Source organism: Protopterus annectens, chromosome 2.part0, assembly GCF_019279795.1.
Source record: "Protopterus annectens isolate FY-2018-M chromosome 2.part0, PAN1.0, whole genome shotgun sequence".
In the NCBI taxonomy this organism is placed as follows: Eukaryota; Metazoa; Chordata; order Ceratodontiformes; family Protopteridae; genus Protopterus; species Protopterus annectens.
The window spans coordinates 1,378,790,573-1,378,862,661 of record NC_056728.1 but is presented as its reverse complement, the minus strand read 5'-3'; positions in this window follow the sequence as shown (position 1 = coordinate 1,378,862,661).

Below are 72,089 nucleotides of genomic sequence, written 5' to 3'. Positions count from 1 at the left end.
TGGTATATATAATTAGCAGAGGGTGGGGGGTGGCCCCTTGATATGGAGGTTGCAGGGGGGCTTGCCTCACCCCAGCATAGCACATTTAGTGTTTACTTTTTTGACATTGTGTGTCATTGTTTTTGCTTCAATAGTTTTACTTTCAACATTCTGACTGTTCGACAATCTGAATGTATTCCAGTTTGGTGGTAAAGGATTCCATATAAGCAGTGGGGTCATCAAGTTGGAAGGGGATATTTAATTTAGCCAGGTAAACACTCAGTTTCAGTAGACTATCCTTGGCATAATTTCTGAATACCGAGGTATTGGAGGATGTTTCTGCCTTCAGTCTTAAGGTGAATGTGACTGATTTGTGGTCCAATTTTACCAGGCAAGGAGTTAAACTGGTACTAAGAAGAGCTCTCCCATATTGGTGAGGACTAATCAGGATTTTATCACCCCTGGATGGTGTGTAGATTAACCATTCCAGAGAGTTTGTACTGATAAAGTTCAGAAATTTCTGGGCATATGTGACATTCCTGCTTTGGGCCAGTAATCAAGGAGCCTCAATCCTCACCATTAACACTGGTGAGGGATGTTCACTTGGAAAAAAAACAGAAATACCCAGTATTTTCAGATACAGCTCTCTACACCAAGCACAATCAGCTGAGTGTTCCAAGCCAAGTCCTCCACTACCCTCTCTGTGAAACCAGTGCTCTGTGTCCCTGCTCCAAGAAGCTCTCTCACACACACACACACACACACACACACACACACACACACACACACACACACACACACACACACACACACACACTCACACACTTTGAAATTTGATTTTCACACACACACACACACACACACACACACACACACACACACACACACACACACACACACACACACCTGGGAAAGGCTGGCACAGATTTACCAGCTATGTACCCTCTGCCCAGACTATAAGGTGGATACTGCCACTAGAACACTCCAAAGCCAGCTACTCTATGGCTCTTACAAGGGTATCCAATTATGCTGAGTAAAATTAACAGTAATACAAATGGTAGTGTTTGACCAATACAGCAAAGCTTTCAGTTGCGGCCACAGTGTCATCAAATAAATATAAGTATTCTCAAAGGTTAAAATATTCTCTAAAAGACAGCCACAATGAAAAGTTTAATAATTAAATAATACAAGAACAGGAAACTACTAAATACCTACTTACAATAGACACCAGAGTTTCATCACAGGAAATTTTAAAAATAACACAGATGGAAAGATTCACATAGATACAGAAAAACAATACTTAACTAATCTCATTATATTTTCCTGACTGATCTAAAAATTACTGTTTCCTACTTACTAAATAAGCAAGGCAAGATGAAGTGGCACCTGTGCCAATCACTATTTCTCTCAGGAAACATACTCTGATGAAAATTTCTAACAAAGCATTTGCCACATTTTGTGCTTTGATGGAGGACAGAGTCACCACCTCAGGGTATCTAGTAGCATAATCTACTGCCACCAGGATATATTTCTTCCCTGTTGAACTTGGAGTACTCAGAGGCCCCACAAAACCCATAGCTACACTCTGAAATGGCTCCTCAATCACAGGCAAAAGCATCAAAGGAGCCTTGACCTTGTCTCCTGCCTTGCCTACTTTTTGGCACTGATCTCAGGTCCTGCAGTACCCTGTAACATCTCCTGCAATCACAGTACAATAAAAGTTCTGCATAATACATCTCTTGGTATACTTTATGCCCATATGACCTGCAAAAGAAATGTCAAGGCCTATGGCTAGAAGTGCCAGATGATAGGCTCTAGGCACTACCATGTGCTGTATTACCTCACTTTCTAGCCCTCCCTCAGGGGTCCACTCTCTATACAGTAACCCTTTGTTCCAGTATACAGACTCCCCTTTTTCTTGAGAATCAGGTGTCTCCCTAGCTACCTCCCTCAAGCCTCATAGTGTAGGGTCTGAGAGCTAAGCCTGTCTCAACTCTAACTTTGTGACCCTTCTCAGCTCCCCTTCCACAGGAAGTCTGATATCCTCTGACAGCAGTGCCTCACTGTCAGCCTGGGTACTACCACTCACCTCTGCCCTTGCAGTCACTCTGCCCAAGGGAACATCGATACCTACCAGCAGCTGTGGCTCACCTTCAGGCTCACTACTACAGGGTAGGTCCCTCCCTGAAATAGCCATGTCACCAGCCATGGCTTCAGGTGTGGGGTCTGTCTGGGTCTCCCCCAGGCTGCCAGCCTCACATGCCTGTCTCCAAGCCTAACTGCATGTAACTGCATGAACACAAGTTACTGCATTATCAAATCATTCCCTATCAGGACATCTGCAGAGATATCCTCAAACACACCTACTTGCTTGCTTCCTTTTCCACCCTCCAGGTTAAGGTGAGCCCAGGCCAAAGGCATTTGTAATGGGGTTCCTCCTAAAGCTCTGACTGGAGTGGATTGCCCAAGCAAGTGCTACTCCTCTTTAACCACTGCAGGTGTCACAATGGTTATGTCAGAGGCTGTCTCTCTCTCTCTCTCTTAGCAGTGGCCTGCTTTCCATCCACTAAGATAGGATATAAACTCCGGTGATAGTCTGGTATCCCTGTTGTGTCCAGACAACTTACCACTTGCATACTGTTATTCCCACTTGCTGGACCCACCACCTTTTGTTCCCCACTTTGCTTCTATGGACATCTGTATGCTACATGGCCCCACTGTTTACATTAAAACATCTAACCCTTGATCCTGGCCGTGTACCTCAACTAGTGGCTTCCCCTGTTACTGGCAGACTCTTTTGGGATGGTTTAGGCTGCCCATCATGGGTTCCCTTATATCCATGTGCAGCACTGGGTTTCCCCTTCTTGTGCAGTGATGCCCTGCTTGCCAAGAAGAGATCCCCTTTTCTCCCCATCTCATCTATATAGTTACACTCCTGGTCTTCCAACCAGATTCTCAAGTCCTCAGGCTAGGTGCTAAGGGCTTGTTCCCCTCACTAAAAGGTTTGCCAGCCTTTCAATGGTGATGACCTGACACCCACTCACCCACCTATTAAAAAAGTGCTTAACTCAGCAATATAATCACATACACTTTTATCCTTGCATCTATGCTCATAAAACTTTTTCTGTAAGCTTCAGATGTTAAATTTAAACAGTCCAATAAATATTGTTTAACTTTATCATAGTTTAAACAATCAATATCAGACAATTTAGAAACAGCAGTTAAAGCTTTACCATGGAGTAAGAGGGTCAGGAACTGTACCCAGAGCCATTGGTCAATATTATACTGTTTACATACTCTTTCAAATATATGAATTAAAACTTTTAAAACTATGAAAATTATCACACTCTGTAAACTGTGGAAGAAATGTACTGACCTTTGTTGCATCTGGGGTTAAGTTATTCCCTTTCCCATTGCCTCCATGACTCCGATGAAGAGTCAGCATCTCCCTATCATGTTGACACTGCTTCACAATTTCTTCAGCCTCCAAATGTTTCTCATTTATTTCAGCCTCCAAACACTACAGACTCTTGCTGATTCTCATTCCAAATGCTTGGCCTCCAGTTCAAGTCCCTTTAACTCTAGACAGATTTTTAAGTCCTATGAGGAAAACGTGAACTGTCCTGTTTCTGAGATCTGCTTCATCACCATCAACAGACAGGTTGTCTTACTGGTTGCTGGTCTGGGCTACAGCTGTGACTAAGGCTGAAATCATTTCCTATTTATTCAGGTTGGCATGCACCAGTCCTTGGCTTCGCACACCTTGGCCAACTGGTTCTTTGTCAGCTTGCCATAATCCTCTGCTGACATCTTTGCCTCCTCTCTCTGACTAAAGTAAACTACCAAAAAATAAATAAAACTGTTGTGAAAATGAAACTCTGTATGTTTACCTTGTGCCTGCTGAGAGTACACACAACTACCTACATTCTACATAAGTTCAATTATTATCCACACCACTGCTCACCAATATGTGATGTCCCTGCTCTGTGCCAGTAATAAAGGTGCCTCAATCCTCACGAGGGACGTTCACTTGAAACACAAATAGATACACCGAGTATTTCCAGTCTCTCTCTCTCTCTCTCTCTCTCTCTCTCTCTCTCTCTCTCTCTCTCTCTCTCTCTCCTTTGAAATTGATTTTCACACACACATATCTGGGAAAGGCTAGCACAGATTTGCCACCTATGCCTCCTCTACCCAGACTATAAGGTAGATACTGCCACCAGTATCTCTATCAATATCAGCAACTCTAAGGCTCTTACAGGGGTGCCCAATTATACTGAGTAAAAGTAATACTAATACAAATGGTAGTGTTTGAACAATGCAGCAAGACTTTTAGGAGTGACCATAGTGTCACCAAATAAATAGAAGTACCCACAAAGGTTAAAATATTCTCTAAAAGACCAGCCACAATGAAAAGTTTAAATGTATTTAATAATAAATAATACGAGAACATGAAACTACTAAATATCTATTCACATTTATAAACACCACAGTCTCAATCACAGGAAATATTAAAAATAACACAGGTGGAAAGATTCACACAGCTATAGAAAAACAATACATAACTAAGCTCACTATATTTTCCTAACTGATCTAAAGAATTACTGTTTCCTACTTATTTAATAAAGCAAGGCAAGATGAAGTGAGTGAGTGGTCTTGCCATTTCCAAAACAGAGTGCCCTGAGACTTCTGAATCATCTAGTATTAAAACATAATTTCAGTGCTAGATTACAGAATCACATACATTTGGTCACCTGAATTCTGGCTCCCACACTGCCCCCTTTATTAGAAACTGAGCCAGAATCTAGCACATATGTGTCATAATACACACACAAAGACGTTTGCTAACATGTGTTATAGCATCTGGAAGCTTTAAAACCATTTCAAAAACTTCTACCCTCCCAGGGTAGCAATTAGTTCACACCTAAGGACAATACAGTAGGATTCCTAGTCCTGGTTTTCACAGACATTTTGTCTCTGACTGTAATCAGAAATGTAAGATACAATCTTTATGGCCTAAAGCAGGTAATTTAATTTCAAACTATTTTTCAGAGTTAGGTGGACTGAGATTAACCACCTTCTCTTCCAGTATCTTATGTTATAATATATTAATTTCAACAGTTACAATAAAGTCTGACCTACAGGTGTATTTCTTTTTTGTCCAGCAGAGCCCACTGTTGGTACATTTTGAACATAAGCATCTTTGCAAATACATTTTCAACACAACCACCTGTACAAATCAGTTTGATATATATATATGACATACAATTCTTTACAAAACTCACATCCACTGTCCTACTTTCTCTGGCATAGCTGGCACTACCTCACATCATCACAGCATACATGCTAGATGATGTATATGTCTCCCTGTTAATGGAGGGGTGGTTAAAGACTACCAGGAGAATGGTACTCAGCTTAATGATTAAGGAATCCATGAGAAGTTACGGGCTGAGGTGGACAAAGATGGGGTCCTATACTTAGTCATGATGTGATAAGGAGTCTTGTTAACAGTAAGTTGGAAATGGAGGAGTTCCAAATCATTGTCTTGCCTAACTAGTTTGGAGATGAAGTGTTTTTTTTTTTACAGATATGGAGACACTGCCACCTTTAGTGTCTTCATCTAATGCCATGGGCTTAAACATGTGGCAAGTATTGAAACCCTGTACTGATGGAGTGCTCACAATGGTCTTGAACCAGGTCCCTGTGGCAATGCATATATCAATGTTTTTAAGGCTAAGGAGTATTTGTAGGGAGTGGAGTTTTTTGATAAGGCTCCTAGCACCGAGCAGGAAAAACTTCATGTTATCCATTTCTGTTTTGTTATATTTAAAACTTTTTTGGACTGATTTTAGCCAATATATATATATATATATATATATATATATATATATATATATATATATATATATATATATATATATATGATGGTAAAATGCTTCTCAAGGCTAGGCTCATGCCTGCTTTGAAAATATATTCTGAAAACACCATTATGTCTCTCTTCATATACTCCAGTGAGGAACTTCTCAAATCATTTACACAGACATGTACTATGACCGTGTCATATAAGTACTTATTGTACAAGGACTTGAGTGTCCATGTAATGTGATGAATACCGGTATCTGTTAGACAACTGGCAGTTACCCTCTCCTTTCACAGCCTGGTCAGTAATGAATCAGTGTGGCTCACTACAGAGTCACCTATGACTAGGATGTTGGATTGTGTGCAGATTTTCCTTATGAGCTATTGAACTGAGAAAGTGGGACTCTTAGTTGTATGTTTTAAGATGGCTGTTGCCTTTGTTGTATGTTTGTAAGGTTGCTGAGAGTATTTGCTTCTCAGTTTTCATTTTGTAGATCCCTGTGGTTTAGATAGGTTACATTTAAGAACCTCAGCATATGCAGATCTATGTGTTTGGGCTTATCTGTGTGTGATAGGCTTCATATGGTGTTGTGAGGTAATAACAAACTGCTTGTTATTTGCAGTGTCTTCGAGTGAGAGTTTTGTCTTCAGTAGCATTGAATAACTGCATCTCTTCATCCCTTTAATGTAGAGATTTTATCCCTTTATTGTAGGGACTTTACAAAACCTTTTAAGCTGCAAACCACCAGTATATACATAATGACTTAATTTCATAAGAGAATACTAAGAAGAAATGAAAGTGCATTTGAACATATTGGTAGAGCTATACAGACTACAAAACATTCTCAGTTTGGAATGTGACTGACACATTACGTGATAGACTTTTGTAAGGCTTGTATTGTGAAACTGTACAATGAAAGACCATTGTCAATTAAGATTTAATATTACACCATGTACTACATAGTGATGTGTCAGTGGAAATGGCTGAAAAGATGTTGCGGAGCAAGAACAAGATGCATCTGAATGTACAGTTAATAAACTGCTTCATAACCATATGGGACATTTTTATCATTTCTTAACCGAGTAAGTGGTTTAGCCCATGTACTCTTTAGCTATGACCATACCTCTCAATTGTCCAGATTTTCCCAGCACTTCCAGATTTTTTCCTCATATTTTTGATCTGTTCTTCATAAAATTTCTGCTTTTCTGGGAAAGCACTGATGATTGAATACACTAAATAATGTCATATATTGACTTTCAGACTTCATATCCTTTAGAAAATGCATGCTAACACAAATCCTGTAATTCTAGCAACTTTCTAAATTTATAAGAGCGATATTTAAAATATGCCCTATTTTGGGGGCTTTGTCCCCCATTACTTCAGGCTTTGTCCAGATTTGTTGGGCTAAGAGGTTGAAAGGTATGGCCATGACCCAGGACACAAGGGCAATCATAACAACAGTTTAGAGTAACCAATAATTTTATCAAAAGGTAATCCAGTGCTTCTTCTTCTTCATCTTTCTGCTTTTGCCGGTTAGGGGTTGTCACAGTGGATTACCTGTCCGCTCATGATTGGCAGTGGAGTTTTACACTGTGGAGTTGCCAGCCCAGCACCCAACCTTCCACAGAAGGCAGACACACACACACACGCACTCAAGCCTAGGGCCAATTTTGAGTATCCAGTCCACCTACAGCATGTCTTTGGGATGTGGGAGGAAACCGGAGCACCCGGAGGAAACCCACATGACCACAGGGAGGACATGCAGACTCCACACAGAAGGCACCCCAGCTGAGGATCGAACTGGAGAACCTCTTGCTGTGAGGTGGCAATACTAACCGCTGCACCACCGCGGCCACCCTCAAAAGGTAATCCGATACTAATGTTCAATGATTCAAAGAAAGACTAGAAAATACCCTAACTACAGTCATGTTCAATGAATGTGCAGACAGAAGAGGAGCAAGTGATTAAATGCACAGAAATGAAAAATACATATAAGACAACTAATGCAATAAGATGGTTAACTGAGCCAATGAAACTGACAAATAGAACATGAAAATAGAGACAGAAACTGAAAAAAAACATGTTTCTAAGTGAATAGTATGATTGAAAATGACTTGCAGAATCATGCAAGTCACACCAGTTATGACTGTGATGAAAATGAAATGAAATAAAATCCTGGGAGATGATTAGAAATAGTTTCACTGAAAACTATGCCAGTCATAAAGGCCATAAGTGATTGTTTTTTAAATTATGGAGGACAAGCCCACAACACTCATCATGGCAGGAGCTTGACTCCCCTGTACCTCTAAACTTAACATAATTAAATTGAAATAAAATAGAACATTTGTATTTAAGTGCTTTCATTCATTGTCAAGTTCATTTTACAGTTATTTAACAGTCAAACTTCAGAAATACAAAGGTTATCAACTGAACACTGTTTAAATAAAAGCTGCTGCATAATTAATTCTTTATGCAAAAAAGGGGAGGGGAAAGAATTCTCACTAACGAATGCACTTAAGGATGCATTTTACATTCAGATTACCATTAAGCCCAGAGAGGCATGTCAGCTTGCAGTTCAACCTACCATCTAAGCTTCTTAACTTCTAGCTGGGGGTTCCCATCTCCGTAGAGCAAGGAAACACTGTCTAATACTAGAAATTTAAAAGTGGAGCAGGAAGGGTTGGTTAGCTTGTGTTTAGCAAGAGCATAATTTTCATTACCTTTTCTTACTGGCCTGGTAATGCTCCTTGATTTGATCGTTGAGCTTTCTAATAGTTTTGCCAACACAGAATGCCCCACAGTGACAGCAAACAGCAAGGTATACTATGCAAGTTGAATTACAATCAAATTTTCAGACATATTTGATGAAAAGAATGCTCTAGCTAAACACAAACTAACCAACCCTTCCTGCTCCACTAGAAGTTAAGGAGCTTAGATGGCAGGTTAAACTGCAAGCTGATACACCCCCTGGGCTTACTGGTAATCTTAATGTAAAATGCATCCTTAAATGGATTCGTTAGTGAGAATTCTTTCCCCTCCCCTTTTTTTGCATAAAGAATTAATTATGCAGCAGCTTTTATTTAAACAGTGTTCAGTTGATAACCTTTATATTTCTGAAGAAGTTTGACTGTTAAATAACTGTAAAATGAACTTGACAACGAACGAAATCGCTTAAATGCAAATGTTCCATTTTATTTCAAATTTATTTCAAGTTTTCTTATACTGTTGTCTTGGTGGATGTTTCTACTGCTGGTTTAAAAGATTTCAATTGCTGGATTAAAAGATTTCAAAGCTACTACATGAAGTGAAGTGATTTTTTTTTTCATGTCCAAAAAGTTTTATGGATTTATAAGTGTTTGGACAACATTTTGACAGTTTACAGTTATTTTATCACACATGTTCCTGAATAGCATGGAGAGACCCATTGTATTTGCTTCACAATCATTTACAAAAACTGAATGTAATTAAACCCAAATTTGCAGAAACACCCTTAGTCTGATCTGGGTTTAAGCAGCATCTTTATGGAAAAATGTTCACATTGGTAATAAATCAGCAATTAATGAACCAAGAGCCAAACAAAGCTTCACTTCGATAAAAAACAGACCTTGTCAGAAGAAATGGACAATCCAAATCTTCAGCAAGACACTTTTATTACAAAATAATAACACATTAAAATTAGATTAAGCACTTTCATTTGTGTATAACGACTTCTTCATTTATTATTTTTTTAGGAATGGATTTATATTTTGAATAGTATTTAATATTTCATTTGTTTTCAATGCAATGTGGTTTTAAGACAAGATTTAAATGCTCAACAAGATATTCATTGGTCAATGTTAAACATGTGACTTGCTGGAGGTTTATTTAAATTATGGCAACTGTTTTAATGGATCAGATTCTGAAGAAATCATTGGTATAAATGGAAAAAAGTTCTTAATGTATTTTTAATGTGTTATTATTTAAGCAATAACACATGCCTGGGTGTGGGTAATGCTGGATTTACCCACAGTTGGTGTGGTTTGGTCATGAGGGTGAAGCCTGAGTGGCCAAACAAAGATAACTGTGGGTAAATTCAGTATTACCCACACCCAGAAGTGGGTTATTGCTCTTATACAATGACATTATTTAAGAAAAAAAATACTTACTTTACTTAAATAATGGCATTGTATAATGCCTCCGTGCTGCCCTTCCGCAGCTGTCCAGTATCCTGAGGCAGTTCTGATGTATTGTGCATGTGCATGCTTATGCAGTACATCAGAGCTGTGTGTAGAGGAAGCAATGGAGAAAGGAAGATCTCTGTGGCTTTTTTAAAGTTGTCTCGCTATGTTAAATGAGTTTAACATAGCGAGATATCTTTAAAAAAAGCAACAGAGAAAGAAGGATCTCTGTTCCTTTTTTTAAAGCTGTCTCGCTATGTTAAAAGAGTTTAACATAGCGAGACAGGTATAAAAAAGGAACGGAGAAAGGAAGATCTCCGTTGCTTTTTTTTAAGATATCTCACTATGTTAAACTCGTTTAACATAGAGAGATTACAGTAATGGAGCTCTTCCATTCTCCGTTGCTGCCTAACACAAAAAAAGTAAAGACTTATACTAATGGAAAAAGTCTGGGTGACTGACCTTTTTCCATAAGTATAAGTCAGATTTACAAAGGGCACACTGACCAATCAGCATGCACATTTTTGAATATTAATGGGGGGATCATTGTATAATTTGTAAGAAAAGTGTTTTGCTGAATATTCAGAGTGGCCATTTCTTCTATCTAGGTCTGTTTTTTATCAAAATAAATCAGCAATCTTTAATATTTTTTTTAATTTAACAAATGGTAGGTGACTGCTTATCATAGCATGCTTATCTCTTTGGTCATTTATCCGGGTCTATATTATAACATCAAAGTCTTAAAACTTCGAATGTTATAATATCGAACCCTATGCACCAAATGCTGAAAATAGCGAAGCTGCAGAATGTTTCAGCAGTTTCGCTATTTCCTCGACTGTGGACGAAGGTTACGGACCGGGTTAAGGTAAGTGTGCAAACAAAGGTGAGTGTGAGATAGGGACCTTAGGGTTAGGGAGCGGGTAAGGTGAGTGTGCGATTGGGACTTTAGGGTTAGGGGGCGGATAAGGTGAGTGTAAGATAGGGACTTTAGGGTTAGGGAGCGGGAAAGGTGAGTGTGCAGTAGTTACAGACCTTAGGGTTAGGGTTGGGTGAAGGCAAGTGGATAGCTAATAGTGTATGTATGGTTTAGTGTAAGGTTTTGTGAAGGGTATGTGTGTGGATTATTTATTTTGGTGTGCTTGTGTTGTGTGTATGTGTGTCGGAACAGCAAATTCTTTTCTCTGGGAAAAAATTTGCTATTCTGAATGTTTGCTGTTCTGGTGTTTCGATGGAAATGGTTCAATATTATAACATTTGAAGTTTTAAGACTTTGATGTTATAATATAGACACATTTATCCTGGGTCACATATCCTACTAAGTACAATGAATGAAGTAGTACAGTACTGGTGATGGACTACAGTAGTCAGCCTATGAGACACCAAACATGTATTACACTAGCATAACCAGATGTTTACCTGTAACAAATACCCTCATCTAAAGTGAGAAAGCATAAAATGATGATCAAGAGATGACAATTCATTATATCTGGGATTTGGAATCTACTTGAGCATAGCAAATAACTCATCTATATTAATGCCATTTCACATATCTGAGTTTATCAAACACTTCACTATATTGATAGTACAATTTAGTGTATATACAGAAATGTATGCAAAAATCAGAAATCCTTTGTAATAAACCCCCAAGACTTCTCATATGCAAGCTTTGCACACACACACACACACACACACACACACACACACACACACACACACACACACACACACACACACACACACACACAAACACACACATACATGGTGTGCGTGCAATCAATAAATGGGCTGTAACTAATGGATATCAGCAGTGTACACTCCAAGTGACTGTGGTGGTATGGGCAGGACATGTGTGACAGGAACTGATCACTGTCATAGTGATGCAGTGAATTCTGTAGGTATTCCCTGTCTCCGTCTAGGTTTTATCCAGGTGCTCTGATTTCCTTTACCAGATCCTCAGATGTGTAATGTATGCCTGTAGCCTTTCATTTATTTATTTATTTTGCCTTTGTTTACTGGGAAACTCCGATTGGGCTTATCTAAATCTCTTTTCAGTGGAGGCCTAGGGAGAAAAGCTCCTCAAATTTTTTCAGAAACTATTAAGTTTACACATAGAATGACAGTGTGCAAGCAGTATACATGTATTTACAGAGTGCATAATATTTTAAAAGTGAATATAAATTTGCAATAAAATAATAAATTTAAGCAGTGTCTATATATTTACAAGCATGTCATGATACATATAACATCATACATCTTATATACAAGGTGCCCTTATGTAAGTCTAAGTCAGTTGTAATTTAAATTGTTTTCCACTTGGTGCTCTTGCAGGGAGAGAAAAAACAGCATACAGAGTATAAACAATGCATTTTTGGCTAAAAAAAGTGATGACAGTCCTCTTAGAGATATTATTTCAGAGGTTAGTAGTTAGACCCCAGTCTTTTGAGAAAGACAGAGAACAAGATAAAAAGTATTATGGTTTTGCTTGATGTGATCAAGAGAGATTCACTGGAGAAGTTCCTTCACTCAAACTATCTCATAACGTAGGGACAATAACAAAAAAGTCTCCTGCTTATTTTTAGACCTTTCCAAAGCTTTTGACACTGTCTCCCACCCCAAGCTCCTTACCAAACTGTCTGATCTTAGTCTCTCTAATCCTACTCTCAAATGGTTCTCAAGCTGCCTCACCAATAAACAGCAGTCTGTCAAATGGCTCTCTTCCTTCTCACCCTTTCTCCCTGTCAATACAGTAGTACCACAAGTCTCCAATCTCGGACCACTACTATTTAATATCTTCACAAATTGTACTCTTCTCTAATACAATATGCAGATGATTCCACTATTATCTCCACTTCAGATAGTCAGTCAGACCTCCACTCATTAACTCGTTGACCTCTGTCGAAAATTGGTTAACCAATAATCAACTCATAATAAATCCTAAAAAAACAAACTCTTATTTCTTCCTAAATCTCTTTCTCATCTCATATCTTCATTTACTATCACATCACTTGACAACTTTTACTATCAAATCACTTGACAAAACTGTCATTAATAAATTAAAACAAAAACAACTGGCAACTTCACTGAAGACTGAATCTACTGACTGAATCCACAAAGTTTAATGAAGCACTTTTCATCCAAAAACTTCTTTGAACTTTATCAGATACTAACATTTACAAAAATAAAGTTTAAATAGTCATGTTTAACCATGACTAAAATCAGCTGGTCTCTCCATCTTAAAATTTAAAGGAACAGTAGTTAAAATAGCATTGTGAACATAATATGCATTTTCCTGTTCTTTAAAACTGCCGTATTTAACAAGCAAGTGAATACATTTATCACAGTAGCAATATTGTGAAAATCATATACAAAATTTGTGTAAAAATGTAGAGTCTCCTCATTTATCTAACCTTACATTATAAACATTTTCCAGTGAAAAATTAATAAGTAAAACATAATTTCTATAATATTGTTACTACAGTATTTCATCGCATTAAACTTTTCAGTTTTAAACAACATGTGATAGAACACATGTTGTTCAATCCTGGAAAGTTATAAACATTGAGACGAATTTGCCAGAGCAATTCTAACTTTTCTAATAAAAAGGTGAATGGACCCCCTCTTGGATTACTGTCCACTTGATCAAGTATGCAGAATTGAAATGCATGTCCTGGATATTGTTCTATATGCTTTGCTAAAGCATTGTCCAGTTTGTGTTTATTAATACAATATATATGTTCGTATATGCAGTCTCTCAGTCTACGCTCGGTTTTACCGACATAGAATGAATCACAGTTTTGACTTAGCCACATATATGCTCATTTTGGAGTTGCAATTAACTTTTCTTCTGTTACTCAAACATGTTGTTTATGTGCAGTGATGCACCTACATGAATGTACTTGCAATGGGGCAACTGCCACATTGTTTCATCCCTATTGCATATGATTGAATCCTGCCCTCACCTTCAAATATATTCTTGAGTGTTCTACCATTCCTAGTAATGAATCTTGGTTCTGTACCCAATTTGTCCACTATTAGTTTGTCCTCTAACAGAATATTCCAATTTTTTATCAGTATGTTTTTTATGTGACGATAATCAAGGTTAAAAGTAATATAGCTCATTGTGAAATCAGTTTGGTTCGTACCTGTCCCAATGATTGTGTCCTGGACCTGATTTTCCATATCAACCTGACTATCATTCATAGAATAGTCATTCAACCCAGAAGGGTGTTGTATACTCAGAATGGGTATGTACACACCATTAATTCTTTTCTCCACTACTTCTTCTATTAGTTTGTCAATCAAAGTACTTGGGTATGGTCTTTTTATTAATATTTTTTTCAAGAACTGGCACTCACTATGGAAGTCCTCATCTGTAGACACCATTCTGGCAACCCTTACTAACTGGCCCTTTACCACCAATCTTTTTTGGTGGTAAGGGTGTGCACTTGTATAGTGCAAAAATGTGTTTGAATAAGATAGTTTCCTATAAATTTTTGCTTGGTATCTCTTTTCAACATAATTTTTAGTAAGCTGGACATCTAAGAATGCTATTTCATTTTTGGTCAGAATTATATGTAAACACTAAGAAGTCTGTCGTCTCATTAAAATAATCAATGAGATTTTTTTGCCTCTTCATGTTTCCCTTTTATTAGTAAAAGGATGTCATCCAAATAGCATGTAAAATAAATTATTTTTGAGGCTATTCCTTCCTTATTGAGTACAAATGATGTTCTAGTAACTCTTAACCAAATTTGCAAAACTAGAGCCACAGGGGGAACCCATGACTACTCCGCTTTTTGCAGGTAATAGTTCCTTTAAAATAAATGTAATTGTGGGATAGAACTATGTCTAGAAGTTCTTCCACTAGACTGATGTCATTCTGGGAAGCCCTTTCTTCCTTAATAATTGACTAACCCACTCTATGCCCAATGCTTGTAGTATTGACGTATATAAGTCCTTTATGTCTACTGTAAGGAAGTTGTACTGTTCATCATACTTCAATTCATTAATTTTTTGCAGGAATGACCATGAATCTTTACATATTACTTCTTCTGTTGTTACATATTTTTTAAGTATATTGTCTATCACTTTAGCACATGCATATGTGGCAGAAGTCCTGCCATCAACTATAGGTCTAAGTGGAGGGTCAAATAAACATTTATGGATTTTGGGGACCCCAAACATTGTGGGTGTCACTGGTGTTAACACTATCATGTAGCTGTACATGTCTATATCTATCTTTCCCTCTATGAATAAATCATTAATGTACATTTTAATACGTTCATTAGCTGTGTTGTATTCATTAAGGGATGCTTTCTGATATGAACTATAAGCTAACATTGATTCTATTTTAGTTTCATAGTCATCCAAATCCATAAATACAGGGCCTCCACCTTTGTCAGGCTTCATGACGCATACCTTAGCTGATCTTATCAAGTTGAACCATGCTTGCTCATCTTTAGTTAAATTATGCTCATAATTCCTGAATCTATTTTCCTTTTGGTATGTTCTCATGTCCAGTTCACATATCTTTTCAAATGTATGTAACAAATTGTGCAAAGAGGGACTGTATGTATTTGATATTCTATATTGTGCTTGTGATTGTACAACTGTGTTACCCAGTAACAGTTTTAAATTAAGTTTCCTAACATACATTTTCAAATCAAGAATGCTGTTAGAACAATATCCAGAACATGCAATTATACTCTGGATACTTAATCAAGTGGATAGTAATCTAAAAGGGGGTCCATTCACCTTATTATTAGAAAAGTTAGAATTGCTCTGGCAAATTCGTCTCAATGCTTATAACTTTTACATAGTTTACAAATAATTCTGACCCAAATTAAATAGTATTCTTAGATATCCAACTTACTAAAAATTATGTTGAAAAGATACCAAGCAAAAATTTATAGGAAACCATCTTATTCAAACACATTTTTGCACTATACAAGTGCACACCCTTACCACCAAAAATGATTGGTGGTAAAGGGCCAATTAGTAAGGGCTGCCAGAATGGTGTTTACAGATGAGGACTTCCATAGTGAGTGCCAGTTTTTGAAAAAATGTATTCATAAAAAAAGCATACCCGAGTACTTTGATTGACAAACTAATAGAAGAAGAGGTGGAGAAAAGAATTAATGGTGTGTACATACCCATTCTGAGTATACAACACCCTACTGGGTTGAATGACTATTCTATGAATGATAGTCAGGCTGATATGGAAAATCAGGTCCAGGACACAATCATTGGGACAGGTACGAACCAAACTGATTTCACAATGAGCTATATTACAACTTTTAACCTTGATTATCATCACATAAAAAACATACCGATAAAAAAATGTACAGAACCAAGATTTATTACTAGGAAGGGTAGAACACTCAAGTATAAATTTGAAGGTGATTGTAGGATCCAATCATATGCAATAGGGATGAAACAATGTGGTAGTTGCCCCTATTGCAAATACATTCATGTAGCTGCATCACTGCACATAAACAACACACATCTGAGTAACAGAAGAAAAGTTAATTACAACTCCAAAATGAACGCATATGTGGCTAAATGTCAAAATTGTGATTCATTCTAAGTCGGTAAAACCGAGCATAGAAAGAGAGACCGCATATACAAACATATATATTGTACTATTAAACACAAACTGGACAATGCTTTAGCAAAGCATAAAGAACAATATCCAGAACATGCATTTAAATTCTGGATACTTGATCAAGTGAACAGTAATCCAAGAGGAGGTCCATTCACCTTATTATTAGAAAAGTTGGAATTGCTCTGGCAAATTCGTCTCAATGCTTATAACTTTCCAGGATTGAAAGACGTGTTATATCACATGTTTAAAACTGAAAAGTTTAATGAGATGAAATACTGTAGTAACAACATTATTGAAATTATGTTTTACTTATTAATTTTTCACTGGAAAATGTTTATAATGTAAGGTTAGATAAATGAGGAGACTCTTTACATTTTTACACAATTTTTGTATATGATTTTCACCATATTGCTGCTGTGATAAATGTATTCACTTGCTTGTTAAATAAGGCAGTTTTAAAGAACAGGAAAATGCATATTATGTTCACAATGCTATTTTAACTACTGTTCCTCTAAAGTTTAATATGGAGAGACCAGCTGATTTTAATCATGGTTAAACATGACTATTTAAACTTGATTTTTGTAAATGTTAGTATCTGATGAAGTTCAAAGAAGTTTTTGGACGAAAAGCGCTTCATTAAACTTTGTGGATTCAGTCTTCAATGAAGTTACCAGTTGTTTTTGTTTTAATTTCTTAGTTTTTTGCATCTTGGATTTTGGAGCTTTTAAGTTTTAACTCACTTACAACAAAATTGCAAAGTTCACTGCAAATCAACACAACAACTCTCACCTTATTCACTCCATCCTCAACAAACCATCCTCCTGTCCAGCCATCTCCTCCCTTACATACTCCAAGCTGCTCTATCTCTGAAGCTCTGACCAATCCCTGTTAGAAATGTACAAGCCAAAAAGAACAATCGGCCAACATTATAGAGCTACTCGGTAGCTTGGAACAAACTTCCACTGAACATTAGAACTTTGCCCACTACTAACACCTTCAAAAAAAGCCTTAAAGGAAACTTAGCTAAACTCATGGATCTGCCCAAACTAACTCTCCTCCTGCCCTTCACTCCACCTACCCATGTCCTTTCTATTCTGTTTTATGAGCTGCTCTCTTCTACTCTATTCGGTTGAATCTTTTTTTTCCTATTTATTTTTTCCTGAGACTACTAACCGTTCACCTCAACATCCAGAATTCTATATGTAATTATAACTACCATTGATTTTGGTTTCATTTACCTCACTGCCTGCTGATTTGCATATTGTTGTACTGTAATTCAGATTTTTCCTTGTTATCCAATGTTACCACTGTATTAGAGTTGCTATATATTTAAGGCTATTTGTGCTATCTATTTTAATCTGCATTTACAAGTGTGCTGTATGGAGCTTTTCTCCCCGGGCTTCCGCTGAAAATGGGCTTTGGCTTGGTTGGACATACCTGGTAAACGCAGTCAAAATAAAATAAAAAAAAAGAGAGAGAGTGAATAAAAGCACAGCAAAGAACATTAAATATGTAGTGCAGTAAGGGAACTCTATATATTAAAGGTATTGAGTGTCTTGTTGACGTTATTATGACTGTAGAATTTTATTAGTAGGTTGGAGGGAAGCAAGTAAGTGATATGAATTAGGAAGGACAGTGGCAGGGGTGTAAGCAGAAAAGGGGCTGAGGAGAAGGACTGGATGTCAGAGAATTAGCAGTAAATGTGAAGGTGCAAAGACAGTGAGTAGGACAAGTGTGTGGGACTCGAGGTAAGAGGAGAGGGGTACTAGTAGAGTTGTGGTGGTGGGTGGGAGCAGTGCTTGGAGTGTAGGAAGAGTAATAAAGGAGTGAAAGTGAAGCTGGGAGAGAGAGGGGGGGTTGGAGAGCATATGGGATTGGGTGTAGGTTGGATAAGTTCATGCTTTTAATTTCATCAGAATCCAACACAAAAGGGGCACACAAAAGGTAACTTATCTTTTTATAGAGGTAGGAAGGCAGGCATTATTCCCAGACAGGATTTAAATATCCTTGCAAGCATCAGCATTCTCAGTTTATTGAGAACAACTATTGAGTTAGTTTTGAACATTAAACTTTAGATGCAACATATTTTTGATTGAAAGAAAAACTAAGTCTGAATTTCTTTATTCACAATTTTGTTCAGATCATACTTAGATTAAAAGTTTGTAAAAAACATCTCTTAAGATATACCTCAGAGCATTTATAACCCAATGACAATTCAGTTATTTGCTCCTCACATATTTCATTGCAATCTTGGCCAGGTGTGCTAAAAGGATGGAAGTAAAGCTAGAAATTAAGACAAACTGTGAAAAACAAGAAAGAGATATAATCTATCTGAAATGTATGGTGCCAAGATAGGGGAAAACCAGAAAACAGGCATTGGGGAGGTGAAGGGGGGACAAGTGTGCAATGGATGAGTCACAGAATCCTTTGTCTGCATCTCCATTTCCAACTAAGGCTGGCTTTGTTAATTGCAATCAGATATATACACTATTATGGGGCTATAATGTGTTGGTATTGAAGCTCTCTGTGGCTGAAAGTCACTAATCTCAATTGTTGTTTGATCATAGGTAAGGGACATTAACCTGTCATAATATAGCCCCACCACATTTCAGTTAGCCCCAACCATTCACTTGTATCTTGCAGCCACCCTCCTTTCTTTGAAGTCACCAGCCACCACTGGATGTTATGTTTATGTACCGGGGGGTCCAGAGGAGTTTTCCCCCTGCAAAAATGTCTCCTGGTGACTGTTACTGCAGTATTCATAAATTGCAGGTCAGCCGGCATCCAAAAATGCAGTTGTCTGTATATAATCAGACTCTGATGTGTGGAAGGATCATAGGAAGCTACTAGGCTGTTGGCCCTGAGGCCCTTACAAGCCTAGCCAAGAAATTAGCCCATGTTCCTACAAGTCAGCACCCTATGCCACTGTCCAGCAGGGACACAGGTGAAATTCCAGGGGTGTATTTTCTGTTCCCCGTCCAATTATCCAGGTTGCGCTTAAAAAGGTTTAATGAGGTACTGTATTCCACAAAAGGGGAGTCTCTGGGGCACAAATCTGTCCCGCCAACAAGTCTTATTGATGTCACAGACCAGGTTGAGGTCTTGCGTGCGGGTTACTGGAGTGGAGCTTGACTTGTGGATATGCAGCAGTCCCATCAGGGCAGGTAGAAAGCTTTCCATACAACGAAGGCAATATGGTGGTCAAAAGTCAATTTGCTATTAACCTGGGTGCCCAAGTCCCTCATGACTGATTGTGTGCTTAGTACCTTATCAATGTGATATTTTGTGGGGATGTCATACTCCCCAAATGGGAAGATGATGCATTTTTTGGCATTCAGTTTGAGGCCATGTTTCTGAAAAAAGTCATTTTTTTTAATTTCTTCTAAATTGCGCACAACAAAATTAGACACTACAAATTATGAAAATGAAGTCCCTTGCTTATAGGGTTATATGGTGGACATTTACTGGCAAGGATGTTGAAGATTTAGAAAGTGCTGTACAGGATGACAAACAGTCCAAAATGAACCATCACTAGCACTTTTACTTCAGTGGGAATGGTGGTCAGTAGAGTGCATGAATATTAATTCTGAAAGGCTGTTCAAGGACTTTGTGGTTTTAGTTACTGTGAAGGCACACTGCTAATGGGCAGAGGTTATATGTACAGAATGAATCACCTCTGAAGATTACTGAAGTGTTACAGAGGGAAGTCATAAGAAATACCATGCCAGAACAGATTTCCAGTTATAATAAATTATACTTAACAACACACTCAAAAGAGCAGCAAAATTAAATACGACAGCCCAGTTCAGAAAAAGACAAGTAGATTTATTACGTTCTAGCACCTCAGCATTCACTGCCTACCATACTTGATTCACACTATATATACAATCAAACACATCCATTAAACAATTATTACATCAATTAATTAAATTAGAACTTTCCAATTGCAATAAGCATTCATAACATCAGGATTTAAAGTTCCAAATTTTAAAATAAGCAGGGCTTCGTTATATAAAAGTGTCTCTTTAATATTAAAATAATCATATTTATCAATTGTATCTAAAATAGTGCCCTGCAACCCACTCGCTTACCTTTATGACATTTTAAAAAATGTTGTGCTACTGGGCTTTCAAGCTTGCAGTTTTTTATATCTCTCACATGTTCCTGCAAGTGAAGCTTGAACGCCCTTTTGCTTTCCCCTATATAAAACTTGTTGCACGGACACTTTAATGCATAGACAATACATTCAGTGGGACAGCAAACATTCGATAATACATTAAATTTCTTCCCATTAATATATTGAAAGCTTTGTGTAACATATTGACAAGAAGTACATTTTCCTCACGGAACAGTCCCTAAAACCTGCGAAGTATCTAATACCCTAGGGCATGGGATTTGGAACTTACTATGTACTAGTCTATCCTTAATACTACATCCTTTTCTAAAGGAGAATATAGGTTTGGTATACAATTCAGCAAATTCTTTAAATTTGAGCAAGTAGTCCCAATTTTGTTTTATAATAGAAACTATTTTATCACTCTATAGGTCATAACTAATAACCATGTGCATATTTTCAACTGCAACCTGATTATTAATTATAATAAATTATAGTTTACCTCAGCAGACTTCAAAACCTTCATGAAAACTAAATGTTTCTATCATCCAGCCACAAACTGGTTATCAGAAGCATTCACAAAAGCTGTTAAGGCAATGAGCCCTTTGCATAAAACGTTGCAGCATAAGAAGAGCGATTTTCATTTTACATACCTAAAAGCAGTCCTTGCATGCAACCACCAAGTCAACAATAACAATGTTTCAGAATCAAAATAAAATGCCTTGCCTAGACATTCTGAAATCTGATATATAAAGTGCAGAAGAAACTAAGCAAACTATACAAAAGGCATGAGATGCCAGACAGATGTTTTAATATTGGACAAGATATGATAGCATGTGACCTGAGGGCTGGCAAAAGGCAGCTAAGACAAACTGTATTGAGAGCCTCTGACTGACACAGGCTAGATGATGTAGCTGATGGCTTATAGAGATGGCAAGAAAAACAGTTAGGAAGCACTCATGGCTTGAAGACCAGTTAGCATGTAACATCAAGTGTGTATGTAAGGCGTTCTTTAGTTAAATCCGTAACCTAAAAGGTAAAGCTCAGATTTGTGCAGAACTGGTAGTTAATGGTAGCATACACTGAGCCAGTGGATGCAGCTAACCTGCTAGCCAACAGGTTTGGTGAAAACTTCACTCCACCATCCTGGCCACACGTACTTCATGACATCCCTACCACCTGTTCCCTACCTTGTATCTCTAAAGAGCAGGTTGTAAACACCCTCTCTAAGGCCAAAAACACAGCATCAGTGGGACCTGATAACATCCCATGCTGCATCCTACATGGGCTCAAACAAGAATTAGCATAACCATTGGCTACTCTTTTCAATGACAGCCTAAGCACTGGCTTCATCCCAGCTGAATGGAAAACAGCCACCGTTATCCCCCTGCACAAAGGTGCTGCTTCTACTGACCCCGGGAACTACAGACCTATTAGCCTGACTAGCCTTACCTGCAAGGCCTTGGAGAGAATCATCATGGACTTTATCAACAAAGATATTGGTAATCTCCAAACACTACATCCTGCCCAGTTTGGATTTGTCAAGGGGAGATCATGCTTGTTAAACCTGATGGACTTCTTCGAGGCAGTCACAAGGGCCCTGGATGACGGGAAACCTCTGCATACAGCCTACTTAAACCTGGCCAAGGCATTTGACAATATCCCTCACTCAGGCATCATTGACAAACTCTCCCAGCTAAACACCAACCCTTATATCGTAAGGTGGGTTGCGAACTGGCTCTCCGTTAGAACCCATACAGTCAAAATAGGGGAATCCACCTCCAACAGCAGACCCATTACTAGCGGCGTTCCACGGGGATCTGTCCTGTGACCTCTACTGTTTGGAATCTATTTCTCCGAAGTACAAGCTAAAACCAAGGGAGTGTAGTTGACAAAGTTTGCTGATAACTGCAAACTGGATGCGGTCATGGAATCTCTAAACGATGTCAACATCCTTCAAGAAGGTATTACGCAAACAAACAATCAGTACCAAAGTCATGGCCTCATACTCAATGCAAAAAATGTATTATCATCCCTTTCAGCAACAGCAATGTTCCTGCAAATTACCCATCAATGGCAATACCCTAAGTACACACTCAGTGACAAGAGATCTGGGCACTTAGGTCAACAGCAACCTTGTCTTAGATCACCATGTCTCCAGGGTGGTAAGAATGGCATTCTATATGGCTCACCTCATTAGAAAGAGCATTGCCTCAAGAAAAAGTGACGTTATCACCTTCCTGTACTCCTCACTCATTAGCCAATAATTGAGTACAACGCCCCTTTTGGCGTGTACTTTTCAAAGCACCTGCAGCAATTGAAGAGACCACAAAGGTTCCTCATAAAGAAAATTCAAGGTCTTCAGCAGCTATCCTATGTGGATCAGCTGAAATAACTGTCACTTTATTCTGTTTCATACAGACTACTCAGAGGTGATCTCTGGCTTGCATACAAGGTGATCTGTGACCCCGCCTTACTGGAAATGCTGCACATCTGCAAGTCAAATGGCACAGGGGTTACTCACTCTAAAGACCTAAACCTGGTATGTGACATCAATAGAACCTGCTGGAGGGACAGATTTGTCTCCCAGAGGATACCCCACCTTTGGAATAGACTCCCATTTCACATCAAACAGAGCATCTCATTGGCCCTCTTCAAACACAATCTGGACGACTGGAAGGGTAACCATAAATTCACCCTGGGGGTTCCATCTATGTCTCTCTTGGGCAGGGACAATAGGTGCTGATCATGGTAACAAGGGTAAAATTTGGCCAGGCTTGCAAAGGCCCTCGGATCATTAGCCTAGTAACTTTCTATGATCCTAACAAAGGCTGGATTGACTATTGTTGCATCCCTAGAAAGTGGTTCAACTGACTGAAAAATCAGGTGATCGCATATTGATGGCTTTTTTCCTGTGCAAGATTATAAACAGTGGGAAACAGTGGGGAACCTCACTAGCGGTGAAAATATGAAAATAAATATAAAAATATGAACAATAAGTGAAAAACAGTGAGTCATTTCTATACTGCAGGACCTCCTAAATGGACAATCATAGTATCACTTTGTTAATTATTCCTTACCCTTTCCAGTGATACCTGTTATTACCCTGTAAGTTACTTAGTTATAGAAGCCAGACCCAAAAAAGGTCTGAACTCCATAAGGTTGTGTGTTAAGTGGAGGTATACAAAAAAGGGTTATAGGTGTGAATGAGTTAAGGAAAGGATGCTATAAGAGGACTGAAAGAAAGCAGTGATGGTGCCCATCTTCAAAAGCAATGTAAGAATTAGTCCCTAGGGCAACTGCAGGCTACTGGGGCTGATTTCACTACCTTCAAGTGGTGCAAATGTTAATGCTTTTGAAGTGCTTGAAGCAAAAGTGGCTGCTTAGTGAATTCTTGCATGGATTAATGAGAGAAATAATCTGTCAGGCTAATATGACCCATTTCTATAACTAGGTTAACTATGGAGGTCGTAAAGGCAGTTGTCTGGACATTTTGTATCTTGACTTTACCAAAAGTCCCCACAGCAAGTTCTTGAAGTGTTGAAAGGCTAGAAAGTACAGGATGGTTGTAAGGCTTAGCCTCACAGAGAGTAATGCTTTGAAAAGCAGTACCTCACAGGGATCTATCTTAGATTCTACCATTTCTGATGCACTACTGTCTAACATAGGGCATACACATCTGTATCAATGTCTTTACAGCTGACAACAAAGTTAAGTGTGGTATCTCAGGAGTTATAAATCTGGTAAGGTACATAAAGAGGCTGGAGATAAATGTAGGGTTATGCACCTATGGAAAGATAATCTATGGGTAAAATCAGCCTCAGTTATCCAGATCAGGAGAACTAGTTGGGGGCTATTATTACAGAAGGAACTAACCATCATATTGAATGTGGCATGGAGAAAAGAAATGTAAAGCAAATGTTAGGGTGTATAGCTAGTGGTGTAGTACCAATGGAATGGAAAGCAATGACACCCCTTTTTCAGGTCCTTATTTGCACCACAGTTGTAATACTCTGTATAAATCAGAAGACCCTACTAGCAGTGAAAGGCCACAATGCTGGAGAGGGTACAGAGAAAGGCAGTCAGGACTGGTTAAGAAATGGAAAGACTATTGTAGGAAGATGGGTTTAAAGAAACTGGCCTCTTTTCATTAAAGAGAAGACAAACAGGAGGAACATGATATGGCCGTATACAGGGAAATGGGATGGGGTTAGGTTACAGATGAAGGAATGGGCTAACAGCAGGGGACATGGCTACTAGGTCATGGGAACCCAGTTCAGTGTGGACATTAAAGAGCACTTCATTACTGAGAAGGTAGAAGACAGCTGGAATGAGCTGTAAGGCACTGAGTATATTTACAAGTCTAGAGATATGTAGACGAGGAAAAGGGAACGTGAAGGAGCAGATATCTCATGCTAGTTACAGCTGTCAGGCAGATGGATAAACTCTGCTTTTACCCTTCTGTTAGTATTTTATGATATAATAACTTTGTGAATGTGCAGTACCACAAAGAAAAAAATCTTATTTTAAAAGGCGACGTGGGTGGCAGCAGTGGCAAGAGAACTCTTCAAACTCTTCATTATGCATCACTCCACTCTCTTGACTGGGCCAAAAGATTAGTTATTTTAGATCAGCACAAACTACCACGAAGCTGTGGAAATGCTGGTCACACAGTATGGTCTCAGTGCTACACCATACGTTTCCTGTCCTGACTGGCAGTGTAAAATGCAAACATCAGGCTCACGGGGGCAGCACTCAAAACGTTGCAGTGTATTTGTTGCAATAAAGTTTATCAGATACAACTCAGCCATCAATAAACCTCGCAAATAAGTACTGAAGGCATGCAATATCAGCTAGCTTAGTGTACAGTATATTTAGTACAAAGTATACCACTTCAGATTTCTGTCCACATAAGACTTTTCAGCGATTTGTTGTTTGTGTTTTCAGCAGGCATTTGGTTCTTGGGACCTGGACCAAAATGCAAAAGTGAAAGAAATCCTTTAAAATGATGTTTAGCTACTTAAGTTCAGACAGTAGCAATCAATACACCCTGAGGAAAGGCTACAACTGCAAGGCACATTTCAGAGCTTTTAAGGAAAGAAGGGAGAGAACCAGTAGAAAAGAAACAGTAACATAAAGGGTTAGACTGTGATCAGACAGGTATTAGTTCAACTGGCAAGGAGACTGATTAAATTAACCAAACTCAGAGCCCACAATATAACTGGAGAATTAAAATGTAGGTAATCTCTGACTTTCACCAAAAATAAATGTATTTTAAAAAGAAATGGGATGAACAGAAATCAGATGGAATCCACTAGAAAATGTTTTTTTTTTTTCAGCTGAAGGCAAAGGCTGACCAGTAGAGTCTTCTACCATTGGAAGGTATGTTCAGAAGTTGGAAAGAATAAAGATAAAACAACATCAAGCAAAGCACAAGAAACAGCTGCTATGGTATTTTTTTTCAGAAGGAATCTGGATAACATTTTGGGAAGTCTCCAATTATTTTTCAAGAACTAACATACAACTTTCAATATCCATTTAAAAATCATTAAGACCAAGTAAACAGGACCTCAGTTTTACATCATAAGAACTATACACCACTGTAAAGCACATTCAGTGAGACTGTACCTTAAGACTAAGGTTACTACTGGAACATATCCAGAACTTTAGTTTTCTGGCTTGTGAGGGGAATACACAACGTACTGAGTCATAGACATACTGTAATTCACACAAATCAAGCAATAAACTCAGAATGATTTCAGTAGCTGGCAACAAGGATATAAATGCTCATCTTGGAGAATACTTAACTTCTTCTTCTTCTTTCAGCTATTCCAATTAGGGATCGTCACAGCAGATCACCTGTTTCCATTTCTTCCTATCCTCTGCATCTTGCTCTGTCACACCAACCACCTGCATGTCATCTCTCACCACATCCATAAACCTTATCTTAGGCCTTCCTCTTTTCCTGTTACCTGGTAGCTTCATCCTTAGCATCTTTTTCCCAATATACTCAGCATCCCTTCTCAGCACATGTCCAAACCAATGTAATCTTGCCTCTCTGGCTTTGTCTCCAAACCTTCCAACCTGGGCTGACCCTCTAATATACTTATTCCTAATCCTGTCCACCCTCGTCACACCCAGTGCAAATCTTAACATCTTTAACTCTGCCACTTCCAGCTCTGACTCCTGACTTTTTGTCAATGCCACCGTCTCCAACCTATATAAAACACAGCTGGTCTCACTACCCTCTTGTAGACCTTCCCTTTCACTCTTACTGGTACTCGTCTGTCACAAATCACTCCTGACACTCTTCTCCATCCACTCCATCCTGCCTGTACTCTCTTCTTTACCTCTCTTCCACACTCAAGAAAAGAAATAATGAATGATTCACTGATGTTCACAGTGGAAACTACACGGTCATCTGACCTTCTGGGATATATTCAAATGGAATTAAATAATAATTTTATTTTGACCCTCTCACTTATGAAGCCTTTTGCCTTAACAGAGATGAGCAAATTAAATAAAACATATCAATTAAATAACTTCTAACACCATTAAAAGTGTTTGCCTTCTTAGCCTAGAAATTGAAAAGTGGTCTTGTTATTAGAGCCAAAAGAATTATAAAATAAATAAATAAATAGATAGCAGTAACAGAACCGTGAGAAAGATTGAGGGGGAATTGTACCCCTCCATGAAAAATGACAGTAGCGTGGACGTCCCTTGTACTACCACCCTTCTGTCATTGAAGTCTTCTAACTCTGGTTGTGCAAAAGCAGGTCTGGCCCTTTTCCTTCTCATATGTGTCTTTCTAGTGCATGAAAGGCCAAAACACTACCTGGGAGGTAACCAAGGACATCTGTGGTCACATGGCTCCAGTGACTGGAAACCATGTTTTAGAGTCATACCTTATGGCAGTCATGAGTGGGAGCCAAAAGTAAGTGCTTGGCACACATTGAGGTGTGGAGTTGCAGTTAGGTAATAAAACAGAAATATCTGATTTTAACAAACATTAAACGTGTACATATAATCCACTTTTTCCAGAATTAAAGAAAAACCTGTTTAACCAGTTGAAGAGCAGCTTGCAGAGTGCTCAATTTTCACTTGTTGGTAATATTTTCCAATGAATGCTCTGTGCTAAACTATTTAAACAGTTCATTTTTCATTAGTATACAATGGTCTGCAGAGTTATATGAATTTTGTTATGGTTTAATGAATAAGTAAACTATAAAGTGACAGTAGACATCATTCATATTTTTTAATTTGTCCTTTGCTCCAGATTCCTCCCACATTCAAAAGATATGCCAAATCAGGGTCCTTTGTCATAGGATCATAGGAGGTTACAAGGCTATTGGCCATGAGGCCCTTATAAGCCTAGCCAAGGGTTTAGCACATGTTTAGACAAGTCAGCACCCAAAGCCCCTGTCCAGCAGGGACACAGGTGGAATCCCAGGGGTGTATTTTCTGTTTCCCATCCAGTTATCCAGGTTGTGTTTAAAAAGGGATAATGAGGTGCTCTGCTTCACATGGAGAGGGAGTCTGTTCCACAGATGGGGGAGTCTCTGGGACACAAATCTGTCCCTCCAACAAGTCCTATTGATATCACAGTCCAGGTTGAAGTTGTGTGTACGAGTTGCTCGAGTGAAGCCTGACTTGCGGAAATGCAGCAGTCCCATCAAGAAGGGGTCTGAGATTGCTTTGTATGCCAGACAGAGATCACCTCTGAGGAGTCTGTATTAAATTATGTAGAGGGACAGGGCTTTTAGCCTGTGTAGGGTAGATGTTTGAGGCCCTGGAGGAACCTCTGTGGTCTCTCCAGCTGCTGCATGTGCTTTGCGAGGTACACGTCGAAGGGGGTGCTGTACTCAATAATTGGCCTTATAAGGGAAGAATACAGAGATGTTATGATGTCTTTGTCCCTGGATGAGACACACTTACTTATGAGGTGGGCCATGTAGAAAGCATTCCATGCAATGGAAGCAACATGGTGATAAAAAGTTACGTTGCTATCAAACTGGGTGCCCAAATCCCTCACTACTGACTGTGCACTTATGACGTTGTTATTAATGTGATAATATGTGGGGATATCACTCTCCCCAAAGGGGATGATGATGCATTTTTTTGGCATTCAGCTTGAGGCTATGTTTCTGGCACCAGCCATTTTTTTGGGTGAGACCCTCTTGGAGGACATCCACATCACTTGGGGAATTGATGACTGTGCCCAGCTTGCAGTCATCTGCAAACGTGGTCAGCCATAGTCAACTAGTTTTGGCCTGCACCTCAGAAAAGTATATTCCAAATAACAGAGGCCCAAGACCAATCCCTGGGGTATGTCGCTCATTACAGGTCTACTGCTTGAGGTGGCTTCCCCTATTTTGATTAGGTGGGTTCTATCAGTGAGCCAGTTTGCTCCCCATCTGGTAACATATGGATTGATGCCTAGTTGAGAGAGTTTATCTACTATGCCCAAGTGGGGAATAGTACCAAAATCTTTGGCCAGGTCAAGGTAGGCGTTGTGCACTGTCTTCCCCTCGTCCATGGCTTTGGTGACTGTCTCAAAGAAATCAACCAGATTTAACAGACATGACCTCCCCTTGACAAAGCCAAACTGTGTGGGGTCGAGTGTTTGGAGGTTGCCAATGTCCCTGTTAATGAGATCCATAATAATCCATTCCATGGCCTTGCAGATCAGGCTAGTTAGGCTGATGGGTCTATAATTTCCTGGATCAGTTGATGCTCCACCTTTGTGTAAAGGGATGACAGTGGCTGTCCTCCACTTGGCTAGGACAAAGCCAGTACTCAGGCTTTGGTTGAATAGGGTGCCTAATGGTGCTGCAAGCTCATGCCTGAGTTCATGTAGGATGCAGCCTGGGATGTTATTGGGTCCCATGGAGGCTGTATTTTTTGCCTTTGACAGGACAGTGATGACCTGTTCCCTAGAGATAAGGGGTGGGGGGCAGATACTGGGGATGTCCTGATTTACTGATGGGAAGACAGAGGGGAGAAGTTTTTGCTGAATCTGTCAGCCAGTAGATTGGCTATATCTACAGCATTTGTGTATGTGGTGTCCTTGACCACCAGTTCTGAACAGATCTAGTTGCTTCCTTTGAGATTGTGGACATATGTGAAGATGTCCTTATGATTGACTCTAGTAGATGTGGTCAATTTGGACTCGAAGTTGGCTTTAGAGGATTTCACTAGTGCACTTATTTGCTTGTTCAGGCTAAGGAGAGATTGCTTCCAATTGGACACCTGCTCCTTCTTGTCCTTGGACAGCAAATGTTTCCTCTTGTTATACAGTTTATTTATTGCAGATGTCCACCAGACAGGTATACTCTTCCTTGCGGAGGATGATTTTGTCCTGTCAGGTATTTCTGATTCCATGCATCTATATAAATGCTCATATAGTACTTTGGTGTAGATTTGGACATTGGTGCCAGTTCCTACAGTTGGGGAGGGGGCTGTGAAGCTGTTTATACCATCCCTCAGGAGGTTGTAATCATCTTTGGAGAAGTTTTTTTGTTTGACCCTAGCTAGAGGGGGGGGGGGGGGGTCAGGGGAGATGGTGACTTCGAAAATGACCATTTTATGGTCGGATCTTACCAAGGTGGATGATACCGTGGGGGTGCTGCAGTAGTTACTCATGTTGGTTAATATTAAGTCCAAGATATTATCACCTTTTGTGGGGGTATCAATTAGCTGTTAAAAGGCATTTGCATTGATAAAATCGAATAATCTCTGGGCATTTGTTTTCTGGCATGAGTAGTTTTGCCAATCTATGGTTGGGTAATTAAAGTCACCCAAGATCAGGGTAAAGGGTTGAATCTTGATAGCTATGAAGAGGTCCAGATAGGTGGAATGGGCATCTTGAGTCAAATTGGGTGCCTGTAGCTAGCTATAATTTGAATAGGGGTCTTGTTAATGGTTAACCGCACCTGAAGTGTCTCCTGTGCGCCATACTGTTTGACCAGCCTGGAGGTGTGTGTGTGTGTGTGTGTGTGTGTGTGTGTGTGTGTGTGTGTGTGTGTGTGTGTGTGTGTGTGTGTGTGTGTGTGTGTGTGTGTGTCTTTAATATATAAACTCCACCTCCTTTGGCTTTGCTGCCCACATTTTTGGGGTCTGAATGTATAATAGGATGAGTAACCAGGTAAGGTCAGGGTGCTCTCCGCAGCTTTGAACCAGGTTTCTGGATTGCAGAAATGTCAGCATCTTTCAGGGTTAAGAATGCTTGCAATGATTGCAGTTTCATGTTTAGACTCCTAGCGTTTAGCAGCATAACCTTTAATTTGCATTTTGTTGAAATTTTTATATTGGTAGTATAGACCTCATGACTTTTCCTAAAAAAAGGCACTATGATGGAGGCAAGGGCCTTTGCCAGAAGCCTGAAGCCCAAGTGAAACAGGTGCAGACCATCTCTAGCAAAGCATCATGGTCTGTCAATCATATTTTCCCAGGCTGTCAGGCACTGGATACCCCTGGAATGACACCAGAAACTAAGCCAATTGTTGAAGTCAATCATTTTCTGTTGTGTTGAGGCATCATTCTGGGTACGGTAGAATGTTGCTTAAAGCTAGGGACATACCTTCCTGGGACACATATTCACTGGGCTCAATCATGTCTGTTTTCATATAGTCCAGTGAGGTACAACTTATGCCAACATGGACTATGACAGAGTCATAACAGTACCTGTTTTTGAGAGACTTGAGTGCGTGTATGATATGGCAGATTCTGGCACCTGACAAACAACTAACCGTGACTTTCTCCTTATCCAGCCTGGTAAGAAGCACATCTGTGTGTCTCACAATGGAGTCTCCTATGACTGATATGTTGGGTTTATGGTTAGGCTTAGTGGTTGCGAGACACTGGTGTGTGGACTATGCATGGTATGTTGTGTGGAGGGTTGTGCAGTTCTCATGTGTTTTTGCCTTTGAGGTCTCCTTTGTTTGGGTTTGTCTTTGTCGAGAACCTCCGCATATGATGATGTGTGTTGTGTAGTTGTGGGTAGTGTTTGAGGTGCAGGGATTGTATTGGCAACCTTCTCAGTGCCAGATATACTGGCTTGTGAGGGAGAGAGCATAGAGTCTAGCTTCTTTATGTAATTGCATCTCTCACAAATTGTGTTCCTAGGTAGTAGTAGTAGATGGTTGTCCATGTACATGAAACAGTTGCTACACTGTCTCAGGATGTCCATATCAACCAGGCTGGCAGGAGAAATCGTAGGAAATTGTTCATCCATATTTGTCAGAATTTGAGGGAGAGAGGCCAGGGAGAGCTAAGGGGTAAACAATATCATGTTGACCAAGGTCTCTGCATACAGTTACGGACCCCCTTACTCCATAGTAAAGCTGTAACTGCTGTTTCTAAATTGTCTGATACTGACTGCTTAAATTATAATATAGTTAAAAATTGTTTGAGTGTTTTAAGTTAACACCTGAAGCTTATAGAAAAACATTTTGTGAGCATAGATGCAAGGCAGATGAAAGCGTGTGTGAATATATTGCTGAGTTAAGCACTTATTTTCATAGGTTGTTTAGTGGGTGCCAGGTCACCACTTTTGAAGGGCTGGTAAATCTTTTGGTGCGGGAACAAGCCCTTAGCACTTTGCCTGAGGACATAACAATCTGGTTGATAGACAGAGAATGCAACACCACAGATGAGCTGGGGGGAAAAGGGAGACCTATACCTAGCAAACAGGGCATCACTGCACAGAAAAGGGATACCCAGTGCTGCACATAGGTATAAGGGAATCCATGCTGGGCAGCCTAAACCACCCCAACAGAGTCTGCCAGCAACAGGTGAAGCCACTGGTTCAGGTACACAGTGAGGATCAAGGGTTAAATGTTTTAAATGTAACCAGTGGGGCCATGTATCACACAAATGCCCAGGCAAGGTGAGGAACAAAAGGTATGGGAGCTATCAAGTGGGAATAACAGAATCCCAGCAGTAAGTTGTCTGGAGACAACAAGGGTACCAAATTACCACAAGAGGTTACATCCTATTTTAGTAGATGGGAAACAGACCACTGCTAAGAGAGACACAGCCTCTGACTTAACCATTATGAAGCCTGCAATGGTTAAAGAGGAGCACTACTTGCTTAGGCAGTCTACTCCAGTCAGAGCTTTAGGAGAGACCCCATTCCAAATACCTTTGGCAAGGGTTTACCTTGACTGGGAGAGTGGAAAAGGAAGCAAGCAAGTAGGTGTGCTTGAGGTTATCTCTGCAGATGTCCTGAAAGGAAATGATTTTGATAATGCATTACTTTGTGTACATGCAGTTACTTGCAGTCAGGCTTGCAGACAGGGTTGGGAGGGTGGCCTAATGGTTAAGGTGTTTGCCTTACAAACACAAGGTGCAGGGTTTGAGTCTCACAAGGGATAATTGGCTAGGCTTAAAATGGCTCACAAGGGCAGTTAGTTTAGTACTAACCTATGAACCTATGAACCTATGTGGGTCTGGTAGCCTGGGGGACCCAGACAGACTGCACACTTGAAGCCAGGACTGGTGAGAGGGCTACTTCATGGAGGGAGCTACCCTGTAGCAGTGAAACTGAAGGTGAGCCACAGCTGCTGGTGGGTACTGATGTTCCCATGGACAGAGTGGCTGCAAGGGCAGAGGTGAGTAGTAGTAAGCAGGCTGACAGTGAGGCACCACTGTCAGAGGATACCAGACTTCCTGTGGAAGGGGAGCTGGGAAGGGTTACAAAGAGAGAGTTGAGACAAGCTCAGATCTCAGACCGTACATTACAAGGCTTGGGGAGGTAGCTGGGGAGGCACCTGATTCTGAAGGAAAAAGGGAATCTGTATACTGGGACAAAGGGTTACTGTATAGAGAGTAGACCCCTGAGGGAGGGCTAGAGGGTGAGAATACAGCAGTTGGTAGTGCCCACAGCCTCCATCTGCCACTTCTCGCCATATCCCATGACATTCCCTTTGTAGGTCAAATGGGCATAAAGCTTACCAAGAGAAGTATTATGTAGAACTTTTATTGGCCTAGGATTTCCATGGATGTAACAGGGTACTGCAGGAACTGTGAGTAGTGCCAAAAAGTAAGCAAGGCAGGAGACAAATGGAAAGCTCCTTTGATGCCTTTGACTGTGACTGAGAAGCCATTTCATAGGGTAGCTATGGATATTGTGGGGCCTCTGAGTACCCCATGTTCCACAGGGAAGATGCATATCCTACTGGTAGTAGATTATGCTACCAGATACCCTGAGGCGGTGGCTCTGTCCTCCATCGAGACAGAAAAGGTGGCAAATGTTTTGTTAGAGATTTTCAGGCTAGGTTTCCCAAAAGAAATACTGACTGACAGAGGTGCCACTTTCATTTCAGACCTACTGGCTTGTGTATAGGAGTGCTGTGGGGGTGAAGCACCTAAAGACCACCCCCTACCACCCCCAGACTAATGGTCTTGTGGAGAGGTTAAAGTCTACGCTAAAAACCATGCTATGGGCATTTGCAGACCAGTTTAAGAGGGAGTGGGACAAATATTTGCCCTATCTGTTGTTTGCTTACAGAGAGGTGCCCCAGGAATCCACAGGTTTCTCACCTTTTGAGTTGCTGTATGGGCATAGGGTGAGAGGACCTCTAGATTTGATTTGCAATGAGTGGGAGGCTGAGTGTGAATCCCACAAGGAGTCTGTTGTGACATATGTCCTAAACCTCAGGACAAGGCTCAGGGAACTCATGGGCTTGGCCCAGGAGAACTTGGCAGAAACCCAACAGCAGAAAAAGGTCTGGTATGACAGGAATGCTCAAGCTAGAGAGTATGTTGTGGGGCAGCATGTCATGGTTCTCATTCCTGTCAGACACAACAAGCTGCAGGCAGTTTGGAAGGGACCATTCAAAGTGGTAAGGAAGGTCAGTGATGTTAACTACATGGTAGAACTGCTAGGCAGGAGGCAGGAGCACAAACTGTACCATGTTACCATGACGAAACCTTACCATGATAGGGAGGCCCTCGACTTGAGTATTTGCAGTAGAAGGCAGGAGGAGTCTGAGGGGAATCTATGACTACAGGGAGCCAGCCAGCAAAATCCCAAGATACTATGATGGAGCCTAGGGTTGCAGGCATATGATATGATAGTGCAATACTGGGGTCAGCAATGCAAAGGCAGCTGGGATCTCAAGACAGGGTATGGGGTAATATACTCCCAGATAGGCTAATTCCTCTCAAGCAATGTTTCTCAAGGGTCACTTGAAAAACTAGCTTGAGTCTTTGAAGGGAGAAGAAGTGTCGCAAAAGGAGATACTGCCAGCACAGTTAGATGGAATTTTGTAAATAATTGTATATCATTGGTGGATATTGAAATGATTTATACAAGATGTTTGTATTACAAATGTATTAGAACTGTATGTCATGTGTATATCAAAATGCTTGCACAGATGTGTGTGTTGAAAAGGTATTTGTAGAGTGCTGTGTTTGAAATGTAACCACAGTGTGCAGTACTGGAAGAGAACAGAAACATACCTGCACTTCTGTAGCTGTTTAAATGTATATGCTTAACAGTGGAAACTGGAGGGTTAACCTTAGTCCAGCAAACTTTAGAAAAAATACTCAAATTAAATTACTTTATAGGCTACACAATAAAGAGGCTGTCTCTCAAGTTTTCAATGCAGCTAGTGACACAAAGTCTGTACTAGGAAGATTTCTGTATTGTCCTTGGAGTGAACTAATCGCTACTTTCGAAGAATGAAGGAATGCAATTGTTTTATGACTTCTACCAGCTGGCAAAGATCTGAGCAAATGCCCTTGTCTGTATATCTTTACAGGAAGATGCTAAATGCTGCCAGCTTCTAGCAATGGGGTTTTTACCTGGGAACTAGAAGTCAGATGACAAGAAATTATGTCATTCTGCAAGCTAACACAGCAGTAATATTTTAGATATTATTTTGAGAAGTCTCTTAGTGAGGCAGAGCATTCTGTATTCAGTCTTGGACCTGACAATGAGAAGACCCATTCACCACACATCTGCCTTGCTCTAATGAAGAAAGTTTCTAGGGAACAGTATAATTTTCTTAGATTCAGTCAGGAATATAGTGAAGCTTAGTTTAGATGCTTTTCTTTATTTGTGTGAGCCTGTACTGCAATGTTATTTTACATATTTCCTGTGATTTTGAACTCTGATGTCACTGTGTGTGTGTGTGTGTGTGTGTGTGTGTGTATATATATATATATATATATATATATATATATATATATATATATATATATATATATATATATATATATATATATATATATATATATATATATATATATATATATATATATATATATATATATATATATATATATATATATATATATATATATATATATATATATATATATATATATATATATATATTTAGTATTGTCTTGTTTTGAGAGTACTTGCATATTTATTTGGTGACACTGTGTGGGCCAGTCCTAATACCCTTGCTCCATTTGTATTAGTATTAATATTACACAGTAGGATTGGACACTCTTTGTTAAGGGCTTTAAAGTAGCTGATAAGGAGTGACTGGTGGCAGTGGAACTACCTTATAGTCTGGGCAGAAGGGGACATAGCTAGTAAACCTGTGTCAGCCTTTCCCAGGTATGTGTGTAAATCAAACCTCAAAGTGTGTGTGTGTCAGGTACTTGGGTAGGGACACGAAACACTGGTTGGACAGAGAGGGTGCTGGTGGTCTTGGCTTGGTCACTCATCTGAGATCTCAACTGTATAGCTGTGCCAGTGAGGAGTCTTATAGGGGATCTGGAGGAAGATGGAGAAACCAGCCCCAGACTGACTGTGGTCTCTGTATGCTCTTAAGGGAAGTTGCACTTGATGCAGAGAGCTGCATCTGAAAATACTGTGTGTACTTGTTATCCTCTCCATGAACATCCCCTACTGTTGCCAGTGGTGAGGATTGAGGCTGCTTGATTACTGGTCCAGTAGTGGGTCTTCACAGCATGCATTCCCAGTAACAATCATCACATCAAGCTTAACTCCTAGTTTGAATACCTAAATAACCATAATATTATCACTAGTGGCATGCACTTCCTCTAACAATCACCACATCAAGCTTAACTCTTACTTTCAATACCTAACTAACCTTACTACTACCACTAGTGGCATGCATTTCCAGTAACAATCACCACATCAAGCTTATCTCTTGTTTTTAGTGCCTAACTAATCCAATCATTGACACTAGTGGCATGCACTTCCAGTAACAAACACCACATCAGGTTTAACTCTTAGTTTCAATACCTAACTAATCCTACCACTGCCACTCTAGGCATTTATTTTCAAACCCTATATTTCTTTCTAGTTAACACTTACCAATAACAATCCCTGTAGCTCCCTGTAGCTCCTTTCAGTAACTGTATAAAGTTAACCTACCTGTACTGATCTCAGCATGTAGCAGGATATTGATTTAAATATATCTACCAAATGCCCATCACCATGGGGTTGTAAACTGATCTTACCTCTCACCTGTCAATTTGTTGGCACTAGGCATTCTGAGGTAGTGTAGGAACTGCCTCGTGTTTGCTGACAAACCACAACATTTAGACTCTTCCAAATGTACCAGTAAAATATGCATCCACTTACTTGGTCTGCAGGCATGTCTCTCTACTCCTACCGCTACCAGTAAACAGTCTCACACCATTACACCTACCAATAGTAACGCAGTCAACAAATCCTTGCCTAAGCCTCCTGTGCACTCACATGGAAGCCTTCAGCCATCTGGAAACACACTTATACCTATACCTGTTCCATACATGCTTTGACAGGGAAGCACCGAGACTGCAAGCCTGACCCCCCCTAAGAGCACATGAGCCTGCTTCTAGCAGGTGATTCCATCACAAAAAATACTGACATATCACCTACCAGACTGCATAAGTTGAGAGTTTCTGCCAGTTGTCTCCCTGGCAATAGAATCATTGACATTTCAGAACCCCTCATGACCCCTTCACCATCCTAAATATCAGTACGATCATGTTGTTGCCCATGTAGTAATGAATGATATTAGGGGGCTACACCAAGGGAGATGCAGTGAGATATAACTGATCTCATCACCAATATTTTTAAAAGGTAAACCACTTGTGCTAAATGGTATTTTTCATGCTCTCCAAGAATGATGCCTAAAATCAAAGATGAAATAATTGGCTACAACAATTTGCTTGCTAACTGGAATCATTCTCGGAGATCCAGTATGTGATTGCCTGAGACCAGATGGTGAACATACCCTCCTGTTTGCCAGAAGTGGCCTGCATCTCTTCCCTTCTCTTTCCATTCCCTTCCCTTTCTTATCCTTTCCCCATACAGCCTGTTTTAGGCAATGTCCAACTCATGAAGATATCTGAATAGCAAATTCCAGTTCTAACAATGCCAAAGTTGCTCTGCTCAGTCTTAGAAGTTTAAACAACAAAATGCTGGAGCTCCAGGTTATGCCACCCTGAAATGCATCCATATTTGTGTAATTATTGAGACTTGGTTTCAGAGCAATGATACTGGGGCACTGTGTACCACTCAATAAGGACAAGTGGAAATTGGGTGGGCATACCCGTATTTAATAGGCACCTCATTGTCTTATGGCAGATATTGCATGATAACAACCTAGAACCTTTAAAGTTTAAAGATCATAAAGTATAATATTGTTTAAGAATAAACTTTAGATATTATCTCCAGCATTGCTTTAGAACAGTAATATTTATATATTGTCTAGGCTAACATGTTCTATTTTAAAATGTTAAGGTACCATATTTCATGCTTTAGTATAGTAAGCTGAATAAATATAATGAAACCAATATTGTTTTGTTTTTCAGCAACATTTTAACACTACAAAGTTTAGTGCCTTGTAGATGGGACATTTTTGCATTGTGTTATATTGTTCTTTTATGGTTTATATCACTTTAGATGTGAAAACAATAGTGTTTTTCTTCATTAATAGCAGTTATGTGAAATGTCATGATTGGATAGATCATTAATAGACAGATTTATTATTTCTTTTAAAATATACCTTTACTATTCCATTGGAGTGAGATGGATAAGGTGTATATAATATACTAATAATGTTGGACAAAATAGTTCTGTCCATTTCATTAACCAAATTTATTTTACTAAATTCCAGTTGTTTTTTTTCCCTGCTGCAGCTAACTAGTAAATGCACTTATATCAGTTTATGATCAGCTGCCAAAAATGTTAAAATGTCTCTTTCCTTTTAGGAAGATGGTTTCTGTTTTGTATTTTAGCCTGACAACTCCAAATGCACATTTCCCCAGTTTTTCCCCCTCAGGTACAGAATCATACATATGGAATTATTGATAAGAAGCTGCTACATTTTAGATAATGCCTCTTGTCACATTACATTTCACTTCAAGCTTGCCACAGCACCACCACCATGTATAATAATCGTATCCTCTGAAAGCTCCCCCATGACTACTATCATGTCCCCCTATTATTTAACTACTTCCCACCCATCTACTCAGTTTTGCTACCCACTCCTATGCCTCTCAGATTTGCATAGAACTCAGAACTCAAAAGTATTGCTTTAATCCAGATAGAGTACATTCACGTTTTTTTTTTCTTTCTACTACCCTGGTCATCCAGTTGTAGAACTAGATCATGTTATTCTTACAGGATTTATTTGCTGTAACTCCATGTTGGAATCAAGTGAGCACTCTGTTTTGCTTTATGAACTTTGTAAATCTTTACTTTAGAGCTACTTCTGTTAGCCTACCTATCAGATGAGGATTAGATTTATTACCTTGTATTTTCCTGGGCGTCTCCTTGCTCAGCCATTACAGATCAGCATATCATTAGCTCTTTCAAGAGCTTTACCAAAAAAAAAAGAAAAAAAACAGCAGCTTTTTGAGGCTCTTTACTGAGATGCACTGTCACCATTTTGCCTCATCAGCCTTCAGTCCTTAGAATACCCTGTCCACCTTGTCAGTTGTCATCGTCTCATGTGTCCATCAACTCCCTGGAACTGTTCTGCTATCCTAGATAGGAACCCTGCTTTTTATGTACACATACAAAATATAATATACAATATATTTGTATATTAATACTCTCAGTTCCAGGCTTTCTTCTCAGTCTTAATTTCAACTCCTACCTTTTTTGAATTTCCAGGCAGGCCTTATTTAACACCTTTACTGAATTATCACTTAAGACACAGGTAAACATACATTTACACAAAATAAAACAAACCGTATTAACATGTTCACAGTTAAAAGCATTTACATATATTTACAGTTTATTTGGTGACTGTTTGCTTATTGCTGAATGCAAGGAATTCTAGCTGATATATTCAACATAGCGATTCTGGGAAGCAGCCTCCTGTACAATGCCAGTGTCATTCTCTCTCTCTCTCTCTCTCTCTCTCTCTCTCAAAAGACATGGAAGTCCAGCTTTATTTCTTGTTTAAAGGTATCATGTGCAATGTTACATACCATAGTTAAATTCTGCATTCACTTCACAAACCACTACCCTCTATGTCTAATATAACAAGAAGACTGACTTCCTTGAGCCACTAAAACACCATTTCTTTCCCCACTCCCATGTACTGATGTCATTGGATTCACAGTCATACATATTTTCTTTAAAAGTAGTCAATAATAAATAAATACATACATACATACATACATACATAAATAAACTTAGTCGAGTTTTCTAAAAAGTCCTGAGCCTTATAGACTCTGTTGGCATTTATGTTCAGTGGTGATTATACGAAGCCTTGATAAAAACTTGTTTCTTAATTAATTAATATTGATTGCATAATTAATTAAGTAATTAAATAATTTTTATTATAACTGTTAGCTTACATTGACATTCATGAGTAGAGGAATTAGAACTCTTTGCACTCTGTGCACTTGTTCTAGTTGAATTTCTATTGTATGTACATAGGATTCTTAAGTCTGAAAAAAAAAATCTGTGTAGACCCCTTACTTCAAAATTATTTTTTTCCTGGTTAATCAGTCAGTCTTATTATCTTCTTGTAAAAATGCTTCTCCATATCTGCTAGCTGGTCATACAAAGGTTTGTCTTTTGTAAAAGGGGGAACCTACCTGGATTGCAGATATTTTGATCTCCAAGTCAAGATTTGAGATTGACAACATCGTTACTGTAATTTTTGAAGTTAGTGGAAATAGTGATAGGTAGGTACAACACAGTGCAGCAGAGAGGCATAGCCTAGGAGACACTGGTGGTGGAGAATGTGATTACAAGAGGCATCAGATGGGTAAGTGAATGGAAGGTATGGAGTTTGGTAAAGGTGAACTCACTCTGATGATTATGTTATGGCAATTTAGCATGGAAGGATAAGACAATGAAATACTGATGAGCGTCATCCTGTAGCTCTAGGTTTGATTCCATCCCTCTCTACTTGCAGTCTTTGAGATACTGAGGAGGTCTCCTTTAAGTGTAGCTTAGTCACGTCGGAAAAGGGGCAGTTCTGTCTATCTGACTTACCTGGTTAACAAAGGAATCAAAAATAAATAAAATAAAATAAAATGAAAATTAAACAAAATTCAGCTCTCAGCAAGACAATTCTAGCAGTGACCAATCTGATTACAAAATAAAGAGGATGCCAACATATGATGTTCCACATCAGAACTAGTGGCTTGTTGGAAGACATCATAAATAAAGCACTGGATAGGACAAGTCAGAATGCAACACTGTGCAGGGGCATGCACAGAATGGTATCAGACACAGGGGGGCTAGAGGTGTGAAGGATCTGCAGAATGAGTCAGGAGATGTTTGGGCAGCTTAACTGCCTACTCAATGAACAGTGTGAGGAGCAACAGGTTTAGGTGGGGAGCAGTTCTGCAGGGATAGGCTCTTTCTCAGGGTCACAGGTTCATAGGCTTGGTGAACAAACTAAAGGCCTGTTGTCATTAAAAAGCTTGACTCCCTGGACACTATGTTGAAATTTATGAATGGCCATACAGTCACCCAGACCCTTTCTGAAGGTATGGATTGATGAACTGAGTTTAATTGAGAGGGGGAGTTTATTCCTTAAGCATGCAACTCTTTGAGTTAAGAGACTGTCATGTTTCATGATACAGCTGAAGTTCATTTTTATTGAGGCTGAGGGTCTCCTTGTGTTCAGATCACCAGGAAGTTATTCAAAACAAAGGATTCATATGATCCTTTAGTGGCCTGTATAACAGGCCCAGGTTCTCTCTAAGAAGGCAACAAGCCATAGAAAAGAAAGAGAGTTGCTGTAATATTTGTTTGTAAAATAAGCCTTGAAGTCTTTCAGTTTTGTTTGTGAGGAATCCTTGTACCTTCACCATATGGCAGGTGGGCAGGTTACAGAACAGGATGGAGTATCCTATCAGTCCATAAGAGCTGTATATAGTGAGACAGTCTCTCCATGACATGACTTTCAGTCCCATGGAGCATCATGGGGGATGACAGTGGCTTAATGGAAGTGTGAGACTATAAAAGGAGTTGGAAAGAAACAGGACAACTGTGTCTGCAAACTAAGGTCGGATGGGACAGAACAAGAAGGTCATTCAAGAAAATCAGAACATGGTATTAGAAGAAGATGCTACTAGAGAGGAGAGAAAGTAGTAAAAGAAGACAACTGATGGCCAATGGAAAAAGAGGATGGAATAAAGGAAAAAGAGAGGGAGTATGTATCGATTTAAAGGGAAAATTATCGCAAGATGGTACAGTAAACCAGCAGAAGAATGGAAACGGTATCAAATGAATAGAAATAATTAGTAACACTCAGTGAGGATGAGAAGGTAACAAAAGTTAGAGAAACATCAAGAGAGGTGGGAGACAAACCAAAGAAGAACATCTGAGGCAGATAAAGTAGAAAAGCACCAAAAAACTGACACTGAAGAGAAAGAGAGGACGAAGAAGGACACTGGGAAAATGGGCAGGAGATAAGGAGCACCTGGAAAGGAAAGAAGGGAAGATAAGGAGAAGGCTGAACATATAAAAGGGCATTGGAATAGATATAGGTTTGCTGCACAGCAATGCGAGAAGCCAGAAGGAGAATGGCTGATCTCAGAGCACTAATAGGGGAGAATGTAGCAGAAACAGAAACGTGGGCAAGTGATAGAAGGGGATAGCTACATGGAGGAAGGAGATGACAAAGGCAAAGACAGGGTGGTAATATACACAGAGGAAGGGTTAGAGGGGGATGATAAAGGAAACAGAGCAGAAAGAAAGGAAAAAGGGGCATATAGGTTAGAAAGAACAAGGGCTGACACTAAAGAAATAAAATAAGAATTCTAGCAATAATGCTGGTTACACCAAAAAGGGACCCAATTTTTATACTAGCCTTTTTCTATATATAGATGACCTCCTTTTACACTTGCTCATCCCAGAAGAACTGCCTAAAGTGTTTGCTGACTTCTTAAATTCTGGTTATAAGATTAATTGTTCTAAAACAGAGATGATTTAAATGAATTACCCCCTCCCCGAAGTACTGAGATCAAAATTTCAATTTCAGTTAGGTCATTCCATTGTCATTCATCTTGGAATTAAATTTATAGAATCTTTACAGGAAACACTACACATTGCATACAGTGAAATTACTATAAATACTCAGAATTACTTCCAAAAGTGGAGAGGCTTCAATTTAGATTTTCAGCACAGGGCTATGACAGTTAAGTGGCAGATGTTTCCTTTGGTCATATTCAGAGCTAAGGGCCTCTCAATTAGCCGAGACAGAAAGTTATGGTTGAAGTTAAAACAAATGGTTACTTTTTGGTATTGGCTTCCAGAAAAGCATGCTTTCCATGTGATCATTTGTCAATGCCAGGGAAATTAGTGGGTTGCTCCCTTACATACAGGTGGTTGAAGTACTGCCGGTCGAATGGCTTAGATCGTAAATTGAATGTCATGGTAAATTTCACCACAGTGTGTTGTATTGTGCAAGCTGGCAGAGTGGTTTTCAAGAGCTTTTGCCCTTTTCTCCACTGTAATCAGTCTGTAGCCCCCTTTGTTTTTACGAGGTTATGATAACACTATAAAATTACCTAAGCAAGGTTTACATTTTTTGCAAGTGTTGATAATTCCGGGAAAGAAAATAGTGAGTGGGTGATGGGAAATATAGGGCCCCCCCCCCTATATGTAGACATTAAGTTCAAAAGAAAAGGAAACAGTCCAACAGTATAAATGGTACCACAAAATCTATTTCCCTGGTGATGGAATCAAAGTATCTGTACTCAATTTTGAAGTTTACATATATAAAAAAACTTTATTGTAGTTTGTTGTTAAGCGCTTTCATCTAACAGTAACCAGATTTCCTCAGAACAAATGACTGCCTTTAGGCTGACAATATATATAGGGTGTATAATTGAATAATTACTTAATTAACCAATTTAATTTCACATCATTTAAAGTGCTAGTGCAATAAAAACCTTAGTAGTAATGTTATAGTAATATTAAAAAAATGTTTAAAATACATGCTCTGAATTGAAAAATAACATGTTATATAAATAATTAATTGCATTTCCACATACCTATAATGTTATACATCCTACAATTTCGAATATTTGTATGTATAAGCTAAACTAGTATGGATACAATTTTTGAAATATGTTAATAAATATATACATATTCGTAATGACAATAACACTCATTTCTAATAAAATCATAGAACTAATGAGAGGAACCCTTACACTTCTACTATATGTGGGGCTTAGTGCCAAGTGTAACAAATGTAATGAGTGTAAGACCAGATAAAATGACTAGCAGCTTGTGTAATTTTATATTTATTATTATTATAGGTATGTGGAAATGCAATGAATTATTTATATAACATGTTATTTTTCAATTCAGAGCATGTATTTTAAACATTTTTTTAATATTACTATAACATTACTACTAAGGTTTTTATTGCACTAGCACTTTAAATGATGTGAAATTAAATTGGTTAATTAAGTAATTATTCAATTATACACCCTATATATATTGTCAGCCTAAAGGCAGTCATTTGTTCTGAGGAAATCTAGTTACTGTTAGATGAAAGCGCTTAACAACAAACTACAATAAAGTTTTTTTATATATGTAAACTTCAAAATTGAGTACAGATACTTTGATTCCATCACCAGGGAAATAGATTTTGTGGTACCATTTATACTATATGTAGACATATAGAATCTTGTTAAAGAATTGGAAATCTCAAGTTGGTCAGTATGGAATACCAATTTTACCAATGGATAATAGCTTTCTTTAATACACAGGTGTCAACTATTAAATGAAACTAGAACTCTGATTTAGGTGTAAGAATGATCTATTTGCTATACATCTATATAGATACTTGTTATTTATATCCATTATAACATTGCTTGTTCTTTTTTAAATTGTGTATACAAACTGGTTTGTTACAGTTGACATTTTGTTTAATGTTTAATAATATTTAAAAAAAATTGTTCCTTGTCGATATAATATGCAAAGTGTAGAAGAATAAATGCAAAATGTAAAATGACGCAGTTAAAAATGTTTCAGTGCTTTAGTCAGATAATTCAGGCAATGTATCCAGTACTGAATATGCAGCAAATGATAAGTATGAAGTGCCAAGAATTACACATTTGGAATGGAAATGCATAAAGAAGTCAGCAAACGAATCAAGATTCATGCACTGCCAAGCTAAATCCTGGTGGAGGCCTGCAATGATGCAACATGCAAGGCTTTTAATCAAAGATTTCTAAAGGCAGGCTACACACTGTGCATAGTGTAACCTGTGCACACACGTCCAGTATACAGCACTGCATACAGGGGGCCTGTGGAATGAACAATGTATATGCAATTCCAGTGTTATTGCTTGCATGTGATAACTTGTCTCTCTATGTCATTATGTGCCAGTAAGAATGCTGCGCTGCTTGGGGGAGTGGTAATTGTGAGGGATTCAGAGGAGGCAGAAGCAGCTGGGTGAGGACTGGGGAGTAAAGTAAAGGCTGAACCTGGGAGAGAACATATGCATAAAAAAGAAAAACTGAAATCTAAACTCTGACCCTCTACATGTTATTTTATATAATTAATAGTATTCTGGCCATCCACTAGTACACAGATTAAGGTATAGCTTTGAACTGCATCTATGTAAGCCATATAACAGCTGCTTGGGACTCCAAAAAATATCTAGTCTTTACAAGAAATAACAAAGACTTAGAAATTACCAAGAAAAAGGTTAAAAAACTAGAATATCGAGCACATTAAAAATGGCAAAACAGGTAAAATCTGCATTCAGTGAGCTTCATACTTTTATACCTGTCTGTAAGCACCTGGACTATAATAACTAAATAAAGGAATGAATTAATTAAGCTGAGATAAAGATAAGTACACAAAATTTAAAATAAAACAGTGGGTGGTCATTTACTCCCAGGTCTGACACATGGCAGATAATTAAAGCCAAAAGAGTGAATCAGTACCGTTGTCAGGCTCTCACTAGCACTGCATAGTGGAGGAACTATTATTGCATAAACATAATTTATTTTTATTTTGCTCACATTCTCTTATTTATGGTTAAATAATACTTAATAGTACAATTACAGCAAGACATTCCATGAAAGGTAGTCTGTTCCATGGGAAGCTTGTATCCTACAGCTTTTCTAAAAAATGCAAATGTTTTTTATCATACTGAGTTCTGTAAAATAGGGCATGAAGTGCAGAATGGATTCATTTTTCAGCAAGAATCATTGCCAAGTCACCTTAGCCTTTGTAACAGCAAAATCTGATTCTGTCTCTGTTCTCTGTATTTATCATAGTTAAAATTAGGCAGGGCAGCTGTTACAGCATCCGGACCATAAACTGATTATATAAAGGCCAAGACTATCCTTAAAGTATCCAGTACAAGTCATGCTTGTTCACATCAATTACCACAACAGAATTATAAAAAATATGAAACCAAAGGGATTTATTAGTGCAAAAAGCTTGTACACTGCTCTCAATGTCTCTGAAAGACATACTGCTTCCAGAAACAAAACAATGTTCTGACTCCATGCCTCACAAAATATATAATGTGAATGTTAATTTATTTTTGTTATGGTAGCTAGCTGCACATGCAGGTTCTTGTATAATCAAAGTACAATAAACCATGAATATCAGGCTGTAAGTAAGTATTTACAATCTAAGGTTATACTGCGATACTTTTATTTTTACTAAATAAGACTTATTAAACACAAGCCCTTCTGTCCAAAGTAACTTTGGATTCTTTGTTTCGGTAAATGACTTTTTTAGCATCACAAGTCATTAGAAGTGAAACAGATAGCCCTAACCTTTTGCTTTGTATTATTTTATGCAGAACTGGCTAATGGCAGAAGGAAACAATAGTGAAATGAAATACTGAGCAGCCATTTAGTCAGTGTTTGTTTTTTAGAGCATTAAAAGGACTCAAGGATTTAACTTGCCTGAATTTTCACCTTTGAAGATGTACTTATTGGCTTAATCAGCACTAGGAATACTCCAGGGTACCCTATTGCCTTACATTAAATAAGTACTTCTAGAATGAAATAATACTGCAGTATGAGAGTTAAAAATAAAACCAGTCTATGCTCCACTTTTTGGGCTGCGCTATACTTCCCTGAGTCTCATCTCCACAACAGCTCCTCTTAACAAATTTCAGCTCTTCAATGTTGAGCTCCCTAATCATTGCTGGTGCAGTTTCTAAATTTTCACTCTCAGTCACTCCTTTGCTTTGGGAGATTTGGGGAGATTTTCCCTTCCACATATTTTTGTAACTGTTGCGTTGGTATATATAAGTTTGCTGGGGGCAGGGATCTTGTCCCCCACATGGTAGTACATTGGGCTTGTCAAACCTGCAAAAACACTTGCTTTTCATTTTATGTGGTAGGTTGAATCCTGACCAGCTTAATGTTCGTCAAATTAATTTGTGATCACAGGGGAAGCCATTATTTGTTGTGTGTGTGCATTACAGACATGATACTGGTAGTTTACTCTACATCCAAAACATAATTTATAATCCAGAAAGTTACACTCATTAGCACTCATACCTGCTACCCCTGCTCAGGATTCTACTCCTAACCCTGCACCTTACCTTGGTAAAACCCTTTTCCATTCACCATTACTACAAAACAGAAGCTCAGACACACACCACACACACCAAAACACAAATAGAATACTAATTCTATCCCTCTACCCTAACCTGTATACAATGCAAGCACACACACAAAAGTGCGCACACACACCTAACCCTATCCCTCAAACGATTGCATACTCACGTCTAGCACATAATACACAAACTTTTGAGATCTCCAAATGTTTCAGCATTACCAGCATAAACTTCACTTACTTACAAACACCTATACTCCTCTCTTTGGTGACTGGAGCATTTGGCTTACCATGTTAATACCCTGGAAATGGGGAATAGCAGTAAATAGGGTAACCACATCTAAAGTAACTAACAAATAGTCACTATTAAGGTTATTATCTTCAGTAAATTTAAATAAATCCTCTAGAAACTGTTGAGTGTCTTTTAAGACTTGTTTCTGTTTATCTAATAATGGTTTTAACTTTTTTTCAACAAAAATAGAAAAAGACTCAGTGAGCCATCCACTGCCCAATACTATGGGTCAAAAAGGGGAGTGTAATGCATTCGTATGTATTTTTGGTAGTCAGTGAAAGGTGAGGATTAATAGAAATTCTACAACTAGATAGCTCACTTATGGTAAGAAAATTTCTTTCTACTAGTAGTGAATATGATGTTACTACTGTCGATTTAATTTGTATGTTTTTAGAAATTGTTCTAGAAAATAATGCATTTCTTTTTGAGGAGCATTTGTTTTTATAGAAGGTTGGTATAGCTATGGGCACACCCTGTGCCAATAGCTACGCCAACATGGTTATGGCTCGATGGGAAATAATGTTTGTTCTACAATTGAATGAACATACACCATATTTCAAATTTTATAGAAGGTTTGTAGATGATTTATTTTTGATTTTGGGGGGGGGGGCACTGAAGTATAGCTCTCCCACTTTGTGCATTATCTACAATCGGTTACCTCTTTTTTGAAGTTTACCCACAAATTTTCTGGGACAGCTATAGATTTTCTTGATGTGTGTATACAGAAGGATGTGCAACAAGGATTTCTGAGTACATTATATAAAAAACCCTGTAGGAAAAATACTTTACTTCAACGTGATAGTATGCATCCTGTTTCATTTTCAAGAATATTGTTAAGGGCCAGAGTATGAGAATCTCAAGACTTAACAGTGTTGTTATCTTTCGGCTTTTCCCAGTTAGGGGTCGCCACAGAGGAACTCCGGTCCGCTAATGATTGGCAGTAGATTTTCATGAACGCCGAGGTGCCAGCTCGATGTTCAACCTTCAATGAAGGCACGCCCATTTATGCATGTCTTTTGAACGCTCACCCAACAGCGGGGAGGACATGCAGACTCCACACAGAAGGCACTCCCTGCACTCCAGCCGAGAATCAAATGGGAGAACCTCTTGCTGTGAGGCAATATCAAGACTTAACAGTAATGATGATATTTATAAAGGTGATGTTGGTATTTTAAGACAAGAATTATATGATAGGGGTTATAAGAGAAAGGAGGTGGATACTATTGTAAAAGAAAGCAATAAGCATAGGAAGAATAAAGCGCAACCATATTTCTCTAGCAGTGCAATAGAAGCTATGCCTTCTCGAGATCCACCCATGAAACAAAATGTTTCTCTACCACTATACTAGTGATGTGACTGACATTCTTAATATTATTAAATTGAACTGGCACATTTTAAATTTTGATGACCAGATTAGAACACTAGTGGGTGATAGACCTAGTTTTATTTTTAAAAATAAAAAATCACTTAAAAGACAACTTTGTTATAAAAATCGAAGGGAAATAGAGGGAATCAACGATGGTTTGCTAGGAGCATATGGCTGTTCAACTTGTAATTTTTGTTCATTCATTGACACTTCGATATACTATATTCATCCAATGACACAAATTAAAAACAAGTTCAATGTAAGGGCAAATTGCCGTAGTAGGAATTTGGTATATTTGGCTTGCTGTAAGGCATGCTCTTGTTTCTATGTTGGAAAGACAAACAAATCATTAATGGAACGCATTAGGGAACATTCATATTGTATTGGTAATGGTGATATATGTAATGCACTTGCTAAGCATTTTATAGAGCGTGGAGAGAGACATCTATTTGGTTTTAGGGTTATTGAGCTTGTTACTATGAATGAACGTGGTGAGGATTTTAAGAATTTTACGAAAAGCCGTGAATTGCATTGGATCATAAAACTGCAGGCTGACAAGCCTCCTGGACTGAATAGAAGAGTATCCATCAAACAAGTCTTAAAGGCAAGAGGTATCTTTAAATACAAGCCAGTGCATTTCTTTGTGCCGGTCCCAAGCCCGGATAAATGGGGAGGATTGCGTCAGGAAGGGCATCCGGTGTAAAACTTCGCCAAAACATTTCATGCAGTCACCAAGAAAAATGTTTATACCGGATCAGTCGAGGCCCGGGTTAACAACGACCGCCACCAGTACTGTTAGCCTACAGGGTGCTGGCAGAAACTGGGCTACTGTTGGCCAAAGGAGGAGAAGAGGCGGAAGACATGGCCGAAGGCAGGAGGAGAGGAGAGGAGAAAGGCTAGGACTGTGGTAGTGAGGGTCGGAACTTTGAATGTTGGCAGTATGACTGGAATAGGGAGAGAGCTAGCTGATATGATGGACAGAAGGAAGGTTGGTATATTGTGTGTGCAAGAGATCAGATGGAAGGGGAGTAAGGCTAGGTGTATCGGAGGTGGGTTCAAATTGTTTTATCATGGTGTGGATGGGAGGAGAAATGGCGTAGGAGTTATTCTGAAGGAACAGTATGCTGAGAGTGTCTTGGAGGTGAAAAGAGTGTCGGATAGAGTGATGTTTATGAAGCTGAAAATTGATGGTGTAATGATGAATGTTGTTAGTGCGTATGCTCCACAAGTTGAGTGTGCAATGTATGAGAAAGAAAAATTTTGGAGTGAATTGGATGAAGTGGTGATGACTGTACCCAAGGGTGAGAGAGTGGTGATTGGAGCAGATTTCAATGGGCATGTTGGTGAAGGGAACTGAGGGGATGAGGAAGTGATGGGTAGGTATGGTGTTAAACAAAGGAATGCAGAAGGTCAGATGGTAGTGGATTTTGCAAAAAGGATGGATATGGCTGTGGTGAATACGTATCTTAACAAGAGGGAGGAGTGTAGGGTGACATACAAGAGTGGAGAAAGATGCACACAGGTGGATTATATCTTATGTAGGAGGGCCAGTTTGAAGGAGATTGGAGACTGTAAAGTGGTGACCGGAGAAAGTGTCGTTAGGCAGCATAGGATAGTGGTTTGTAGGATAACGTTGGTTATCAAGAAGAGGAGGAGGAGTGTGAGGGCAGCACCAAGGATCAAGTGGTGGAAATTGAAAAAGGGTAATTGTGAGGTGGAGTTCAGGGATGAGTTAAGGCAGGCACTGGGTGGCAGTGAAGAGTTACCAAATAGCTGGGTAACTACAGCAGAGCTAGTAAGGGAGACGGCTAGAAAGGTGCTTGGTATCACATCTGGACAGAGGAAGGATGACAAGGAGACATGGTGCTGGAATGAGGAAGTACAGGAGAGTATACAGAGAAAGAGGTTGGCAAAGAAGAAGTGGGATTGTCAGAGAGATGAAGAAAGTAGACAGGAGTATAAGGAAATGAGGTGCATGGCAAAGTGAGAGGTGGCGAAGGCTAAGGATAAGGCATATGAAGAGTTGTATGAAAGGTTGGACACTAAGGAGGGAGAAAAGGACCTGTACCGATTGGCTAGACAGAGGGACCGAGCTAGGAAAGATGTGCAGCAGGTAAAGGTGATAAAGGATAGTGAGGGAAACATACTCACAAGTGAGGAGAGTGTGTTGAGGAGATGGAAAGAGTACTTTGAGGAGTTGATGAATGAAGAGAATGAGAGGGAGAAAAGGTTGGATGATGTAGGGATAGTAAATCATGAAGTACAATTGATTAGCAAGGAGGAAGTAAGGATAGCTATGAAGAGAATGAAGAATAGAAAGGCTGTTGGCCCAGATGCAATACCTGTGGAAGCATGGAGGTGTTTAGGTGAAATGGCAGTGGAGTTTTTAAACAGATTGTTTAATGAAATCTTGGAAAGTGAAAGGATGCCTAAGGAATGGAGAAAAAGTGTTTTGGTACCGATTTTTAAGAATAAGGGTGATGTGCAGAGCTGTATTAACTACAAAGGGATAAAATTGATCAGTCAGAGCATGAAGTTATGGGAAAGAGTAGTGGAAGCAAGGTTAAGAAGGGACGTGATGATTAGTGATCAGCAGTATGGTTTCATGCCAGGAAAGAGCACTACAGATGCGATCTTTGCTCTGAGAGTGTTGATAGAGAAGTACAGAGAATGTCGGAAGGAGTTGCATTGTGTTTTTGTAGACTTAGAGAAAGCATATGACAGGGTGCCTAGAGAGGAGTTGTGGTATTGCATGAGGAAGTCAGGAGTGTCAGAAAAGTATGTAAGAGTGGTACAGGATATGTACGAGGGTACTGTGACAGTGGTGAGGTCTGCGGTGGGAGTGACGGATGCGTTTAAGGTGGAGGTGGGGTTACATCAAGGATCAGCTCTGAGCCCTTTCTTATTTGCATTGGTGATGGACAGGTTGACAGACGAGATCAGACAGGAGTCCCCGTGGACTATGATGTTTGCAGATGACATTGTGATCTGTAGTGAGAGTAGGGAACAGGTGGAGGAGACCCTGGAGAGATGGTGATATGCTCTAGAGAGAAGAGGAATGAAGGTCAGCAGGACTAAGACAAAATATATGTGTGTGAATGAGAGGGAGGATAGAGGAATGGTGAGGATGCAAGGAGTAGAGGTGGCGAAGGTGGATGAGTTTAAATACTTGGGGTCAATAGTTCAGAGTAATGGTGAGTGTGGAAGAGAGGTAAAGAAGAGAGTACAGGCAGGATGGAGTGGGTGGAGAAGAGTGTCAGGAGTGATTTGTGACAGACGAGTACCTGTAAGAGTGAAAGGGAAGGTCTACAAGAGGGTAGTGAGACCAGCTATGTTATATGGGTTGGAGACAGTGGCATTGGCAAAAAGGCAGGAGTTTGAGCTGGATGTGGCAGAATTAAAGATGTTATTTGCACTGGGTGTGACGAGAGTGGACAGGATTAGGAATAAGTATATTAGAGGGTCAGCCCAGGTTGGAAGGTTTGGAGACAAAGCCAGAGAGGCACGATTACATTGGTTTAGACATGTGCTGAGGAGGGATGCTGAGTATATTGGGAAAAAGATGCTAAGGATGAAGCTACCAGGTAACAGGAAAAGAGGAAGGCCTAAGATAAGGTTTATGGATGTGGTGAGAGAGGAGATGCAGGTGGTTGGTGTGACAGAGAAAGATGCAGAGGACAGGAAGAAATGGAAACAGGTGATCTGCTGTGGCGACCCCTAACGGGAACAGCCAAAAGAAGATGATGATGAGTATTTATACACGCTGGATTTCTATTGGCTATTCTGAATTAATTGAATGAGTTTGTATATCAAGTAACTCTTTTAGCTCAATTTTATGGTCTGATGAAGCATTGTTTTAACGTGTGAAAGCACTTACCTACTTTAATAAATGTTATATTATTTTAATGCCTCTGGCCGTGTTTCTGTACCTAGCTGTGTTTCCTTTTACATTTTATTGGTTTGTAGGCACAGTTAATTCCTGGGGCGGGGTTATTTTATCCTTGGAATTTGTGTTTGTATATACCCTTCCCCTCGTGATTGCAGTGATCGCCTACACCCAAGTGTTACTACGGCTAAGCACCAAGAACAGATTCTCTGAAATGTGATCTCACCTATTTCTCTTGCCAAACTCTAAATACATAGGTATATAATTTCACAGATTTACCACTGTCAGCTTAATGCAGAAAACTGGAATCCTTTCAGCTGCCTTTTGAACAAATCTTTGTCTTTTTAAGATGGTAATTGTGGTTTACCACCCCTAAAAATACTCCATTTAAGCAATCAAATAGCCCTATTTGAAGGTTATTTTGGAAGTGTTGTATAATATCAAATTAACATGCTAAGCAGTTCTGACTAGGCATTTTCCAAAACCTGAATTAGGGTTGGGAAGAACAAAACAAGTGTGCTAGAGAACTACACGTTTCTGAAGGTAGGTGAGAAACGTTTACTGCATCTCTTCATCAAAAAGAATGGTCTTCTAAATACCCATCATTCTCAGAAATACAAAGAAATCAACAGTCTGGACAATTTATTTTGCTATAAGCACTGAATCTGACACAGATAATGCCATCTTATATTCAGCAGCGACAGACTGACAAGCAGAAGCAGCTAAACTACTAACACTTGCTACAGAGTTATGACAAAAAATAATAAGAATTGGAGTGACACATAATTTTCCTAAGGCATGTCACACAGAACCAGAAAAAACAGCTACAAATATTACAGACAATAGATTTTGTGATGGATTTCTATTAAAATATAAATTTTGCCAGAAGATGTTTGAAAGTCTGAGGAGCTGGGACCCTCCTCAACCAATGTCACCTCCAGGAAAGCCTATTCAAAGCATTGGAGTGGACATCACTAGCCAGTTGTGGGGAAAAAGCCCTAAATGTGGTAATGGATTTGTTCTGGCAATTTGAAATTATTTGTCTCAGTATACACAAGCCATAGTATTTTTTATATAAATTGCAGCTAAGAATATTACATAGAAAATATGCTTATTACCAGATATTGCCTTCCAAAACAAATATTGAATGATTAAGGCACTAATTTCATGGCAGATATTATGCAAGAAATTTATATAACTGACTGCAATTCAGATCCATTCATGCATACCAAATAGATGATTCAAGTGAACATTGAAACTTATATTGCAAAGGTTTCTTAATAAATAGGAAGTGAATGTGACTTATATTTGCCTTTTCACTCCATGACATAAAAGGAAGCATCCCACAGTAGTATAACATATACCTTAATCAAAACTGTTTTCACCCAAAATCCAAGTCTTTTGAGATTTTTGGAAGTAAGACACAATTTATAATCAAGTCCTCAACAGAGTATGTTATAATAGTGCAACATAACATTTATGTTTATATTCAAGATACTCAATAACAAAGGTTGAAATCTAAGCAGTAGCACCCTGTGTGATTACTGCGTTGATGCACCATAGCATGTGTACACCCTCCACCTGGTGATTTCAGTGATTGCACTGGGCACTAATGCTTAGGTGCACCACAGCATGTTACACCCCTCCCCTCAGTGATTACAGTTATCAAACATAGTACAAGTGCTTAGATGCACACAGCATGTGTCCACTTCTCCCCTGGTGATCCCAGTAATCACACAGGGTATTAGTGCTTAGATGTACCATAGTGTGTGTACACCACCCTCCTTGGTGATCACAGTGATCAACTAGGCACAAAAATGTACTGAAGACCCTGAATTTTCTTTGTGAGGAACCTCTGAGGTCTTTCCAGTTGCTGCAGGTGCCTGTTTAGGTACATAGACTTAGTGATAGTGCCTTGCTTCTCAACTTTAACTTCATTTTGTTAAACTTATCAGCAAATGAGGTAATTCCTTTCTGAAGTACATAATAGATATGTTTGCAGAGTAGTGACACTTTTCTTTCTGCTCCATAAACATTCCTTCCTGATGAAAAAAATGAAAAAGTGAAATTGCTGAATATTCCTGACAGACTACTTAGTTAAACAAAGCAAAGACTGACTGTGTCAAAAGAACAATGCATTTTGAAGGTTGAGCTTGTTGATGTGTACCTTCTTAACATGAGACAAGAGAACCATAGTGACAAGTTACTCCTTTTCCACCTAGTGCACCACTGCATGTGCATACCCCTCTCTTTGGTGATCCTAGTGATTACACAGAGCACTGCTAGTTAGATGCACCACAGCATGTGTACATCCCCCCCTTGGTGATCCCAGTGATCACATAGGGCACTACTGCTTAGACACACCACAACATCTGCATATCCCCCTCCTTGGTGATCCCAGTATTCACATAGGGCACTAGTGCTTAGATGCACCACAGCATGTGCATACCCCTCTCTTTAGTGATCCTAATGATCACATAGGGCACTAGTGGTTAGATGCATTACAGCATATGTACACCCCTCCCCCCGGTGATCACAGTGATCACATATGGCACTAGTAATTAGATGAACTAGAGCATGTGTACACACCTCCCTTTGGGGATCACATTGATTACACAGGGCATTTGTGCTTAAATGCACTACAGCATGAGTACACCCTACCCCTTGTGACTGCAGTGATCACCTCCTCCCAAGTGTTACTAAGGCTACGTCATGAGAGTGTATTCTCTGAAATGTAGTCTCACCTATCTCCCTTGCCAAAACTCTTAACCATGTTGGTATATAAGTCTGCACTCATTACCCCCTCCTCCTCATTTCCACACTAGCTAGCCTTTCATTTACATCCTGCCCATGACAATGCCCCTCCTAACTGCGATCTTTCATTTTCCAGATACACCACCCCCACCTGCTGGTTATCAGTGTCCCTTTGGCATGCTGTAACCTTTTGTCAGTCATCTGGTACTCTTCCTAAGCATGTTGACAAATGTAGTCCACAGCTTGAGTTATCTTCCCTGATCACTCTCATTCTACTCCTCATCTGCTGTTCTGCCTTCCTCTCCTTCCTCTCCATCTCCTCCTGAACCATTTTCTGCTCTACACCCACACTTTCTTGTCCTGTACCCCACTCTCTCCCTCCCACCTGGTTGAGTATCCACTTCCAGTCACTTCCCTGCTTTCTCCTTCACGTTCCCTTTTCCATGTCCACCTGTCACTGCTGTCTGATGTAGTCTCTCCAGCCTGGCTTCCTCTGTCTTGCCATTTCCATCCTGGACAAACCCCTACCTTCTCCCTTTAGCTTACCTGCTATATAGCTTGTGAGCAGACAGGCAACTAATAGATAGCCTGCTTTAACAATATCTATCACAAGAACAATAAAATATATACGTTTTGATATTATGCTGTTTAAATATTTTAAGTAGACCCATGTGTGTGTGTGTGTGTGTGTGTGTGTGTGTGTGTGTGTGTGTGTGTGTGTGTGTGTGTGTGTGTGTGTGTGTATGTATGTATGTATGTATATATATATATATATATATATATATATGTGTGTGTGTGTGTGTGTGTGTGTGTGTGTGTGTGTGTGTGTGTGTCTATGCATATAATACACAACAATTTTCAACTCTATAGATTTATTGTCGTGTATTAACTACCTAAATTATGATTCAGCTACTATTTGTGTGTGTGTCTATGTGTGTGTCTGTGTGTGCGTGTGTGTGTGTGTGTGTGTTCATTTCTGTCGGTCTGCCTTTCTGGCCTACAATCTACTCCGTCTGTTAATTGGTATACATTCGCATGTACAAGATACCACCCAAATTTTCAATATTATTCAAGATACACAGTTGGAGATGGGTTGCTAAATATGCACTTTGGATGGTGCATCTTTGTACACTAATATTGCACATTGGGCTGTATTAATGGCATTGGATTATTGGCAAAATCATTCAGCATTGTACAGCCCCAGATTCAATACATTTTTAATCTACATCACAGAACATGTTCTCACTAAAAATGTCTTTTACTTTAATGGAGAATGTTTTTTACAGCTTAAGGGTACTGCCATGGGAGCATCTTTTGCACCTATTTATGCTGATCTGTTCACGGGTTCTCTTGAGGAGCAGATTATTTATGATGCTACCCATAATATTTTTTGGAGTCCATAGGTATATGGAGTAGATACCTGGATGATTGCTGGCTTGTTTGGAAGTCTGATTTAACTTGCTTGGATGACTCCACAGAACATCTTAATGAAAATAAATGAGGTATACAATTTAGTGTTCAATATGATCTCTCACACATTACTTTTTTGGATGTCGCCATCTCAAGTGATGACATTTTAAACACTACTGTGCACAGGAAAAACCCAGAGTTTAACAGTTTTACATACTACTGGCTGCCATCCACCCCACATTATCCACAATATTCCCAAACCACAACTTTTAAGAGTTCATAGAATACATTCCTGAGATGCTGAATGTAAGACACAGGAACTTGATATGGTTAGATTTTGTGACAGGGGTATAATTATAAGGAAGTTATGACCACCCGAGACTGTCAAAGAAGTTGATAGAACAGAGTTGTTGCAATATAAAAAACATACATTTAGGGATAATGTTTCAGGATGGTGACTGACTATGGCAGTAATATAGGGTTTTTCAACCGTCTTATCCACAAACACTGGGACATCCTTAATGGCAGATAACAAAATACCTGACTTAGTTCCTGCATGTTGTTTATTTTCTTACAGAAAATGACAAACTATTGGTAATTATGTAGTCATTATAAGAAAAGTGTCAGACATAAAATGGATACACAATAGAATGCATTCCTGTGGGTTTACTATCACAATGCCAACGTGCAATTGCACGGCTATGAAGTATTCGAACAACAGATGTTCGAATACTTCATAGTTCGGCAGGTGATGTGAGCGAACGTTATCATTGCGAATGGACTGTGCATTCGCAATTATAACGTTCGCTCATGTGAGGGGATCGCGGTACAGTGCGGTTAGGGAAATACATCCCTTTCCTCACTGTAGTGCGATCTCGGAGTTGGAATATTAAGTTAGGGGGGGTGTGGGGGGCACAGCCCCCCACAGGGGGGTGCAGGGGGGCTTGCCCCCCTGCATAACTGTGAGTTTAGGCTAGTTAGGTAGGGAGTTACTGGACAGGTGGGAGTGCTGTGTATTGTCGAAAATGTCACGAGCGACATTTTCGACAATACACAGCTGTTTTCGACATTAGGGACATACGAAAATGTTCATTTCCGATGTTTAAATTCGAAAATTCAGACACGTTTTATTCTGAGTTTCGAATTTATGATAGTAAACCATTCCTGTGATGGGTTGCCAACCATGTGGACATCGTTCTGCATGTAAATATGTTTTAAAAACAAAACAATTTACATCTAGGAATACCCCCAAAGTTTTTTATATCCTTTGTTTTGGTACTCGCTGTTCTGATTGGGTAGTTTATTTAGCTACTTGCACATGTTCAGCTTTTATGTAGGACAGACACCCAGACAACTTAAAACTCGGATATTTGAGCATATGAGTGATATCAGAAATGGCCGCCTGTCCAGTGCATTATATAAGTATGCCCAGAAACATCCTTCTGCTGTGTTTAATTTCACCATTATTAAGACAGGATTAATCTAGCTTCATGTAATAAGTTAGGTTGGCATGGCATCCTGAATATTAAGGAATATTCCTGGATAGTGAGACTGGGGGCTTTATTTTCACCGGTGCTCAATGAAGTGTTGCTGTCTCTTTAAATGGGTGGTGATTTTCTAATAGTTTTCTATCACTTGCATATTTTAATGCAACATTGTTGTTCATAGGTTCATAGGTTCATAAGTAGGTACTAGGTTATAAGCCTAGCCGGAATGTGTTTGCTTTCGCCGCCCCCTTAGATTAGTTCCCTGTGCCTCTGTCCAGCAGAGCCATTGAAGTGATCCCTGGGGTAAATTTTATGTTTCCCATCCACTCGTCAAGGTTTCTCTTGAAGAGGGTTAGTGAGGAGCTCTGCCTAATGTAGATTGGAATCTTGTTCCAGAGCATGGCAAGTCTCTGGGACAGGAATCTATCACTCCAGCACATCCTATTTATTGTTGTGGTGAGGTTTAGATCCCTGGGGCGTGTGGCTCGAGGGGATATGGTTTTCTTTAGGTGGAGCATGTTCATCAATTCTGGGTTGGACATGGCCTTGTATGTCAGGCAGAGATCACCTCTGAGTAGACGGTATGCAACTGAGTGCAGCTGGAGTTTCTTCAATCGAGCTGCATAGGGCATCTGCTTGAGGCCAGTAATCCTCTTGGTGAGGTACTTTTGTGGTCTTTCCAGTTGTTGCAGGTGTCTTGTAAGGTACATCCCAAATGGGGCATTGTACTCTATGATGGGTCTGATGAGTAATGCATAGAGGGGCCCATTGATCTCTTTCGATCTGGATGCAAACCCTTTTGTGATTAGGTGGGCCACATGCAAGGATTTTCTAACCACTTTGGCAATCTGATTATCAAAGGGGAGGTTACTATCTACTTGGGTCCCCAGACCCCTTGTTACGTCTTCCGTATTTAGGGGGCTACCACCTATGTGGTAATTTGTGGGTACTTTGTTTTTTCCAAAGGGGATGACTATGCACTTTTTGGCATTTAGCTTGCGGCCATGGTTTTGACACCAGGTATCTGTCTCAGTGAGACCCTTTTAGAGGATGTCTGTGTCAGCCGGAGAGTCAATTATAGCCCCTAGTTTGCAGTCGTCTGTGAACTTGGTCAGCCATAGTCCTCCTGTGCTTGCCTGTACCTCTGAGAAGTATATGCTGAACAGGAGGGGTACTAGGACTGAGCCCTGGGGAATGCCACTTGTAACCATTTGAGCGTTTGAAACTTTAACTCTGATGAAGGCATGGATTTGCAGAAACCGGTCTGTTCCTTAATGAACTAATATTAAATAAATGGTTTTGCCGCTCTGAAATGCTGGCTGCTGTTGTTTTGATATTTTTAAGTAGACCCATGAATATATGTGTGTGTGTATATATATATATATATATATATATATATATATATATGTATTTATATATATATATATATATATATATATATATATATATTTATAATATACATATATATACTGTATATGTATGTGTGTGTGTGTGTGTGTGTGTGCATATCTCTATGTATATAATACAGATCAATTTTCAACTCTACAGATTTATTGTCTATAGTGTATTAACTACCTAAATTATGATATTATCAGAATAATTCCTCTGGAATATAAAGAGACAACATAACTTAGTAAAACATTCAGCTACTGTGTGTGTGTGTGTGTGTGTGTGTGTGTGTGTGTGTGTGTGTGTGTGTGTGTGTCTTCATTTCTGTCAGACTATGTACACATACAGAAGTGCACAGGCATACAGATATATACACACACACAGTCTATAAGCATGGAGACTAAGACTTGTTACCTCAAAGTCTAGTTAGCAGTTAAAGAAATAAAACTAATGCAAAAGATGTAGGTCACTTCATATATAAATTGGAAAAACTAAATTAATGTCCAATGATTAACTAATCTCGGCTAAACAACAGAATATGAACTGCAAGCCATCAGCTGTAAGCTATCAGTTTGATTTTAAAGATTTATAATACATAATATATTCATTAATTAAAGAAGTAAAAGGTAAAATAATAGGCACAAAATAATATACCATGTAAAAACAACCAAAGGAAGCAACAGGCCACGGCTGTAGAAAAATAAAAGCAATTTATTCCATACAAGACAAAGGTGAGCGCTTTCGCGGACTAAGCCACTTCATCAGACAATAAAAACAGAACAGAGCCCCCATTTTATACCATTTCAGAACAACTCAATTGATAAAATCCCCACCTTCATTTAAAGGAACACAACATAAAAATTACCACTCTCAAGAGATTCACTGTGTCACCAGAAAAAAGCTTAAAGTCAAATTGCACTTAAAATAAAATTCATAGCATAGAGATGTACAAATAGGGACATATAAATGTATAGGACTAAACATATGTAAGTACAACTATTTAAGCAAATCCCTGTCTAACAAAATAGGCTTAATATTTATTTTATCATTCAGTCCCTTCCCTGTACTAGGCCTAAGTCTCACAATCCATTTAAGTTCTTTGGTCTCAACTCTCAATTTCATATCTCCACTTCTGCCATGTAGAAGTGAACAGGCATACAGATATATACACACACACACAGTCTATAAGCATCGAGACTAAGACTTATTACCTTAAAGTCTAGTTAGCAGTTAAAGAAATAAAACTAATGCAAAAGATGTAGGTCACTTCATATATAAATTGGAAAAAACTAAATTAATGTTCAATGATTAACGAACAATACAACCAATCTCTGCTAATCAACGGAATACGAACTGCAAGCCATCAGCTGTTAGCTATCAGTTTGCTTTTGAAGATTTATAATACATAATGTATTCATTAATTAAAGAAGTAAAAGGTAAAATAATAGGCATAAAATAATATACCTTCAATATATGTTTAAATGCTGTACTTCTTCTTCTTTTGGCTTTTCCTGGTTAGGGGTTGCCACAGCGGATCACTTTGTCTGCTCATGACTGGCAGTGGAGTTTTACAGTGTCGAGTTGCTAGCCCGGCACCCAACCTTCCACAGAAGGCACACACACACACACATGGGGCCAATTTACAGTATCCAATCCACCTACCGCATGTCTTTGGGATGTGGGACAAAACTGGAGCACCTGGAGGAAACCCAAATGAACACAGGGAGGACATACAGACTCCGCACAGAAGGCACCCCAGCCTAGGATCGAACCAGAGAACCTCTTGCAGTGAGGCAGCAATGCTAACCGCTGCACCACCGCGGCTGCCCTATATGTTTAAATGCTGTACACTAACTATAAATTAAGAATTAAATCTGCAAAGTCTAGAAAATCTAAATCTCTGTACAACCAACTATTCTGCAAGACACTAGTATATGAACTAGAAATTAATGGGATAAGCGTAAACCAAAAGGTTCTTAATAATTAAATCAAAAATGGAAAAACTTAACAGAAACATAACTGGGGAAAAAAAAATCACACTACAAACAAAAAAAAATGTATTTCAAATAAAGTTTTAGATCAGTTATAGCTCACAGGGTTGAATGATGTATCTACTAACACTGTACTTTTATATCACCTTTATTACAGCTGTTAGTCACTACATTTGAATGCAAATAATTTACGCTGTTAAATGTTTAAAATACTCACACTGATATGCTAATTATGTTATAATTAACTGGTGAGTAAACAACCCCAAAGCTCCAGATGCTGAATTAACATTGACTTCTACTTATTATGGACTCTTTTTTTTTTTTTTTTTTTTTTTTTTTTTTTAAATGAAGAAAACCATCCATTATTAGTTTTGTAACCCTGTTGACCCTCCTACTCTGCCCCTTCCCAAAACTCTCCATTCATTCCTGTATCAACATCCATCCTCTCTCCTGAACCAGGGATGCAGGCTCAGCCTCTGGTCACTGACTTTAAAATGATGAAACCATTGCAATGCATTTCCACTGGTCTTTCCAATTCATTATATTTTTAAAGGAAGTTCCCCCCAAAAAGCAGTAACATTTTTAGTGTTTCTTCCCCCCATATCTATCTATCTATCTATATATATATATATATATATATATATATATATATATATATATATATATATATATATATACACACATATGGGACCACACCTAAAACTATTTATGCCACTATTTTTGTGTACGTCTATGCATATGTATGTGTGCATGTATTTGTATGTGTGTCTGTATATACGTGTATCTGCCTGTCTGTGTGTGTATATAGGTGTGAATATGAGTTTTGTATATAATATGCAAAGTCTCCCTTCAGGATGAGACAGTTCAATTTTGTTGCTATAGTGCACACAACTGGGGTGGTAGGGGGTTCTGACATGGGTATTCTTAAAAACTATCTTCCCAACCTACTGAAAGATCCAACAGTTCTATGCCCACTTTAACTATGGCCAGTGTTCTTTTATAAACATTGTTTTAATATTTTACGCCACCATAGGAATATATCTGTTTTCCCTCAGAACAAGCGAGATATTTGTTATCCAGTTTGAAAATAGATTTTACACTTGCTGTGCAATTCAACTTTGAAGCATGGTCTGAAGATATTCCAATAAATCCATACAAGTGAAAGAAGAAAAAGTAATATGGCAAAATTCTAGGGCAAACTATTGAAAGTCATTATTATGGCAAATATTTTGAAATGAATCTTACAGTTCATCCATTTCTTCAGAAAATATGAATATGACAGTTGCCAAGTTTCAGAGTCAAGCTTCAGTAGAGAGACAAAGAGAAGTAAGGAAGAGAGAAAAAACATAGCCATCAGACATGCATATGATATATATAATTCATAAAATCAAATAGCTACTACATATTACTGAAGCAATAAATCTACATATCAGTCTGGTGCCACTAACTGCCTACGTGTACTATATAACTGACTTTGTGCTATGATGTGACTGAAAAGCCATGAAACAGGTAGCCCCCTTGATGTGTGTGTGTGTGTGTGTGTGTATGTACAAATGAACTAGGACATGTAAGCATAAGTAATAGTGTACCTGTTAATACAGTATTGCCAGGGTGATACTAAAGACCTCAGTCTGGTTGTAAAAGCTCATCACGGTGCAACACCATCTGCTGAGGATATGCTCCAGCACACACTGTCATACATCCAAATGGCCCAGCATAATACACACGCGCACACACACACACACACACACACACACACACACACACACACACACACACACACACACAAACTGTTCACGTATAGGTTCATAGATTCATAGGTAAGTATTTGGCAGTCAGTCTGTAGACCACTACAAGCCTAGCCAAAAACCCATATTCAAAAGACTCAAGGAGGGCATGACAAACAAACTGAAGGAGAATTTGAGGCTGGCTATCCAATTATCTAGGTTTGCCTTGAAGGTGGCAAGGGTGTTGCTCTGCTTGACATGTAGTGGAAGTTTGTTCCAGATGTGAGGGATACATTGGGATATGAATCTGTTATCCCACTGTATTTTCTTTATCTGCTTGTGAAGGTTTAGTTCCTTTAACTGAGTATATAAGCTACCATTAGTTCTGCAAAGGAATAGGAGGTCAAATAGGGTTGAATTTTTCATGGCTCAATTGGCTAAGCACAGATCTCCACAAAGGAGTCTGTAAGAGACTGTGTACAAAGAAATGGTTGACAGTCTCTCCTGATTTTTGAGGCCAGTCATCTTTTTAGTTACAAATCTCTGAGGTCTCTGATGTTGTATAATATGTTTACACAAATACATGCCAAAAGTTGCATTATGTTCAATAATGGGGCTGATAAGATAGGAGTAAAGGGCAAATGAGACTTTCCTGGAGCTAGTGGAGATGCCTTTGGAAATTAGATGAGCCATATAAAAGGCTTTCCGAACTACTGTGGAGACATGAGAGTCAAATGATAAGGAATTATCAACAAGAGTGCCTAAATCCCTTACAACAGTGTCTGATTTCAGGGGTGCATCACCTATATGGTAAGTGAAATTGTTTTATTTACCAAAATGTACTATGTTACATTTTTTACATTTAATTTGAGACCTTTGCCCTTGCACCAATTGTTAACATGGTCTAACCCATGTTGGAGCAATTGTGAGTCAGTTAAAACTTGAATAACAACACCTAATTTACAGTGATCTGTAGACATAATTAACTATAGTCCAGGAGTGTTAGCCTGAAGCTCTGAGATATAAATGACAAAAAGGAGAGAGCCCAAGACTGAGCTCTGTGGTACACCACTGGCAACTTTTCAGAAGTGGAACCTATGACTCTAGCCTTATGGGTCCTGTCAAAAAACAGGTAGCTATCCACCCCATAATATAAGGATTTACATTCAGATTTCAAGGCTGTCAATAATGTATGTACTGGAAATAGTGTCAAAGGACTTAGCCAGATCTAGATATACTGAATGCACTGCATAACCACTATACACCAGTTTGTTTACTTTTTCAAAAAAATAATGAACTTAAAGAGGCAGGACCTTCTTTTGACAAAGCCGGACTGATGAGGGTCCAGGGTTAACAGCTTTCCAAATTCCATTTAGTGAGTTTTGAGATAATGTGTTCTATATATTTACATATTTTTACATATGAGGCTGATTGCATGTCCTTTGTGCTCTTAAAGAAAATTGTACTTGCTGTAGAGAGCTGCATCTGGAAATATTGAGTGTATTCCTTTGTATTCCAAGTGAACATTCCTCTCTGGTGTCAGTGGTGAGGATTCAGGCTCCTTGATTACTGTCCCAGTGTGGGGACATCACAAATGTGTTCAACTATCTGGTTGCAGGTTGTCCTCTTCACCTGGTTCCGTTGATGTCTCCAAACATAATGTACTTCTCCAGTTATCTCTTTCTTCTGAAGATATTACCAAAATAAGACAGTTGTAACTTCATCATTTGGGCTTCAAGTGACATAGCCTGTTTGATCTCTTTCAAAACTGATTTGTTAGTTCTTCTGGCAGTCCATGGCATGCACAGAATCCTTCTACAGCACCAAAGTTCAAATGAGTCAGTCTTCTTTCTGCCCTGTTTCTGTAGTGTCCAGCTTTCACATCCATAATTGACACTGAGAAAATGAGTGTATGAACAAGTCTGATCTTCATTTTGAGTGTTATTTCCTTGGTTTTGAATACTTTGTTGACAGCCATCGTTGTAGAGTGACCAAGTATTATTCTGCAAAGTATTTCTTCCCTGCTGTTTGCTTCTGTGCTTACAAACAAGCCCAGGAGATTAAAATTCCAACTTCTGTTCGATCGGCTTCAAACTCCAAATCTTTGTCATTTTCTGTATTCATAACGTCCGTCATTATTATTATTATTATTACCTGGGAATATAAAGTACTATAATACATAGTTCCTTATGGTTATTTAGTTTAAGATGGAGATGAGGACTTCAGCGATATGGAATTTAAAAATAGATTTATTGTAGGGTAGGATTTCAGGGTATAGTAAAGCTACTTTTTTTTTAGTTCTGTCAGCCCTGATGATATTATAACCATGAGACTGATATTTCCGAGTCAAGTATATGGAGTTTTAGCCATGTTTCAGTTATGGCAAGAATATCAGGTGTACTGTGGGATAACAAAGCATGGAGTTCTGAAATTATATTATAGATGCTACAAGTACTTAAGGAAATTAATTTAAGCTGTTTGGGTGAGTCTGACATATGTGGGATGGTTTTGGTGATAGTGTTGTAGTCACTAATTTGGAAGGAGATGGGTGGGCTGAGTGGGGGTTGGCTTGGGAAGAGTTTTGGAGGCTACTGGGAAGTCAGGATGGGATGTGGGGCTGGGATTGGGATGAATAACCCTTCAGGGTGGTAAGAAAGAGAAACTGAGAAACTGATATGTTTGGTAAGCTTGTTTTAATTTAACTATAGCAATTAATTTTATTTAGGCGTGGTAGGTGTGAGGGTTTAGTAATTTGAATTTGAAGTAAAGATTAGGTGAGTCTTTGTATATACTGGAAGCAATTAGTGGAGAAATGAGGTGATTTGAATGGTTAAAGGTGGAGTACATAATGGTAGAAATGTGTACAAGACTGAATGATGTATGATTAGTTGTAAGGTGCTAAAACAGGAAGAGTAAGGATGCAGTAATATATAAGAGAGGCACAGTATGCAGCTTTGTAGGGAGGTATGTCAGAGAAAGAAGAGCTAGAATACTGGGGTATGAATATAGGAGGGTAGAATGCTGGGGTAGGAGTAGATAGCTGAGGGAGGTGGATGGTGTAAGTTGCTGAGGGTATGCCTATATTTATGTGTATGCCTTTAAGAGGGGTGAGAAGCAGGTGGAGGTCTGGGTGGAGAGCAAGTCCTATAACTGTAGTGCCATGAGGAGTGGCTAGGGAATTGGGGGTGGGAAGGGAGCATAGTGGGAAACAGCTCCAAAAACAGCAGGGGGGCCTTTCTCTGTTATGCTGTCAGTGGGACAATTTTATCTAATAGGAACATTAGTCTAACACACACTTTGGAAGCACAGTGGATATGTTACTCCAGATTGCAGTTTCGGTAGAGCTGTTTAGAAGGAGAAAAGTGCTGCAAAATACTGTGAATGTACAGCTGAGTTTTCCTCAGATAGTTAAAGTTTCACAGCAAACAAACTGAGTGCAGGAATGTTTGCAGTGAGAAGTGGAACAAACTAAATCTATCTGCAAGAGCATCAGCAAGAGTATAACAAATTACCTGAAGGAGGAAAAGGCCAGCCAGGAGTATAATAAATATTGTTTAAGGTTGTAAGCATTATAACCAATTACCTGAAGGAGAAAAAGACCAGCCAGGAGTATAATAAATATTCTTTAAGATTGTAAGCATGGGTTCTGTGGTAGGACACTGCTTTCTCACTACTATTATACAACAACAGACATTAAAAAGTAGAAGAGCACTCCACTGCAAGCCTTACGTGACTAATACTGTGGCCCTAAACAACTTCACAAAGGTATACTCCAAGCTCTCTGCTGAAATGTACTTTGTGACTGAGCTAAGAACTCAGGATGTGTCAGCAGTAGTCAAGCTTCTTTTGTTTTGTTTAGTTTTTTTGTTGGCAGATATAATGGTGTTTTAGAGGCAGAGCCTTGAATTTTAGCTCACTTATAGAAATGAGCATGCAGTGTCCTGTAACAGCATGAAAGGAGCCACTTGTATGACACTTGACATTGTGGCCCTCACTACTTGTGCAAATAATGATAACTTTACCCTGCCCTCTGTTCTCTGTTACTAAGATAGCCTATTCTTGATGCACAATGTGGCCAGTTTATGCATGGGAGAGCACAGACTGGGTGAAGGGCTGCATGATTCATTTATTTTCTACATACTGCTTTAGCCTGGCCTATAGTTATAAATCAGCAGCTGCATCACCTGGCATAATCCTCCTCACAGCCAGCTCATTCACAAGCTCCACATCAGGCTTGCTGTCGACTGCTGGACGTGGGATTTCTTATGCCTGAATGTGTCTTTCCTGCTGCAACTGTTTATGCACAATGATATTATGTAACATAGCAGGGAATCAAAATATCCTACTGCATGTGTCAGGGTCACATTGCAGGGCACCCCAAAACACATGCAGTTAGTGGAAGAAGGCCTTCACTAGGCGAAATATATATTCAGTAATGACCCAGGTTTGTAACAGGGCAAAGCTGTAGCCATTGTCTGTCATGGCTTGGAGATTTCTGATAGCTGTCATGAAGCATGGCTTCAGAGCATATCCATCATAGCCAATAAGATGTCTCTGAGTGAAATCACCCCACACAAACCTCTGACATAACTCACATGTGTGCCATGTATGAGAGTCACTTGTACTACCTGGGTGGCCTACAGAATTATTGTATATTACAACCTGTACATTACAGACCACCTGACAGTTGATGGAGTGGAAACCTTTCTTCCCTGCTCCCCAGGTGAGGCCTTTATTGTGATGTGGGTGCAGTCTATGGTCCTCAGTACCTCAGGAAAATAGGCTGTACCATAAGAGGTCCACATGGTGATGGCTCTCTCTTCTGTGGTACATGGAAACAATATGTGTAGGAACTGATACAGTATCCTTGAGGACAATGCCTGCAATACAGCCACTCTGAATCCCAATGGCTACAGAAAGGTCCCCATAGTTAGTGTTCACAAACCATACACACTTTGGTATCCAAAGGGAGAGGTACTCCACACATACAATAGACAAGCAACTGAAGGTGACACATTTCAAAATGCTCCTGCATGGTGACTCTATCCAAATTCTGGCAGTCCATAAGGTCAGTGCCACAGGGATAATGAAATATTAGGAATGAACAGACAGCATAGCAATGTTGAGGGTGACAAAAAGAAAACCATGACTACTAGTGGCTTGGTGCATATGCAGGTTTGTTAATACTGCAGTTACCCCATACATCCTTATGTGATCTCTTTAACTCTAGGATTTCCTCTGTGATCATTAATTCCGGAGTTAGCAATACTAGTTACAGTATATGTGCATCTCTGAATCACTCCACCATATTGACCATTCACAGAGACACTCATTTTAATGTTTCTCATTGTTGTGGCATTTTATGTCATCAGCATACTATGTGGGCTGCTGGATTTCTTGGGCATTCCCCCACTTGTGCTCATTGTGTCTGTGACTCACCCAGACCCTGTCTATGACCACTTGTCTTGTAAAATCAATTACTGTAGTACAAAAATGTTTCTTTTTTTTTTTTTTTTTACACCTTTTTCAAAACAGGTTTATTGTTTTAACATATAAGAGAAATATCATAACAATTTTATACAAGTAATTAAAAATAGGTATTATTATAATATTCAACAAAACAACTAAAGTATTTACAAAGACATCCACTACAATCAGATCAATTAATTAAACTAAAATACCATGCTATTGAAATTAAAATTTTTTTAACAAATTTTGTAAATCATCCCATACAATAAAATAAGATGTTTTTCTGTTTGTTCTAGTCCTAATTGTGTTTATTTCCATATGGCACACTATATTCATAATATTTTTAAATTCATTGAACGAAGGAGGTGTATCTGAAATCCAATTTCTAGTTATTATTTTCCTAGCCACTGCTAGAATAGACCATAACAAGGGAAGCTTAACCTTTTTAACACTTTGAAGTACAGGTGTGTTGAATAATATAAGAGATTTAGAAATAATGAAATTATCTGTAAAAGAGCCTGCAAAATTCATTAATTGACTTCCAGTATTCTTTCAATTTTATACAGTCATAAAACATATGAGCCCAGTCAGCATTAATTTCTACATTACATCTCTTACATAGATTATCTTTATTATTTATTTTATTCATCATCAAAGGTGTATAAAAGATCTATGTAAAAATTTCCATGTATAAAGTCTCCAGACAATGGAAGACGTAGTTCTATAAGCAGATTCCAATATATATTGTTTATCTTGTTGATTTGGTGGGTCCCCATTAATAGAAGTGAAATAATTCCAGTATGAATCTACACTGTAAAAGTTTCTTGTCTGATAACTTTATGTATGTATGAAAGTTTACCTTTATCAGAAACTTTATGTTGTAAATTTAATATCAAGTAATCAATCAGTGTTGGAATAGATTCTTTAACAGTTATAGACATTAAATCTATTTTATTAATGAGATGTTGTCTAAAGGTCTGAACCTCTAACCAGCAAGTTTCTCTTAGATCAAATTCTTGTTTTAAGAAATCTAGATTTTAACTTTATTATCAGATATCAACTGATACCAGTACTTTAGATCATTATCTATAGCTAAATGAGTTCCTTCAGAAGTAGATGACAAAAGTATACCCTGAGTATACATTATAGGAAATACAATAAAATTCCATTCCCTATACTTAGGGTGCATGAATATAAAGTTACGATAACTAATAATATTTAATGGGTAACAAACCATATGTTTAGGTGTAATAGGTGAAGTACAAAATTCCTTTAGTAACCATAACATGAAGTTATTTACAATCATATTTTTATGTGTTAAGGAGATTTTCATGAAGTGTATACTAATTAGCTCCCAATAATCTTTCCATTTTGTGACATATGACTGATCTATTAATAAAGTAATAACTTTTACAATAGAAGAGATAGTATATAAATTAAAGTCTGGAAAAGAAATACCCCCTAGAGACCAGCTATTAGTATGTTTCTTTAATGCAATCCTTGGTCTATTAGGTGCCCATAAGAAATTTAACATTAGTGTGTTCAGTTTCTTGATAATTATTTTTGTAGGTGGAAGAATTATTGATTGTATTAAGTATAAAATCTTGGGGAATATTATCATTTTAATAATTGTAAGTCTCTCCTCCATAGTAAAAAACATATTATTCCAGGTATTAAAAGATTTTGTATATTAAGAAAACAGGTATTATAATTATTATATATAATAGATTTAATATCTTTAGATAGTATTATACCTAAATAAGTTATCTGACCTGAATTGGGTACATATTTAGTAAAATCACTAATGAGAATATTTTTCGTGTATATATAGGTAGTATTTTAGTTTTTCTTCATTGAATATTAAACCAGAAATACTTTTAAAATTCATCATGTTATCAAATAGAGACTGTATAGAAGAATTAGATCCTGCTGATGTAATTAGAACATCATCTGCAAAAGTTGAATTTTGGATGTTGTATTTTCATCTATTTCAAAACCCTCTATGTCAGTACTGTTTCTGATCAAATTAGCCCAAGGCTCCATTACTAAAGTGAATAATAGTGGAGAAAGTGGACATCCTTGTTTTGTACCTTTAAGAATGGGTATTTTTGTGAAACATATGTTCCTACCTTAATATAAGCCAACGTTCCTTTGTATAAATGTTCAATTAGATTTACAAATGCATCCGAGAAGTTTGTGCACTTCATTAAGGTAAACAGATAGTCCCAACTTACTGAATCAAATGCTGAACTTATATCAAGACTAATAAGTGTTAAATCTTTCTTTTTCCTATTTGCAAAATCTATTAATGTTAAAGTTCTTCTTATATTATCAAAAGTATTTCTATTTACAATGAAGCCTGTCTGATCTATATCTATAATGCCGGAATGATTGTCTTCAATCTATCAGCAAAGATATTCATAAACATTTTATAATGAACATTAAGTAATGAGATGGGCGCATATGAAGAAGATCTAGTTGGATCTTTATTAGGTTTTAAAATTGGTGAAATAAATGTATATTGCCAAGATGGGGGGGGTTATTAACTCAGTTTGGGCCAAAATAAAAACCTTATGTATTAATGAATATGTATTTTTAGAAAGGATTTTATA